Source organism: Lactuca sativa, chromosome 9 (assembly GCF_002870075.4).
Source record: "Lactuca sativa cultivar Salinas chromosome 9, Lsat_Salinas_v11, whole genome shotgun sequence".
In the NCBI taxonomy this organism is placed as follows: domain Eukaryota; kingdom Viridiplantae; phylum Streptophyta; class Magnoliopsida; order Asterales; family Asteraceae; genus Lactuca; species Lactuca sativa.
This window is the reverse complement of record NC_056631.2, coordinates 147854117-147926205: the sequence shown is the minus strand read 5'-3', so window position 1 is coordinate 147926205 and position 72089 is coordinate 147854117. Positions and strand designations below refer to the sequence as shown.

General features: G+C 38.6%; 2 protein-coding genes, 1 long non-coding RNA gene and 1 other non-coding gene across 10 annotated transcripts; 3 read left to right on the top strand and 1 right to left on the bottom strand.

The window, feature by feature from the left end:
- The first annotated feature begins 4653 nt into the window (after positions 1-4653).
- On the top strand, positions 4654-8871 carry LOC111904783 (glutathione S-transferase zeta class). The gene is made up of 10 exons (XM_023900507.3): positions 4654-4827; positions 4904-5000; positions 5101-5157; positions 7302-7387; positions 7519-7590; positions 7694-7747; positions 7841-7916; positions 8065-8126; positions 8374-8433; positions 8585-8871. The coding sequence occupies exons 1-10, from the start codon at positions 4825-4827 to the stop codon at positions 8684-8686; spliced, it is 669 nt and encodes a 222-aa protein (XP_023756275.1). The 5' UTR covers positions 4654-4824; the 3' UTR covers positions 8687-8871.
- A 33774-nt stretch (positions 8872-42645) lies between these two features.
- On the top strand, positions 42646-42753 carry LOC111904789 (small nucleolar RNA R71). The gene has a single exon (XR_002854627.1). It is a non-coding gene; the product is annotated as a small nucleolar RNA R71 (small nucleolar RNA).
- A 2327-nt stretch (positions 42754-45080) lies between these two features.
- On the bottom strand, positions 45081-57196 carry LOC111904770 (uncharacterized). Of its 5 annotated transcripts, none has more exons than XR_006186742.2 (4): positions 56410-57196; positions 55549-55668; positions 54328-54460; positions 45081-45942 (listed from the first exon to the last, which is right to left on the bottom strand). It is a non-coding gene; the product is annotated as an uncharacterized LOC111904770 (long non-coding RNA). The 5 variants fall into 5 exon arrangements; XR_002854622.3 differs by lacking the exon at positions 45081-45942 and adding an exon at positions 54562-54595 and having other exon boundaries at positions 54238-54460; XR_002854621.3 differs by lacking the exon at positions 45081-45942 and having other exon boundaries at positions 54238-54460.
- On the top strand, positions 45364-53596 carry LOC111904768 (leucine-rich repeat receptor protein kinase HPCA1). Of its 3 annotated transcripts, XM_023900491.3 has the most exons (19): positions 46221-46596; positions 46845-46965; positions 47058-47129; positions 47217-47291; positions 47399-47470; positions 47785-47946; positions 48064-48138; positions 48230-48301; positions 48418-48489; positions 48722-48790; positions 48894-48968; positions 49069-49140; positions 49217-49351; positions 49418-49902; positions 50725-50883; positions 50975-51111; positions 52373-52592; positions 52697-52932; positions 53010-53596. In XM_023900491.3, exons 1-19 carry the CDS (start codon positions 46515-46517, stop codon positions 53481-53483), a joined length of 2865 nt encoding a protein of 954 aa, XP_023756259.1. In that variant the 5' UTR covers positions 46221-46514; the 3' UTR covers positions 53484-53596. The 3 variants fall into 3 exon arrangements, with proteins under 3 accessions (XP_052623205.1, XP_052623204.1, XP_023756259.1); XM_052767245.1 differs by lacking the exon at positions 46221-46596 and adding an exon at positions 45364-45488 and having other exon boundaries at positions 47785-48138; XM_052767244.1 differs by having other exon boundaries at positions 46217-46596; positions 47785-48138.
- Positions 57197-72089: the final 14893 nt, after the last annotated feature.

The window sequence follows — 72089 nt, the reverse complement described above, 5'->3', positions numbered from 1 at the left end:
GCGTCGGTGGTTGGATGTGGTGAAGGATTATGATTGCGAGATCCTTTACCACCCGGGAAAGGCCAATGTGGTGGCCGATGCGCTTAGCCGCAAGACGGCGCCGATCAGGGACGCCTGTTTGAGGATGACTGTGGTGACTCCCCTGTTGGAGCAGATTCGGGAAGCTCAACAGGAGGCTATCAAGGAGGAGCATCGGAAGAACGAGCGCGTAGTAGGTCAGGTTTCCTCCTTCGATTATGATAGCCGAGGGTTATTGACACTACACCATAGGGTGTGGGTGCCGTATCACGGGGGCGTGCGCCAGATTTTGATGGGGGAGGCGCACAAGTCCCGATTCTCTATTCATCCCGGGGCGACGAAGATGTATAGGGATCTTCGTCTAGACTATTGGTGGCCCTGCATGAAGCGGGATGTGGCATGGTACGTCGAGCGGTGCTTGACCTGCAGGAAGGTCAAGGCCGAACATCAGAGGCCGCATGGCAAGATGCAGCCGTTGGACATTCCACTGTGGAAGTGGGAAGATATCACGATGGATTTTATCACGAAGCTTCCCAGGACCGCGCGTGGAGTGGATTCGATTTGGGTCATCGTGGATAGATTGACCAAGAGTGCTCACTTTATTCCGATTCCGGAGAGCATATCGGCCGAGAAATTGGCCGACATCTATATCAGGGAGATTGTGGCACGGCATGGGGTGCCAGTATCGGTGATCTCGGACAGGGATGTGCGTTTTACTTCCAGGTTTTGGAAGAGATTCCATGACGAGTTGGGCACTCGTCTGCATTTCAGCACCGCCTTTCACCCGCAGACAGATGGACAGAGTGAGCGGACCATCCAGACTTTGGAGGACATGTTGCGGGCGTGTGTTCTGGATTTCGGTGGTAGCTGGGATACCTATCTTCCTTTGGCTGAGTTCTCCTACAACAACAGCTATCACGCGAGTATCGACCGCCCTCCCTTCGAGATGTTGTACGGACGGAGGTGTAGGACCCCGATATGCTGGGGTGAGGTTGGCCAGAGAGTTATGGGAAGCACCGAAGTGGTGCTCAAGACGACTGAGAGGATACAGCAGGTCCGGAGCAGGCTTCAGACTGCTCAGAGTCGACAGAAAAGTTATGCCGACAAGCGTCGATCCGATTTAGAGTTCCAGGTCGGGAATATGGTCCTCCTGAAGGTGTCGCCGTGGAAAGGCGTCATCCGATTCAGGAAGCGGGGCAAGTTGGGCCCGCGATTCATCGGACCGTTCAGGGTCTTAGCCCGGGTGGGCAAGGTAGCATATAGGCTGGATCTGCCAGCCGAGCTTAGCCAGATCCACAGCACTTTCCATGTTTCGCAGTTGCGGAAGTGCCTAGTGGACGATTCTGCAGTAGTACCTTTGGAGGATATTCAGGTTGATAACAGCCTGAACTACATCGAGCGCCCAGTCGCAATCCTCGACAGGAAGTCGAAGGATTTAAGGAACAAGAGGGTGGAGCTAGTGAAGGTGCAATGGCAGCACCGCAAGGGTTCAGAGTGGACTTGGGAGCCGGTAGACGAGATGATGGAGCACTACCCCGAGCTGTTTCAGGATCAGGCAGCAGACTTCGAGGACGAAGTCTAAAATAAGTGGGGGAGATTTGTAGCACCTGGTTTCCGGTATGTGAATTTTATTTGAGCATTGCCCTAATTTAGCCTTAGACTCGGCGAGTCATAGGGTCCGACTCGCCGAGTAGGGACGAGACTCAGGACGCGTTTTAAGTAGGCGACTCGACGAGTCCATATCCTGGACTCGGCGAGTCACCGCTGCGGGATGAAACCCTAAGTTTCAAGGGTTTGCACCCTATTTAAACTCTCATTCCGCCCCAACTCGTCCCCATTCACCCCCAGAACTCCCCCTACATCGTTTTCCCTTGTTTTCTTGAGAGTTTGAGGTGTTCTTGGTGTGTTCTTGAAAGTTTTGAAGAGTAAGGGGAGTAGATCAAGAAGAGGAGAAGGAGATCAGCCATCCTTGGGTCATTTCAACATTTCCTTTGAGGTATAACCCGTTTTCCCCTTGATTCTATGCTTAAAACTTCATTTGGGTCCTTCTTGGTCAATTCCCCAAGTTTGCATGTTCATTATATGTTGTAATAAGGCGTTTGGCCTTTGGATCTATGTAAGATTGAGCTCCAGGAGCTCAGATCTGTTAGCTTTTTGACCTCTTGAGGCTTGTTAGCCCTAGATCTACCATTTTGAGACATTTTGAGCCTTATAATCCATATTGGTGAATATCCACACGTAAAGTTGGAAACTTTACGTGTGATTCGTGTCCTAGAAGTCCAGATCTATGAATGGCATGGTCTGGAACCGAGCAAATCGGTATATTTAAGGAGTGCATGGCGACGACTCGGCGAGTCGCATAGGTGACTCGGCGAGTCTGGTCGCGAGTCACCGAATTGGTCCCTTCTTCATGTGTCGAGTTGAGCCTTGAGTCACAGGGGGTGACTCGGTGAGTTGGGAGCTGAACTCACCCATGTTAGGACCCGGCGAGTCAATGCCCTGACTCGGCGAGTCCAAGGCAATCTTCATAGCTCAAGAACAGACTCGGCGAGTTGTTCATACAACTCGGCGAGTCTTAGCAGAAAGTGTTCATCGGATGAAGATGAACTCGACGAGTTGTTCATACAACTCGGCGAGTAGGATGAAGGTGTTGAATGGCAGTTAGAAGGTGAACTCGTCGAGTCATAGCCCGACTCGACGAGTAGAACCAGGGACCCAGGACATTGGTTTGCTAGGGACTCGGCGAGTGGTGATCCACTCGGCGAGTCGGGTCAACTGAAAGTTGACTCCAGCTTTGGCTTAGAGTTAATCCAGGGGTAAAATGGTCATTTTACCTAAAGGACAGTTAGCAGTGTTTGATTGAGTATGTCGTGGAAATTGCAGCCGGAGGACTCCCGGAGCAGCAGCAGTCAGTTAGTTCCCGATCAGTTCAGCAGCTACTTTGAGGTGAGTTACCTTCCAGTAGCGGTGGGTCTACGGCCACAATGCCGACCCACCAGTAGGAGTTGTATGTTAGATGATTGTCTTTGTGATATCATCTAGGTTTGCTACTACCTGATATGTTATATGCTGGCATGATATGTTGTATGTGATAGTAGTAGAGTTCGGTTGTTAGGACCGAAGGGTAGTCGGACACCCCAGATACGTCCGACAGTATGTGATGATATGTTTGCATGCTGGCTTGTTATGTTATATGTGATCGTAGTAGTAGGGGGTGAAATAGTCCCCGAGGATCGGTTGTTAGGACCGATGGGTAGTCAGCACCCCAGAATGGCTTGACATGGGTAGTCAGCACCCCAGAATGGCTTGACATGGGTAGTCAGCACCCCAGAATGGCTTGACACGGGTCAGACGGCACCCCAGAATGGCCGTATGGGTAGGTCGGCACCCCAGAATGGCCGTACCGGGTAGTCAGGCACCCCAGAATAGCCTGGCAGTATATATGTTATGTGTTTGTATGGTATGCGGTACGTTGGGGGGGGGAACTCACTAAGCTTTGTGCTTACGTTTACAGTTTTGTTTTCAGGTACCTCTGCATCGAAGGGGAAGGGGCCGGCGCGGTAGCGGCACGTCATACACACACTTTTCGGTTTCCGCATTTATGAGATTTACTGGGACTGTACTCTGATATTTTGATGGGATGTATGGTGTGGCTTTTTAGAACATGGTTGCAATGTGTTATGGTGTGAACAAACAATGTTTTTAATTATTAATGTTTTCTAAAGTAATATTCTAAAAATGAAATTTTCGGACGTAAAAATTGGGTCGTTACAGGCTATCTCCGACGAGGACATCCATCGGGGTTCATATAATCCTAATGGATACGACGATGAAGTTGGTGGCCTAATCTCTATTTGTGAAGGGGACCAATATCGGAGGAGAGGGAAGATCTGACCGTCTCCGTAGATCCAATAGGCGATTTCTTCTTGAAGCAGTATGTGCAAATGATGGCTGAATGCAGAGGTTTCTTGAATAAATGGTGGCCAAAGGAGGAAGCAAATTGTGGGAGGAGGCGACTATTTGTTAGAGGCAAAGGGATGTTTTTTGAAACTTTACGGAGAGAGAGAGAGAGAGAGAGAGAGAGAGAGAGAGAGAGAGAGAGAGAGAGAGAGAGAGAGAGAGAGAGAGAAAATTTTTATTTTTGTATTATTTTTAATTGTTTTTAATTAATGTAATAAAAGAAAAATAAAAAATAAAATAATAAGGGGCAAATTCTTCATTATAAAAAGTTTCAAAATTTTTGGACCAAACTTGCAACAAAATGAAAAATTTGGACCTCTGATGCTAGTCTAAACATTTTTGGACTAAAGTGGCAATTTTGAACTAAACATAAGGACCATTTGTGCAGTTTAGTCAAGACCAAAATATAAGAATATTCATTGAGAATTCATCAAATGGTCTTTGGTCTATGTGTAAGGAATCATGGGTTCATGTCTCCTTAAAAAAATAGTGTTTATGAACATGTTAGTTTTTCTGTTAAAAAAAATAATAACAATAATTTATGGAGAATTCACTTTGAAAAAAAGGACTAAGTTTTCTATAATTCCACGGCAGTGATAAAAAATCATACCTGTCTTTACCTAATCCATATACAAAAATACGAAATCCAGTCAAAGAATCAACTTTCTAGAAACATGATTTTGACTTTGCTGCCATTTACAAAACACGTTGACGAAACGTCGAACCTCCGCTGCAATTCTCCCTTGTCCAAAATCTGCGTTCTTCGATCGTCGTCTTCTAGGGTTCCTGAATCTTCCTCCTTGATAGTGATAGAATTTGCCATCGGCATTTACGCTTCTGTTGGAAATGGTGGGTGTTCGTCCCTCCCTCTTCCCCTTTCATTCTTTCCATCTAACAGACATATTCACATTTTGATTGATGGTAGACGAGTAATGGTGAAGAGTCCCCAAAGAAGCTGCTACTGTATTCGTTTTTCATGAGCAGTTGCTCTTTCCGTGTTCGTATTGCCCTCAACTTAAAAGGTTTTGGTCGTTATTTCACTGATTATGTATCTTTGAATTTGGATATAATTTGAATTTCAGATAATTGATTTGATTATTTGTGATTGTGGGTTGCCTACAGGGCTTGATTATGAATACAAGGCCATTAATCTGTTCAAAAATGAGCAACACAGTCCTGGTAACAAACTTATTTCTTTCAATTTAAGACTCGTAATCTAAATAAGCATGTTAGACATAGTTTCATAATACATATCTTTTGTTATATATCTCTAATAATAAATATAATAAATTAAGTTAAGACATTGAAAATAATAAGAGTATAAAACAAAACTCAAAAAAACAAGGGACAAAACTGGAAACTATTATATAAGTGGAAGGGTTAATGTAAATGAAATTTAGAACGTCTTATTAACTCTTACCTGTCAATCAATTACTAAAGTTTTTATAGTAAATCAAACAAAATATTTTTATTTTTGAGAAAATGACTTAGGAGGGTAACTACCTCTTATCTGTGTTTATATATTGGCAACTTTTTTTTTTTTTTTTTGTACATAATAAAACAACTAACTTGTTTTAACTGTTTAAATTACACCAATATTACCGGCTAATACCTGTTTTAACCGGTAACTGAAAGGGAAAATGACTTAGGAGGGTAACTACCTTTAATCCGTGTTCACATATTGGCAACTTCTTATTTTTTGTATATAAGAAAGCAACTAACTTATTTTAACTGTGTAACATCCCAAAAATCATGACCAAAAATTTCGTTTTTAATTTAATACTAAAACCATAATTGTCAAACCATTAATTTAATACTCCGGCATCAGGCCCCGCCTGACATCAAGCCCCGCTCGGTATACATATCTGTCTCTCTTAGGCCCCGCCTGTCTCCGAGCCCCGCCCGCTAAACATATACAATCATATAACATACTAACACATAAAGAAACATACTCTACTGTATCTATGTCCTAAGAAACATACTCTGCTAATAATGAGATATGGAACATCGTCCGTACTCAGCTAGTGATGAGATACAGGACCTCGCCCACACTCACCTCTCTACCAGGTACATACAAGTATCACACATACAACAAGTATAATCTAACATGCAAACATTCCTCGGGCACCCGCCCGACATCAAACCTTGGTCTGGAATAACATACTAGCATACAATGCCTAGGGCTAACCCCCGAGTCTTCCTACTCATAGACTACATGGGCTGACATTGTGGCCTTAGACCCATTCACACAGTGAGGAGACTCACCTTGCACTGTTGAAGCCCTGGCTGGAACTAGCTGAGTACGGACGAAGTTCAGTATCTCACTATTAGCAGAGTATGTTTCTTAGGACATAGATACAGTAGAGTATGTTTCTTTATGTGTTAGCATGTTATATGATTGTATGTGTTTAGCGGGCGGGGCTCGGAGACAGGCGGGGCCTAAGAGAGACAGATATGTATACCGAGCGGGGCTCGATGCCAGGCAGGGCCTGATGCTGGGCGAGGCCCGATGCTGGAGTATTAAATTAATGGTTTGACAATTATGGTTTTAGTATTAAATTAAAAACGAAATTTTTGGTCATGATTTTTGGGATGTTACACTGTTAAAACAAGTTAGTTGCTTTCATGTACAAAAAATAAGAAGTTGCCAATATGTGAACACGAATAAGAGGTAGTTACCCTCCTAAGTCATTTTCCCTTTGAGTTACCGGTTAAAACATGTATTAGCCGGTAATATTGGTGTAATTTAAACAGTTAAAACAAGTTAGTTGATTTATTATGTACAAAAAAAAAGTTGCAAATATGTGAACAAGGATAAGAAGTAGTTACCCTCCTAAGTCATTTTCTCTTTATTTTTTCATATGATAAAAAAAAAAAGATAGAGTAAATATCAATAATATTCATGCCATGTAGGCATATCCAAGTGTCAAGCACGGATTATCAAATTTTGACCTAGTTTATAAATTTTGGATTTAAAAAGGAAAACATGTATTGTGTATGCTCTTAAAAAAACTCTAGGTTTCTGAATTTTTTGCTAAATGTCGATTGGAAGGATATTTAAGAAGAATTTAAGGGCATGTTCGACAAAACTAGCTGTGTTAGCTTTCAGTTGTTAGTTGTTAGTCTGTATTTCCTTTCTTATCAATATATTTTACCTCGAAAAATCTACTTAATTATTTAGTGAAAGTGCTTTGTAATATCAATGACATTGCTATAACTATGTAGATTTTAAGCTATACTTTGCTTGTTGTAACATAAATATATGAAAATAGGATGCTATAATTAATAAATTAGTGAAAACGTTTTGCTATTTCTAAGTGTAGAGTTTTTAAAGATTAATCCTATTGGATACGTACCTGCTCTAGTGGATGGTGATATAGTGCTTGCTGATTCTCTTGCAATTATATTGGTTAGTAACTTCTGAATCTTATTTATGAAACCCGTTTTTACATATTTTCAAGATTTTCATTATTTCTTTTAGGAAGACCTTTTTTCTTTTTCTTTTTTATTTACTTCATGCTTATTCTTCCTATGATACAGTACCTCGAAGAGAAGTATCCTAATCACCCTTTGCTACCTCATGACCTTGCAAAAAAGGCAATAAATTATCAGGTAATAATTAATATCACTTGGTTTCTTATAATGTTATTAATTTTATTATTATTAAAGAGTGGGCTCGAGTTTTAATCAAAGATCTTATTTCATATATATATAGGCTGCAAATATTGTTTCTTCGAGCATACAACCTCTTCTAAACGTATCTGTTATGGTGAGTAAGAAACTATATATTTTTTGTTGATTTATAAACATGTCACAAAAAATCGCTTCATTTGTTCTTGTGTTTCTTTCATTATCCAAACAGAACTTAATAGAAGAAAATGTTGGTCAAGAAGCAAAAATTTCATGGATCAAAAAGCAAGCGGGAAAAGGCTTCACAGGTAACTTTTTACTTAACTTTTCTTTCTCACAATTTGATCTTAAATTTAAAATTATGAAAATTTTGAAATTAAATATAGGATCGGTAGTAAAAATGACATTATTTATTCACACTATCAACGTTCTTCATTTTTATGTAAATACATGCAGCTTTGGAGAAATTACTAAAAGATCATGCTGGGAAGTATGCAACTGGAGATGAAATTTCCCTGGTAGTGTTTCTTATTATGGAAAAAAATCAAAATCAACAAAATATATTGTATTTATCATCATTATTTTTTGTTAATATTTAGTTTTCCTAGATATCATGCAGAAAATCTAAACACAAAGTTGGATACATGTTTCTTCTTGAATTTCCTTTTTATAAGCATCTCACAGTTGCCTTACGTTATCATAAAAAATGTTTTGTTTTTGTTTTTGTTTTTGTTTTATTATTTAAAATTGTTGCAACTTATGCAGGCTGATGTTTTTCTGGCTCCACAAATCATTGGTTTATCACAACGATTCAACTTTGACATGGTAGGCTTAGTTCGCATACATCATTAATTTGGTTGAATTTTTTTTCCAGTTTTGAATTAATAAATTCGAATATTTTTACATAATCACATAATTGAAAGCCGACATTTTAAATTATGTTTGTGATGCTTACAATCGTTATTTGTTGGTGAAGAGTGAATTCCCTCTTCTCTCCAGATTGAATGAAGCATACAAGCATGTAGCAGCTATCCAAGACGCCATGCCTGAAAAGCAGCCAGATTTCCCGATTAATTGAGGGAATTAGTTAAATTAGTTAAATGTATAATAAACAAAGCGAGTAAAATACATTTGATATTTCTTGTATTTATCCCTTTTCATAAGTTCCGTGGATTTGCATGTGAATATTGGTATGATTTGGGAAACAAGGATATGATATGTTTGGAGATTATGATCTTTTTTATATAAGTAAGGGTTTACATATATGAACTTTGGTTTTAACTTTTCTTTTCCTAACTTGAAGGTGGTTTTTTCCTTATTTTTTGGGGATTTATTTGGCATTTTTTGTAGATTAGTGCTTTATTCATATTTCTTGTTTATACAAAATTATTTGACTTTTGGGTCGGTTGTGATTGATTGTGGGAATTTACAAGTTGTTCGTGTGATGGGCTAGTAATGCTAGAAAAATGAGGGTGATGAATCTTTAAAAAATTCAATATAAAATAGTAACAATAATAAAAACAACACTAAATTATGTCAATGGTCTCTGTTTACAAAAAGTCATTGTTCTACAAAAAGTTATAAGTTATGTTCCTAATATTTTTTTATAAGATGTTTATATGGTTGGTCTGTAGCCCATATAAAATAACTTGTATATTTTGATTTTTTATATTAAATTACAATTTATTTTAAGGGAAATTAAGTATCAAACACATAAACGAATATTTTAATGATAATAACCACTTTATAATTTTTTTTTTTCAAAAATAATCACTTCCTCTAGAATACTGTATTCCAGAGTAGTTACGTTCATTCCAGAGTTGGGGGTGGTTGGTAGGTATCGGGTCCAGAATTTGATAATCGTACATTCCGGACTGACAAAATGGATTCCAGACTAATTTTCCGAAATACGATATTCCAGAGTATTTATGTTCGTTCCGGAGTTGGTGGTGGTTGGTAGAATTTGAGGCCGAAATCTGACACTAATACTTTCCAGACTAAAAAATGTATTCCAGAATATACTCTGGAATGTACGGCTATTTCAGAGTGGTTAAAATAGGGTATTGTGTTCTTTGTTCATCCACGAGCTACATGCAGTATATTTGTGTCTTTGTTTCCCAATTCGTCCACAAACAATGTTCTTTTCTAGTTTTCGTAATCTAAAAGAATGAGTATATATACGAATTTTTTTCGAGTGTCAGTTTTCTAGTGGAGGGCAATTGCAGTGTAATATGTTGAATATTGCTCCAGACTACACATGCTTTGGTGTAGATATAAGCAATGATATCAACTTCGTTTGATTAATCATGTTGGTTGCTTCTATGTAACATCCCAAAAATCACGATAAATTTTTTTCAATTAAAGTAAAATCATTGTTTCAATCAAAACCCAAGTCATAGAAACCAAGTATCAGATACGATTATCCCAAAATCATAGTATCATAAAATCTCCAAAACATGACACTTAAGGATGTGTACGATCACGCATTCGTCTTGTCCCGATCATCTGAGGTACCTGAAATATAACACTTAAACCATAAGCCAAAGCTTAGTGGGTTCCCCTAAAATGCCACACACGAAACATAAACAAACTGGTACACTAGACCCACAGCCTATGTTTGGAATACCCTACAAGGCCCTCAACATAAGTCTGGATCGCCCCCGAGTCCACAACATGAGTCTGAAATGCCTTTCCCGACCCTCAGTCCATGTCTAGAATTCTCCCGATCCCTTAGCATAAGTCTGATGTACCCCTACAGGTCCTCAACGCATGTCTAGAATGCTCCTGATTTCTTGGCCTTCAACACAAAGTAGAACTACCTCAACCCAAACCGTTACAATGTGTTGACATAAGCACATAAATAAATATTCATCAAATAGCAAATAATCATGCAGATCTAACCGACCACTACAACATAGCAACATCTTAACTAGGATACATAACCTAGTGGGCCATCATTGGTGCCTTCGACCCACGAGTATAGTGAGGAAAACTCACCTTACAGTCTGAAAATAGATGAACAAATCACTGCTACAGATGTTGTCTCTACCGGTCACCAATACAATAAACATGTACCTAATCTCAACTACTATTCAAACTACCCAAAATACCCCCAATTCAAACTTGGTCAAATTCTTGGTCAAAGTCAATGAGCACTTGAAGTTGACATGGAGCACTTGCTGCTGAACATGAAGCACTTGCAGTTGAACATGGAGCACTTGAAGTACACATGGATCACTTGATGAACATGAAGCACTTGTTCAAAGTAAGTTGGACCATCATGATCTCAGATGACATATCTAGATCATATGTGGAGCATCAAGATATTGGTGGATCATCTGGAATATTGATGGCTCATCAGAAACATTGTTGGCTCATCTACAACTCTATGGCTCAACAAGACATTGATGGCTCAACATGAATACTTGGTGGCTCAACTCAAGTTAATGGATCAACATGATTACGTTGATGGCTCAACAAGATTGCATATGGCACATCATGGTACGTCCAAATACTTAATGGCACATACAATTTTTTCCATGATCCATCTTGAACATGTAGTTGTACATCTTCAAGTTCAAGATACATTCCAACATTTAAGAAACAACTCAACTTGATAAATGACACTTCTGGAAGTTGATAACATCTTAGAAGAATATGGAGCAATATGATGCTCATGTTGCTCATCAAATTTTCAATGTTAATCAAGAAGGCTCAAGAAATATGAAGACTCATAACTTGGATGGAACCCTAACAGATTACTAACGGAATTGGAATATTCCATCCATTCTTCGTTAAGTAGGGCAAAGGTGTCAACTGATGACTAAGTCATGATGACGTGTCAACACCTGATTGGTCAACCCATATCATGGGCTTTTCCAGAGCTTATAAATAGGCCCCTGTGGATCCATTATAAAGTTGCTCTTCTTGATTCATTTCTGCTCATTTTGCACAATTGCGGTTTAGATTAGTTTTTAGAGAGCAATGTGAGGGTTTTAGTGTGTTTTACATTCAAACACTCGTAACTAAATTCTGATGAATATGAGACACTTTTGAATCATTGATCTTGAACATACAAAAACGTTTTTATCAATAACTTGGTTGAGTCATAACTCTTTATTTTCCGCATTACTTGCCACTTGACGATTCTGAAACTCTATTTCAGTATTTTCAACACTTGGACTCTTCAAGTCTAAGGTCTACCAATTTTATCATCACTTTTTCAGTTGGTATCAAAGCAACTAAAATTTCTCATCTTTTCACTTGTAGCATCTTGGAGAAGAAGGAGCTTATTAGAGAGGTGTTGGTTGCATTTCACCTTGATCTTTCTTTTGTTGGTGTAAATTTTGAATCTTGATGATGCATTTGTTAGATCTAGCTAATTTTGGGTGTTATGAGCTTTTGGTCACTTTAATTGCATAAATTTTAGCTCTTGAAAGTTTTTGACCTTATTTTAGATAAAGTTGGAAACTTTATCCATCTAAACAACATATTGATTTAGATCTGATGGTTGGGGACATGGACTTAATGGATTAAGTTGAAAAAGATTCACTTTGGTCACTTTAATATTGAAAGACTAGATCTTGTTTTTTGGGACCATTCTAATGGATAAAGTTGGAAACTTTATCCATTATGAAGTTATTAGGAACCATAAAAATGTGATCATAGTCCTTCTATCCCTTCCATGCAAGAGTTATGATGTCTTAATGGATTAATAAGTTAGGGTTTTGGCTTTTGGATCTTTTCTAACCATGGAAAGTCATAAAGGTGGAAACTTTACGACTTAAGTCGATGTTTTGAGTCTAGATTTGAGCTCTGGACATAAGGTATTAAGTGATAACGTACTTAATGGAGAAATAATATCAGGTCGTGTACGCTGGGTGTACGAGGAGTACGTTGGGCGTACACAACTTCTATGGACTTTGACTTTGTTGACTTTTGATGAAGTTTGACTTTAGGTCAAACTTGAGGGTTTTGGACTGTTAATTATGGTTTTACTTGGTTTTAGTGATTAGCAGATTCATAGGAGCACACAGTGCAGAAAGGGAAATGTGTCTCGGTTTTTCGGGTTTCTTCATTTCAGGTGAGTTTTGCCTCATTGTACTCGTGGGTCGAAGGCACCAATGTCGGTCCACTAGTTTTGGTTATCGTTTCGTAGAAGGATTCCATAAGGACTGTATATAGTCATATAGGATAGACCGAGGACTCTTAATCTAGGTTTTCTTGCCTATTCCTTGTTTGGTTAGGGCTCTAGAGCAGGATCACTTGTCCGAGTGTCTATCTCACCTCTGAGTATATACGGTTATGTATTCCTTGGATTGTTGGTATTTAGTATGTTGATATGTTGTAGTGATATGTTAGATCTGTATCTAGGTATATAGTATGTTGTTATGTTGTAGTGATATGTTAGATTTGTATCCTGGTACATAGGATGTTGCTATGCGGTAGTTACCTGTAGATTTGTATGTCTACATATACTTGCTAGTTATCATCTAGTGGAGTGCCCTAGGGACTGTATGTAGTCATATAGGATAACCTGACAACTATTGATCTAGGATTTCTAGCATGTTCCTTGTTTGGTTGTGGCTCTAGAGTAAGATCATTTATTCAGGTGGCTATCTTACCTCTGGTTACTTATGGTTATGCATTTCATGGAGGTTAGATGTTAGCGAGATAGTGTATTGTGAGAGGACTAGTAGACAGTAGTGAGTTGTATGATTGATGTTTGCATGTATTATGTGCCTACTTAATCCTTAACTATTTATATGTCAATATATGGTGGTAGTGGGTTGAGGCGGTCCTTCTTTGTGTTGTAGGCCAAGATACCCGATGCAGACCAACTGTAAGTCGTAGGCATGGAGGCTCGGGAAGAGTGGTTGGGTTGATGCGGTAGGCCAATAAACCCTGGGTATTCCAGCCCGATGGTTGATTGGACCCGTTACATGTTGGCATTCCAGTCTGCGGACTAAATGGGCTTGGGCATTCCAATCTGATGATTGTAGGCCGTTATGCATGCTTGTATGTTTATTGTATGGGTTATTTTGGGGGAAAATCACTAAGCTTTGTGCTTACCCAGTTGTTTATTGTTTCAGGTATCATTGGTCGTCATGGGAAGGCGAATGTGTGATTGTACACATTTATCAGCAACAATGAAGATTCTATGCTTTAATATTACCCTGATTTTCAATAAATGTATTTTGAATAAACGGTTTCCTTTATAATGGATTTATAATTGGGAATCTTTACTTTAATAAAATAAAAAAATTGGTTGTGAAAGTGGGACGTTTTATTATTGATGAAGTAAGTTATTGAACACATGCATAACGTCAATAACTTTCATTGAACATGAAGGCAACACAAATAGAAATAAACATTATCTGAACTGCATCGAAGATGAAGTATAGTGGAAATAATCCCCAAACTGCAAGCCAGTAATAAGGCAGAAAGCTTTCATGTCAAAGCAAACCCAATAGTCGTGTACCGCAAATAGAAGCACCTTTATTTTAACTCGAGGATAAGCAGTATGTTCCTTGCACATAAGATAATAATATAGTAAAGGGAAATATTCGACACCCATCATCATGTTAACATAAGAACCAGAACAAGATGCCTTAAACATCGTCTTACGTTGTGGTGTGTGTTGTAAACTAGCCATGATTTCCCAACCGAGTTTAGGCCTGCAGATTGTAGTCACAACCGTTTTGTATGTTTTGTCATGCTACAATAAAAAGAATTGTAGGGTCAAAAGTAGATAATGAGAGTCGAACTTTGTATCTTTCGTAAGTTTCTGTGAGTATCGAGAGCTTAGTACTTTCGATATGTTATCTATTTACAAGGCATTATAATTTTGATACGTCATGTATAGTCCTTGTATTTTTTGTACGTCTGTTGTACCCTATAAATAGGGTAAGTACTTAGGTCATAGTATTGGTTTTTGGAACATTCTCCTATCACATTTTGTATTCTAATTGAGATAAGCATATTATATTTAGATTTGTGTGTCTTTTATTGTTTTTTCATAATAAATTGATTGAATCATCATTTCTAACATATTTCAAGAATTATAATTAGGCATTTTTTCATGCTCCTAACTTAAGTATATGTTCTAGAGGCCATTCCGGAACATATTTTCGGATCAACTTTGGGTATCAACATATATGTTTCGGATGAAATTCTCGGATGACATTTTGAAAGAGAATTTTTGGTCAACATTTTGGATCAACATTATGGAATACCATTCCAGATTAGTTCTATGCATTTCAGACGTGTTCTACATCTTCCGAACATGATCTTCATGAAGTCATTCTAGACTTTTTATAAGTAGGATATTTTTAAGATTTGTTGATCTAGTGCACACATATACCCAAATATAATCCTACAATAACCTAAAAACCACTAAAAATCGAAGGAAAACAAATAATACTTATGTAATCGCATCAAATCACACAAAATAAACAAAAATATCTACTTTTTAACACAAAATATTAAATAAAGACATATAATTATAAAGATAATGGAAACATACATATAAAAATGAGTCACGTCATTGCTAGAAGAATACATTCTTTTTGTTGGATTGGTGTCTGAAATGTTATCCGAAATGAAGTCTGAAATGAGTGAGTTCGAAATAAAGTCTGAAATGGGTTCGAAATGTTATTTATAAGTAGTGGCAAATCTAGAATAGAATTGCACGTGGTTCCTAATTAAGTGCAGACGGAAAAACCAAAGAGTCAACGTTATATATGACATATCGGGCCGGGTCGAATAAAAAAACAACTGGTTTGTAAAAACTCGAGTTCAACCGGACCTATAGAATAGCTAAAAACTACCCCAAAACTTGATTTTTGCAACAAAAAAACAACTACTTTGCACGACTGAGTCTCTTTCCTTTTTAAAAACTTCATTTGCAACAACCATTTTGTACGACCAACAATATGAGAGGAGTTGTGTTGTTTTTTAAATTTCCTAATAACATTTCATAATTTATTTTTATAACATCAAACAACTTCAACTATCTCTTTATCTCCGATGTGTGATAGGTTTTGAAAGTATTAACCATTTGCTTTGAAATTTAAATATAAGTACGTCGTTATTTTTTTTATTTATTTGTTTTTCTTATTTTGTCAAATAGTATAAAGTAGTTCCTATTTTTTTTAAAGGTAGTCCTTATTTTTTTACTATAAAAATACTATATAATATTAAAAAATTAGGTGGGTCCTAGGACCCACCTTGCTTGTAAGTGACTACGTGTAGCACCTGGTTCCTGGTACGTAAAATTTATCTTAGTGTTTTTCATTTTTAGCCTTGGACTCGACGAGTTGCAGGTCCGACTCGCCGAGTAGAGACGAGATACGGAACACGTTTAAGTTGGCGACTCGGCGAGTCCCCGCTGTCTGATGAAACCCTAAATTTCAAGGGTTTGCACCCTATATAAAACCCTCTTATCTACCCCCAAGCTCGCCCCCTTCACCCTCAGAGCTCTATACTTTGTTCAAGCCTTATTTCTTGTGTGTTTGAAGCATTTTGGTGTGTTTTCTTGAAGATTTGGAGAGGGAAAGAGAGTAGATCAAGAAGAAGAGGAGGAGGCCAAGCATCTTTGTGTTATCTCAGTGATTTCCTTGAGGTATAACTCGTTTTCCCTCTGTTTTCATGCTTATAATCCCTTTTAGCTCCATGGAAGTCTTTCTTGAGTTTTTCTCCAAGCTTGATTATGCCTTATGGCTTGTAATAAGTTGTTAGCCTCTAGATCTAGGCATGATTGAGCTCCAAGAGCTTGGATCTACTGCCTTTATGGAGCCATATTGCATGAAAGCCCTAGATCTACTCTTTTGGTGCATTTTGAGCCCTAAAACCCTCATGGGTGTTTATTTACACGTAAAGTTGGAAACTTTACGTGTTAATCAGGCCCTAGAAACTCAGATCTATGAATGGCATGATCTTGATTCAAGTAGAATCGCATGTATAGTATTTGCATGTGGCCGACTCGGCGAGTCGAGACACGAGTCCCCTAGTTTTCCCCTTTCGTGTGTAACAACCGAAAAATTCCAACCAATTTAAACTTTTCAAATACAACCCGATTTCATTAAATTATTACAAAAAGGTTTTCAATATAATTAAATTAAAGTATTCCCAGAATCACATCACAACATGAACATGAGGAGCGGTACGATCACGCCTTCGCCTTGCCACGGTCTCCTGAAGAACCTGAAAAACATAAGACCACAACTGTAAGCCCGAAAGCTTAGTGAGATATCCCCAAAATACCAACCACATATACCATACACACAATCATGCCATATCATAACCGATCACAGAACAGCCATGCACTTCGGGTCTGCTGTGTGACTGGTCCGCCGCACTGGCCAACAGTCCACCTGGTCCACCTTTCCGAGTCTAGCCATATACATCAGTCTGCAGTGTGATTGGTCCGCCCGCACCGGGCCTTCAATCCACCTGGTCCACTCTATGAGTCTACAACATGATTGGTCCGCCCACACCGGGCCTTCAGTCGGCCTGGTCCACTCTCCGAGCCTCGGCACGTCTGGTCCGCCCTCTTGGGGCCTACAGCCTATTCGGACCGCTCGCTGGGCCTTCGGGACAACCGGTCCGCCCTGGGTATCTTGGCCTATAGCACAAAGCAGGACCCGCCTCAACCCAACTCTAGTACAAACAACCATGTGCACATAAACATACAATCATATAACAATTCACAGTCAACAAACCGATCAAACAGATCACATAACATATCATCATCCTAACCAGGATACCGACTTAACCGGCCACTAGCATAGCATCACCCTACATCTCAGGATACCGACCTCAACCAGGTCTCTAACATATACCATCCTAGTTACCAGGATGCAACATATCAAAGCAATATCATAACAACAAATACCCGGATCTCAATCCGATAAAGGGCCGGCCTTGGTGCCTTAGACCCTGTTGATATAGTGAGGATAAGTCACCTCGAAATTTCCGACTAAACAGATAAACCCAAGCTACTCCAACCACTGATACGATCTCCAACACTGGCCAACACCAAGACACTGAACTCAAAACAATATTCAAAGAATTACCAAAATGCCCCTGGAAAATAACTGGTCAACCCTTGGCCGAAGCCAACCCCTGACTGACTCTACTCGCCGGGTCATCCCAATGACTCGCCGAGTCCACATACACATAATCTCCCCCACTCGCGACTTAACTCGCCGAGTCACCCCAAGACTCGTCGAGTCCAGCAACTCTGAGTCCTTTCTCACTCGACTCACCGAGTCATCCCTTGACTCACCGAGTCACAGCTCAACCAGAAGAAACTTGGACCTCACGACCAGACTCGCCGAGTCCAAGAACAGACTCGCCGAGTCTAAGGCTATCTTCAACCTACTCGCCGAGTTGTTCTTCCAACTCGCCGAGTTCCAGACCATCTTCAAACAACTCGCCGAGTACACCTTTGTGACTCGTCGAGTGCCTCTAGATCTCATCCCAAACAGAACCTTCCAGGCCATGCAATTGATCCAAAACGTAGATCTAGCCTCCTACAACCCATCCATCACGTAAAGTGGCAAACTTTACGTGAATCTAAAGAGATCAAGGCATTTCACACTTTAGGGCTAGGGTTTGGGACATGATGGCTTCACTAATCACTCAAGAACAGGGACTTTAATGCACTTTAGACCTCCTCCACTCCAGATCTGAGGTAGCAACCTCAGATCTACTCTTCAAACTCAAGATACCCCAAGCTAAACCTCCCATACATTCCAAGAATAATGAATCTAGAAGAATAACAGCCCAAGAACGCGATAATACCTCAAAAGGAAGCCCCAACAGCAATGAAATCCGAATCTAAGCAAAGCACCTTGCTCCAAGCCTCCTAACTCTCCAAAATCTTCCTCCAATTCTCTTCTCAAAGGCTTAATTGCACTCAAAACCTTCACAATCACGTTTCTAGGGTTTTCTGGACTTCAAAGGAAGGTAAGGAGGCTGGGGAGAGGATATAATGTCCTTTATATAGGGCTCATCCTCCGAAATTAGGGTTTTCTCCACTCAGCGCCAACTCGCCGAGTCTAGCCGCCGACTCGCCGAGTCGGCCACTTAACACGCGACCAAAATCGCGACCCTACTCGCCGAGTCCACTCGTGGACTCGCCGAGTTCCCCTTTCCAATTTACTTTTTTAGCCCTTCAACTTCACTCTTGATATTCCGGGATGTTACATCGTGTTTGCGGGGTGGAGTAGTGAGTCATGGGGTGTGACTCAGTGGGTCGGAAGCCAGACTCACTCATGAAGTAACCCGGCGAGTCAATGCCATGACTCGGCGAGTTCAAGGCAATATTCTTGCCTCAAGAACAACTCGGCGGGTTGTTCATACAACTCGGCGAGTCACAGCATAGAGTGTTCTTTGGATGAAGATGAACTCGGCGAGTTGTTCATACAACTCGGCGAGTGGGATGAAGGACTATTGGCCTTTGGTTTAGAAGGAGAACTCGTCGAGTCAGCGCCTAACTCGACGAGTAGAGACAGATTTATGGTCAGACTAAGGGACAGGGACTCGGCGAGTTGGCAAGCCAACTCGGAGAGTCAGGTCAACTGGCAGTTGACTTTGACTTTGACTCTTGACTGGTTAGGGGTAAATGGTCATTTTATCCTGAGGTTGGTTAGCAGTATTTGACTAAGTGTTTTGTGGGAATTATTAGCCGGAGGATTTCTAGAGCGGCAGCAGCAGAAGACAGTTAGTCCCCACACCGATCAGCAGCTACTTTGAGGTGAGTTACCTTCCAGTAGCGGTGGGTCTACGGCCACAATGCCGGCCCACTAGTAGGAGTTGTATGTTAGATGATTGTCTTTGTGATAACATCTAGGTTTGCTACTACCTGATATGTTATACGCTGGCATGATATGTATATGTGATAGTAGTAGAGTTCGGTTGTTAGGACCGAAGGGTAGGTCAGACATCCTAGATATATCTGGCAGTATATGATAATACGTTTATATGCTGGCATGATATGTTATTTGCGATAGTGGTAGTAGGGGGGAATAGTCCCCAAGTTTTGGTCGTTAGGACCGAAGGGTAGATCGGACACCCCAGATATGTCTGATAATATGTTATGTTATGATATATGTGATAGTAGCAGTAGGGGTGAAATAGTCCCCGAGGATCGGTTGTAGTACCGATGGGTAGTCAGCACCCCAGAACGGCTTGACACGGGTAGTCAGCACCCCAGAACGGCTTGACACGGGTAGGTCGGCACCCCAGAATGGCCGTACCAGGTAGGTCGGGCACCCCAGAATTGCCGGCAGTATGCATGATATGTGAATGTATGGTATGTGGTATGTTGGGGGAACTCACTAAGCTTCGTGCTTACAGTTTTCAGTTTTAGTTTCAGGTACCTCTTTTTCGAAGGGGAAGGAGCTGACACGGTAGCGGTACATCACACACATGCTTTATATTCCGCATTATGATATCACCTGGGGATTTGTACTCTGACATTTTTATGTTTTATGAAAATGTTTTCCAGTCATACAATATCTTTTGTGAAATGATATGATCGTTGAGCTTTTTATTTCTAATGTTTGCTAAGTACATGTTTAAAATAAATGAAATTTTTGGCTCGTATTTTTGGGATGTTACAAGTGTTGGATTAGTGTCTAAGTCCATAACTATTTTGGTATGTACTTGACCCGATGGTGCATGGTCCTTTTGGGTTGCCTTCACCAAAGCAACTTGATAGGATGAATTATGGAGAGAAAGGATTAAATATGATTTATTAATATATTATGGGAATAATATATAAAAGGAGAAATCATATTGTTTAATTAATATTAGTCAAGAATTAATTAGTAATTAGTTTTGTGACTAAAAGAGATTAATTAAACTTAAGGGACTGAAATTGTAATTATAAGATAATTGCAATTTGGGCCATGGATTGTCTTAAATCAAGAGGTGGATGAATTCTTATGGGAAGCCCATAAGGAAATCGTCCAAGGGCTTGATTAAAGGAGTCTATGGGTTGCTTAGGGCTTAAGCAACCAAATTAGGGTTTCCTTGTTAGATAACCCTAATAGCCTCACTATATATAGAACCCTTAAGGCTCAAAAACGTGGGGAACTTCTTTTCTAGGGTTAGAACACGTTTTGGGCAGCCTCCATCCTCTCTCCTCTTCATCCTCTTGCTTATGGTGTTTGTGAGCCATTAGAGGAGTGACACTTGTGACTCTAAGCCTTCCAAAGTCAATTCAAGGAGGAATTGGGATTGTTATTGCTATATAACAATCAAGGTAACATTATAAACCTATTCTAATATCTAATATGATTACGTGTATGCTAGAATTAGGGTTTATAGTCTTGGACAACATGCATGTACAATAGAGAAACCTAGATCCAAGCATTAGGGTTTGTATGAGCACATAGGATGTCTTATGACCAAAACCCATCAGTGTTATCAGAGCCTAGACTGGTTTCAATTGTATTGATGCATTACATGTTCAAAAAAATTCGATTTTGATGTTCTGGAGGCTGGACTCGCCGAGTCCATGCAGACTCGACGAGTCCAAGCTTGAGCGAGTCAAGTCGTCAGATGGGGATATCTTCGCGATTTCTTGCTGTTTTTGCTTATGGATAGTTACCTTATCATATTAGATCAATATAAATCCGATTTTATGATATATTTGACTATATTCTTGATCTAATTGAAGATATTTATCAATTAATAAGATAATTGTTTCCTTATGTGATAATTGTTTAATTATTTTAACTAAATTGATAAATTGTTTTGCAAGAAATCATTAAATAAATCAACTATGGATAATTATGTGATTAATTGTTAATTTAGATTATCTGTTATTTGATCCTTGTTGTTATGAAAAGTTTCATATTTTCCCCTTAGGTTTTATAGTTTAAATTTGAACTCAAAAGTTTTGTTGTTTTGAAATTTAAATAGTTAAAACCCTAATGTTTTGGAAAAAGGTTTCAAAACTTGCCCTCAAGTTTTGGAATTTAAATTTTGATTAAATGGTTTAATTTTGATGTATATTTAAATTCTAAACCCTAATGTGTTGAAATGTTTCAAAACTTGCCCTTAAGTTTTGGAATTTAAAAGTTGATTAAAAGTTTAATTAGGAATGTTAAATTCTGAAACTCTAGTATAGTTTTGAAAAAGTTCAAATCACACCCTTATGGTTTTATTAATTAATTAAGGTGTATAATTAAAAGAGGTTTAATAAATCCATAAAAGTTAAGGTTTACAATTTAATTGAATTAAAAGTATAATTGTTAAATTACACCACCTAGTATTTTAAAAGTGTAAAATACACCCTATACTATATATAACATTAAAAGTCTAACATTATATATATGTATGAGTAAAAGTCAGTTTTACCGTTAGTAGGCCTCATTCACAAATCTGGTCTATAAGGGGTGTTTAAGGAAATTGCCTATAAAATGGCGATTGAATGGGTATCCACTCTTACCCACCGCACTCTTGACTAGTGGAGAGTCGTTAGCCGAACGGGTAGGATAGGACAAAACCTTCCATTATAAGTATAATGAATTACTAAAGTAGCTAAATGTTTTTCAAATTCCCAATCTTAGTTACTTAGGCAAAGTGAATTGATGCAATTCCATGAAATTACACTTTGTACCCTTGCGAAGACGTTAGTGGAGCGTGTGTGGTTTACCCGCACACTAAATGGTTCTAAGCAAAGGTAGCAAAGGGTGACTCAATGTTTGTCATAGTTCGGTGGAGCGTGTGTGGTTTACCGGCACATCAAATAGGTGAGTGTAACATGTGAGGGCACCATGTAAGTTTGCATGGTTATTCACACCCGCTTTGTGATCCTCGGCATCCCAGTCACAAACAAGAGGGGAATATCGAGATTTAAACATGCCATTGAAAGTTCAATGAATCTCAAAGGATCTAGGAGTTTTCATAGATTTAAAACTTAAATTTCTTTTTCGTTTTTCGTGGTGGAAATTAGTGAATTGTCATTCACTTACCTTCAAATATTCTGCAATTAGGGTTACGGCATCCCTCTCTCGAGTTGTAGAATATTGTGATGGGTCCTAGCCTTAGTATCTCATTTGGGTGATTTACTAAGGACTCAATCTATCAACTAACTTGAATTTGTTTTCTCCCGTTTTGTAGATGTCAAAGTTCGACAACTATGGTCTTCCCGAATCCCGTGGAACAAGCTTTCCACATGAAGATGATATTCCACGACTCGATCAAGGAACAAGAAATCATGCTTCACTTCCTCCACCTCCTCCAATTATTCTCCCTAACCCACAAGTTCAAAGGCTTGAAAAGTTCAAGATCACTCAAGCCCTTTTGGCAAGTAAACATAAAGAAGGAAAGTTGGTGTGTGCACACGTCCTAGGGATGAAGTCACACATTGATAGGTTAAGAATGTCAGGATCCGTTGTCTGTGAGGAAATAGCTGTTGATTGGGTTCTTCAGTCACTTCCTAACTCATATAATGAGTTCATAAGAGAGTACTATATGATGAACCGCGACGTGACCCTTATAGATCTCACCTATATGCTTATTGTTGCTGAATCAGCAATGGTTTGGCGCAATAGAAAAGCAAAGTTGATTGATGAATTTGCCTTCAAGACCTCTATGGATATAGACAATGGCAACGAAAGACATGCTATGATGGAAAAGTTTGATCATAAGAGAAAGGCAATGTCTGAAGTAGTTCCATGTGCTGTTCCAAAAGAGTCGATTTGCTTTTACTGCCAAGAGAAGGGGCATTGGAGACGAAGCTGCCCTATTTACCTAAGAGATCTAAGAGATGGGAGAGTCGAAACGTATGGCTCTGCTTTAGGTAAAACCCATTGAGTAACTCTTTTAAGCTTCTATTCTAGATTCTTAATACATAATGTGATAAGATTACAATTGATGTTTTGTAGGATCGAAGAAAAGAATGGAAGCTTAAGGGAAGAAGAGAGCAGAATCTAACCATGAAGGAATGGATTTCGATCGCATTTCTCGAAGATTAGATTCTTGAGATACTACTTAGAGTTAGAATTAGTTTGCTAAGAAAGATGTATTAGCATAGTTTTTCAATGAATTGCATTGTAAGGACAAAAATTTTTCCGCAATAAAATAAATTTTGATTTTATATTATTTATTTATCCTTGCAATGGCGTATATGAAAAATTGATGTTTGGATGTTTCTATTATTAGCAATAATGGATTTGATTCTTAGTTATGGAAATGTCGAAAATTTACCAAATAGGGAGAGTTTCTCATCGCCCAAGTTTCAATTGGACAGAAATTTGGAATCATGCAACTTGTTTGCACGATGAATGAGAAATTTCATATTTGGAAATTAGACTAATTCATTGACAAAGTGTCAAGTGAAGGACTTGGAGATCGAATACACAAAGTTGCGTGTTGATCAAGTCCACCATAAGAGTAACAAAGATATTTGTCATGATTTACTAAAGGTTTAGTAAATATGATTATACTTACAAGATTAAGTGAAATTCTGAATTGATTGGAAAAGTTTAAATCAATAGCAGAACGAATAAGAAGAATCAAGTAGGCAGAAAGATAAAAGTTTCTCCATTCAAAGAAGAAGGGAGAGTATGTCACACCCCAAAACCAAGAACGGCGGAAACGTTCTGGGGCGGAGGACGTCATGTATAATATCAACAACAATGTAAAGTAGTAAACAAGCAACAACATCATCCATTGCATTAATAAAATAATTATTATACAATTATGTTCTGTCAAATTTTGATAAACACTAAAGCATAAATCATAATCAAAGATAAGTCTTGAACAAGCTCCATCTTCCTTTCTCCTTGCATCGGTACCTGTCTATGATGACCTGAGGATACAAGTAATTTTGAAAGCGAGTATCAGCTTTGAAGCTGGTGAGATCATAAGTATTTAGTGTCTTAATTTGTATGTAAGAATTTGTAAGTCTATGTATTGTAAGTATTTGAAAGTGTATATGAACTGTAAGTGTTTGAAAAACCCTAGAATCCCTATGATTCCTTCTAGTATATGAAGGTGTCTTCTACCAAGACCTAACTGTTCTGTATGTGTATCTCTTGTAAGAGTATGTATTTTCCAAAGTAAAACTATCATTATCCAAAAATATAGTTTGTACATTTATGTTTAAGTGAGGTTATCACTAAAAATATGTAATGGGGAAAATTAATGTAATACTAAAACGTAGCTCTAAAAGGACTACTACCGTACTAACTACCTTAAACCGGATTTTAGGCTAAGGAATTATGTGATAAACTGTACCATACTATCGACTGGTAACAACGACATAAGAATGGTCATAATAAGGAATGACGTTTGGCACCCGCAGATCTGCAGATCCCACTGTAGCTAGCAGTAAGGTGTAGGATAGTCAATCCAGTATAGATCTATACACAAACTCATACTATAGACTTGTTACATCGACATAAGAATGGTCGAAATTAATGTATGACGTTTGGCACCCGCAGACCTGCAGGTCCCGCTGTAGCTAGCAGCAAGGTGTAGGATAGTCAATCCATTATAGAATCTATACGCAAACTCACGCTCTCCCTTCAAGAGACTTTGGCCACAACTCGAGTCATGAGGTTTAAGTCATGCTCCGATTTAAATCACAGTAATTATCGTATTCTAGTATATGTAATGTAATGAACTGTTCTAGCTGTAATGTACGTGCTCTCTACCTAGCAAGTATAGTAATGTAATCGTTCTAGTATAGTTGTATATGTTCTCGTCCTAGTATAGTTGTATATGTTCTCGTCCCAGTATAGTTGTATATGTAATGTACAGTAATGTTCTAGAAAGTATTGACTCATGAATGAACTGACTCATTGTATGATATCGCGTTCTAGTAATGGTTCTAGTATCTTCCTAAACTACCCATATGGTAGTTTACTAGTAATATAACTGATATGTATGGTCATGGATGTATACCCTTGCTACCCAAGGGCATGGGATGAGCTGGAAGGACCTTTTATGTCTATATATATAATTGATATATAACTAATATGGAAACGACCTTCGGACGGTCACCCGAAATCCCACCAGACCACATCCAAATCGAGAAAAAGGAAATAGGGCGGATGGCCTTCCTAAGCCTTTTAAACATTGCTTATATATATATATATATATATATATATATATATATATATATATATATATATATATATATATATATATACATATATGGGCATGCAATTTATAAGTAGTAAAAGCATAAATAAGTTTTGTAAGACATTTGAAACGGGAATACTATTTTAAGAAAGGATCGACTTGATGTCAATCTATAAAACAATTTGAAGGCATAAGTATGATAAAACAGTTTTGAGTATAAGGAAACATTTGTTTGAAACACAGTTGTAAATAAGTTCGAAAGGTAATGTACAGAGTAAGATGTACAGTGTAATAAGTAGTTTAAAATATATAAAATGTTTATAAAATCATTTGAAGGAAACCGTTTGGTAAAACGGGTAATGAGTAGCCAAATCTTTTGAATGCTATATATTAATCACATGTGATTGATATAATAACTAGCGTAATTCTACTTATTAATCGCATGTGATTGATATAATAACTAGCATGATTCTACTTGTATCCCCCCCTATAAAACATTTAAAAGTAGTTTAAAACATTAGTTAAGGGGTATGAACTCACCTGCAGTAAGTGACTGGAATTGAACGGACTGTTATCGTACGGAAGGATCGGACAAGTGCTTGGTGTCAAGTGAAGACTTAGACACACACAATGATCCTAATTACATATGAAGACATATGTATATAAATAATTAGAGATTAAATCACTAATTATACAAGTATAAACATTTAAATGCGAGGAAAGCACTTTTGGTCAAGTGCTAGGAGGCTAATGGGTTGCAACAAAGGAGTGCAATGCCCCTAATGTGAGTTTAAGGTCTAATGACCATAATCATTGGAGTTTACAGCCCAGGGGAGTAAACTCCTGGCCGTAAACTCTCAACCAAGGCTTGAAATGGTGCTTAGAATTATTACAACTCTAGTGGGGAATTGTTTCTAGGCTACACAAGTGTTTAGGGTGCCATATTGACTCCTTTGGGGAGTTTACGGCCCATAGACCATATTACCTTGGAGTTTACGGCCGTAAACTCCCTTGGGAGGGTTATTATGGTGCTTTCAAGTCTCAAACATTTCTAGGAACAAATCTAGACTTTAGTACTTGGCTTTAGGAGGGTTTATGGCACCAATTGGTTCCATTTTATGGAGTTTACGGCCCTGGAACCTTTTGGGCCATAAAATCCCTCACTCATGGGGTTCTAAGTGTTTTAGCTAGTCCATAATACATTTAGGTACATGCCCAAATTTTTTCTCGGCTCAAGGAAGGATTTAGGGTGTCCTTTGACCCCTTAATAGGAGTTTACGGCCCAAGAACCACTCTTGGCCGTAAACTCTTCAATACTTGTGCTTTTCTTATGTTTTCTAGGTTCTAAACACATTAGTGTACATGTCTATAATGAAGCCTAAGCCTTTGGGGGAAGTAGGGCACATTTAATCCCTTGACATTGGTGTTTACGGTCCAAGAATCTCTTGGGCCGTAAACTCCTAAGGCTAAGTGTTCTTGATTGATTTCTAGTCTCAAATGTTCATACATATCATCCTAAGCTAGTTACCTAACAAGGAAATGGGACTAGATGGCCTTTAAGCTTGATTTTGGAGTTTACTCCCCAAGAACGTTCTTGGGCGGTAAACTCCCGGATCTCATGTATTTGACATACAATCTATGTTAATAAGCATAAAAAAAGCATTATAACACAACTAGAGAAGTGTACTCACGATTTGGGATGAAAACCCGAAGATCCGTGAGAGCGAATTTGGCTTTTCTCTAATTGGAATTCAACTAATGAACCATTTTGGTTCAGAATTCTATTTATAGTCCTGAGATTTTTGGCAAAAACTATTTCTATTCTCAGAATGAATTCTAATGTCCTAGAGTATTGGATTTACAGTGTTGCACAAAACCCTAGTGCATCCACTCTCCTAATATCTCCTTAGATGTACAATCCTGAAAACTGCCAAACTTATACTCGAAATTTGAGTTTTCACTGTAGTTGATCTACATCTATTGGCTTGATATGGTTTGTTCGGAATAGAAATTTCGGGTTGTCACAGAGTAGCTTTCATGCTTTATGATAGGTCTTAATGATTAAGAACCATATCTCAATTGATCCTCTAAGTAAGTCTTAGTACAATCTTATGTCTAAGTAGAGGAATCAAGAATTGAAGAAATGGTTAAATCAAAAAGTCAATCATACTTCGTTCCAAAACAAGTCTTAAAGTTAAGATTGTGACAATGAGTGAAAAGTATTAAAGGTTTATTACATTCATCAAATGTGGAAAGTTGTGATGTCTTGGATAAGACAAAGACCAACTAAGACCAATTTATGAAGTGTTTTGATAAAAACTACACTAACTCTTGAATATTTGTTTGTCAAGAAATGTTTTGACAAGAGAATCTTATATGTCAAGGAGTAAGTGGGAGTTTTAATGGTCTTGAAAGGTTTCAAGAACGAATCAAATAAACCTTATCGATCATCACTAGCACACGAGTTGAGGTTTACAACCTATCGTGTTGACATTATTTTGTTTCTGTGCCAATCCAATCGAGTTAATTATGCATGTGAGTTCTATGAGTTCTTATTTTGAACGCATAAGAGGCAAAGCACCTTAATCGATGAAAGGTACATTGATAGGAAAGGGTGAGCTGCTTAACTACTTGGAAGACATGGTGGGCAGCTGTGCTACCATAAGGCAAGAAATCAAGATTAAGAAAGTTCGGACCATATGAGTTTGAATTTGTCGTAAACTTTAGTTTTGACAAATTCACATGGATATGAACACATACACCGTTTAAATCTAAGTGTCATAAGATTTCCTCCTTCATGAAAATGATTGTGAGGAAATGCTTTCACTAAGAGAGATTTTAAGAAGATAGTGATTGTAAAATTGCATTCTCGAATTCGATTATGGTTACGGTATCCCTTTCCATAATTTCAATTGTGAAGTTTGGCAATTGTTTACACACACATATGAACTATCTAAGGCAAAGGTGTATAAGTTCAAAAAGCCTTGATAAAAGGTTATCAAAGCATTAAGTATTAGAAACATGGACTTAAGAAATTCAATAGGTATTGTTTTTCTGAAAGTTAAGATGTTTATGAATACATGTCGAAGCTAGTGGGAGCATAAGTGTTATGTTTTATAATAATCATAATGATAGTGGGAGCATAAATGTTATGATTGTATGATTATTAAGGCAAGTATTGCAAGTTGGCAATATTAATTATAGAAAACAAGAGTCATACTTTGCAAAGTCGCAATAGTTGAAAAGTTGTTTCGCTATAATTAAGGGAGAGAATATTATGCTTCATTTCAAATCTAAAGGCTTAGGTTGTTGAATGTTAATAAATTTAGTCAAAGGTACATAGTGTGTTCTTAAAATTTCGATTATGATTACGACATTCCTCTTCACAATTCGAATTTTGAGAACATAGAAAATAAAACATTATGCATCGTGTCCCATACGCTTCGAGTATAGGATCGATTGCAAATGCTTTAATGTTTGACCATTCTAAAATTTTCCAAATGTCTAGCGCATTTAGAGGGAAAAGGGACTAGAATTGGTTTTGACTAAATCAATTAAACAACTATCAAAGGACAATCCAAAGTTCGACGAGGATTGGTCGCTTGTGAGTAGTTGGAAGTATAGTATTGGAAAATATGGAAATGTTTCCATATTGGATGGACCATATCGACATTATTATGAATAGAAAAGTTCTATTAAGAATGAGTTGTCATATGGAAAATATGGAAGCGTATCCATATTGGGAATTGAATATTGTAAATCTATGACTAGATTAGAAACTTTTATGCAAAAGGATGTTCAAAGAATGTACTTTGAGTGAGAGACATCACGTCTAAGGAATTGTATTGTAACAATCTCCGATAGAGGACTTTGTAATATCATTGGCAATAGTCTTTGTGACTTTGGTGCAGTGACATTACATAAGAGATCATTGCATAAAATGTTAGAATCTAGCATATTCTATAAGTAGCAAGAATTTGATATTCTTTCACTTATGAAAAGGATTTGGAGTTGTGAAATGAGAATGATTGGAAATGTGTTCAATGTGATCTATTTCACAAAGTAAAAACCATAGGTAAACATTGTGTGCATGCTAGGAGCATGGGACAAGTGTTGTAGTTCAAGTAAGAAGTTGATTAACCGAAACGACAAATAATGAGTAATCGATATGGTGATAAATAAAAGGTGTTTTATTTATACTCAAAGGTTTGAGGCCATATGTGATTAGTATTATTCTTGTGTTTCACTTTGCATGTTTTGACTTCCAGAATAATTGAGTTTATTAAGAATAATCAAATTATTCAAACTGGCCACAGTCGTTCATATGTTGTAAGTAGATATGAAAGAAGACTGTCGTGAATTGGTATGTGGATTGTCTAAAGAGCATTAGACATAAGCAAATGTTTGTTGCAACGTTCATGAGTGCTTATGAATGTGATTTGAGCATTGGATTAAACCCACGCTCACTTGGATCACCCCATGAATTATATCACGAGTGATTGGTGAGACGATAACATCTTATATTCTTGAAACTGAGATGTGTGAGTTGTATCTTGCGAATCGGTTGCACATTGATAATATGTAAACACACTAGTAACTTGGTGTTATAAAACATATTGTTGTGTGTGATTCGGTGCGTGAGTGCAAGCAAGCATTGTATCAAAGTTTATCCATTCCTTTTATTCAAAGTAGGATAAAAGCGATATCTTTGGGCCCCTCGATGGTTTAGTGATGACAAACGTAAATTCTCGGTCGGGCTAGGGCTAATTTGATTTGTTTAATTAGTCAGTCGTTATAAATCGGAATCGAGATATAGTACAAAGAGAATGATTTGAAATCGTATCTCATATGATATCTAGAATGGAGGAATTTATGATCCCTTATCTAAGGACACGTGTATCTGATAGGATCAGAGTTGACAACGGCTTTGGAAAGCTACGATTGCAGATCAGGATCTGAAGTCATACGCAGAATAGTTATTAGACTTATCCAAGTGGGAGACTGTTGGATTAGTGTCTAAGTCCATAACTATTTTGGTATGTACTTGACCCGATGGTGCATGGTCCTTTTGGGTTGCCTTCACCAAAGCAACTTGATAGGATGAATTATGGAGAGAAAGGATTAAATATGATTTATTAATATATTATGGGAATAATATATTAAAGGAGAAATCATATTGTTTAATTAATATTAGTTAAGAATTAATTAGTAATTAGTTTTGTGACTAAAAGAGATTAATTAAACTTAAGGGACTGGAATTGTAATTATAAGATAATTGCAATTTGGGCCATGGATTGTCTTAAATCAAGAGGTGGACGAATTCTTATGGGAAGCCCATAAGGAAATCGTCCAAGGGCTTGATTAAAGGAGTCTATGGGTTGCTTAGGGCTTAAGCAACCAAATTAGGGTTTCCTTGTTAGATAACCCTAATAGCCTCACTATATATAGAACCCTTAAGCCTCAAAAACGTGGGGAACTTCTTTTCTAGGGTTAGAACATGTTTTGGGCAGCCTCCATCCTCTCTCCTCTTCATCCTCTTGCTTATGGTGTTTGTGAGCAATTAGAGGAGTGACACTTGTGACTCTAAGCCTTCCAAAGTCAATTCAAGGAGGAATTGGGATTGTTATTGCTACATAACAATCAAGGTAACATTATAAACCTATTATAATATCTAATATGATTATGTGTATGCTAGAATTAGGGTTTATAGTCTTGGACAACATGCATGTACAATAGAGAAACCTAGATCCAAACATTTGGGTTTGTATGAGCACATAGGATGTCTTATGACCAAAACCCATCAACAAGTTGGTATCAGAGCCCTGGTTTGAGGGATTCGGATACACCTTCAGGGGTGTGTGAACTCAAATCAAGGGAATAAAAGATTTTAAAAAGAGAAAATGTTTTCTAAAAGCTAAGTAGAAGGTTCTAAGAAGGAATGAAGTGTGTGATGTGCGCGACCGGCTGAGCTCAAGTAAGTATTCCCCAAAATACCCATACAAGCTTATGTTATGTTATTCAGTTTCAGTAGAACAACATGCTAGAATAGGACTAAGGATATAGGAGTGATGCCTTGTGTGCCTGCTTTATGTGCTTCAGTGTATGAAAATTGCATGCTAGAATTGAGGAGACAGCAGTAGGGTAGCCTGTTTAGGTTATGCCTGACAGTACGAGTTTAGCACTGTATGCTAGTTCAGCTTTTCTCTATGAGAACGGAATTGCTTGAGATTGTTCCCTTTTGTCTGAATGCTGTTTGCTTTGTGCTTTGTGGGATTCTGAGTGATGTGAGTTAGCCATTAAGTGACTACGTCACGCCACATGTGATCAGGGTTGAATAATCTTAGAGTGCTAGATTTGGCTCTATTGCGCAACTCTTGTTTGAGTCTAACCGTTATAGGGATGAATCTGTTACTCGAAGGATTATCTGAGCCTCCTCACATGTGATGGTGTTCAGGTAATGGCTAACTGGCATCACAAGGAGGCCTTCAGCAGCTGAGGACCGGGTCGAGTGGAGATAGAGATTTTCCTAGGGTAAGCCTAGGATGAGTATAGCGGTGGTCAGCGGTAGTGACAGGGATCTGGTGGAGTCAAGGCAGTCCTTGGAGAAGGTACGGATAGATGTGGAAGGTAGTATGGACCCGTACTACTGAAAGCAAAGGATCCGTACCCGAACCGAGGAAGGTCAAGATAAGACCAGGAAACTTGTAGTAGGTGTGATTCCTCCAGAGGTATCAGTATCACTAACGGTTGTTATTTATGTGTTTCAGAATGGTGGTACTATGCTCGAGGCCAGCAGTTGGCAGTACAGGAGAGGGATCGGGTTCGGGATCAGGTTCCGAGCCAGTAGATGAGGGGCTACGCGAGTTCATCGCGTCAGAGATCACCAGAGGCATCCTTGAGTTGACCCCCATTATCTTCGGGTCGATCAAGGAAGGGATATTGGAGTTGATGGAGGATCGCCTCCGGGCATTCAGGAGCGACATGGCATCTGGCCAGTCAGGATCTCGCACACTGTCCTTCAAGGACTTCCGGGGAAGTGGTGCGCCAGATTTTCACGGGGCGAAGGACCCCATAGCTGCCAGACGATGGATTGCAGACATTGAGTCTGCATAGATGATTAGCTTCTGCCCTGAGGAGTCGAAGGTGAGGTTCGCAGCGGGATGTTTACGAGATCGAGCTAGGGATTAGTGGGAGTCTGTGGGGGACTCGTTGGGAGCCTCGGCTGTCGAGGCTATGACTTGGTCGGACTTTGTGACCAGGTTCAGGGCAGAGTTCGCGCCAGCTGTCGAGCTTCAGCAGCTGGCCAGGGAGTTCTTGGATATGAGGCAGACAACGGAGACTGTGGCGGAGATGACCGCCAAGTTCCGGGAGAGGGCATTGTTGATGCCCCAGTATGCGGGTGATGAGGACATGAAGAGGACCCGCTACCATGATATGCTTCGAGCTGATATTCGGGAGCATGTCAGTTTTTCAGCTTGCCCCACCCTGGACTCTATGATTGTCAGGGCGAGGGAGAGGGAGATAGATCTAGAGCATATCCGGAAGAGGAAGTCAGAGGAGGGACAGGCAGGAGGGGCTTCGGGGAAGAAGCCCAAGGGACCAGATGGTAGGCCGAAAGGCCAGTCAGGACCGAGCCGCTGCAAGAAATGCGGTAGGCCTCATGAGGGGGCGTGTAGGTTAGGATCATCGGGCTGCTATAAGTGCGGCAAGATGGGGCATTTCAGCAGGGATTGTACCGCCCCTGCACCTGTGATTCAGACATCGGAGTTGCTGTGTTTTCACTGCAACCAGAGGGGCCACAAGAAGGCCAATTGCCCCCAGTTGACAGCATCAGCGCCGGTTAAGGCGCCGGCTCCAGCTACCCTGCGGATTACAGATGGCCGGTAGGGAAAGGCAGAGGCTCCAGTGGTGAGGAATCGTGCATTTCAGCTGACGGCAGAGGAGGCACGCGCCGCACCCGATGTGGTGACGGGTATGATTATTTCCCTCTACTTTATTTTTATGATGTTATGATATTGATATGTGCTCTGTGTATATGCATTAGGATCGTTCCATGTGAACGGTATTCCTGTCCAGATGTTGTTTGACTTGGGTGCCACCCGATCATTTGTTTCCCTTGCGCTTAGCAAGAGGTTTACTGAGTCTTCGGGCATGTTGGATTGCCCTTTAAAGGTAGAGATTGCCGATGATCGACCAGTACGAGCATCAACAGTATTCAGAGATTGTGTTCTGAGGTTATTTGAGGAGCGCTATTTGGTGGATTTGGTTCCCATCCCGTTGCGGGGGAACAAGGTGATTATAGTCATGGATTGGTTGAGCCCTAATGGGGCGGTGATAGATTACGCACAGCAGCTAGTGCAGATCAGGACCCCGAGTGGGGGAGAGTTGGTGATCCACGGTGAGAGGCCACAGCGTGGACCTGCAGTATGTTCGGCAGCGAGAGTTAGGCGCTACCTTCAGCAGGGTTGCGCGGGATACGTCGCGTATGTTATGGATACCCGGGGACGGGTAAAGCGATGGTGAGCTAGGTTCCAGTGGTGCGAGACTACGCTGATGTGTTCCCGGAGGAGCTTCCTGGAATACCTCCGGAGCGTCAGGTGGAGTTCAGAATCGACCTAGTTCCTGGTGCGGCTCCAATGGCCAAGGCACCCTATCGGTTGGCTCCTCGCGAGATGCAAGAGTTGTCTACGCAGCTGCAGGAGCTGCTAGACAAGGGATTTATTCGACCGAGCAGTTCACCCTGGGGAGCCCCGATCCTGTTTGTGAAGAAGAAGGACGGGTCGCATCGGATATGTATAGATTATTGGGAGCTGAATAAGGTAACGGTGAAGAACCGTTACCCACTCTCGAGGATTGATGACCTCTTTGATCAGCTGCAGGGAGCATCTTGGTTCTCCAAGATCGATTTGCGTTCAGGTTATCATCAGATGAGGGTCAGATAAGAGGATGTACAGAAGACAGCGTTTCGGACACGTTATGGCCATTATGAGTTCGTGGTGATACCATTCGGGCTCACCAATGCTCTTGCCGCGTTCATGGACCTCATGAACCGCGTGTGTAGACCGATGTTGGATCGGTCTGTGATAGTTTTCATCGATGACATCTTGGTTTATTCCAGGACGCAGGAGGAGCACGAGGAGCATCTGAGAGAGGTTTTGGAGACCTTGAGGAGGGAGAGCTTGTACGCCAAGTTCTCCAAATGTGAGTTTTGGTTGCGCGAGGTGCAGTTTCTTGGGCACCTCGTCAACCAGAACGGGATTTCTATAGACCCGGCCAAGGTGGAGGCCGTGATGAGGTGGGAGGTTCCGAAGTCTCCATCCGAGATTCGGAGTTTCCTAGGATTGGCAGGCTACTATCGAAGATTCATTCAGGATTTCTCCAAGATAGCCGTACCCCTAACACGGTTGACTAGGAAAGCTGTGGTCTTTCGATGAGGGCCTGAGCAGCAGGCTGCGTCGTGATTCTGAGGCAGAGATTGTGTGAGGCGCCAATCTTAGCCCTGCCCGAGGGCGTAGAGGATTTTGTGGTATATTGTGATGCGTCGATCTCAGGCTTGGGCGCAGTATTGATGCATAGGGGGCATGCCATTGCTTATGCCTCGAGGCAGCTGAAGCCTCACGAGGCGAACTAACCGACGCATGATTTAGAGTTGGGGGCGGTGGTTTTCGCCCTTAATATTTGGCGGCATTAACTCTACGGGGTTCGATGTACCATTTACACGGACCACAAGAGTTTGAGGTACCTCATGGATCAGCCGAATCTGAACATGAGGCAGCGTCGGTGGTTGGATGTGGTGAAGGATTATGATTGCGAGATCCTTTATCACCCGGGGAAGGCCAATGTGGTGGCCGATGCGCTTAGCCGCAAGGCGGCATCGATCAGGGATATTTGCATGAGGATGACTGTGGTGACTCCCCTGTTGGAGCAGATTCGGGAAGCTCAACAGGAGGCTATGAAGGAGGAACATCGGAAGAGTGAGTGAATAGTGGGTCAAGTCACCTCCTTCGATTATGATAGCCGAGGGTTATTGACACTACACCGTAGGGTGTGGGTGCCGTATCATGGAGGCGTGGGCCAGATCTTGATGGAGGAGGCGCACAAATCCCGATTTTCTATTCATCCAGGGGCGACAAAGATGTATCGGGATCTTCGCCTGAACTATTGGTGGCTCTACATGAAGCGGGATGTGGCGTGGTACGTCGAGCGGTGTTTGACCTGCAAGAAGGTCAAGGCCGAGCACCAGAGACCGCACGACAAGATGCAGCCGTTGGATATCCCGTTGTGGAAATGGGGGGATATTACGATGGATTTTATCACAAAGCTTCCCCGGACGGTGCGAGGAGTAGATTCGATTTGGGTCATAGTGGATCGATTGACCAAGAGCTCCCATTTTATTCCGATTCAGGAAAGTATCTCGGCCGAAAAGTTGGTCGATATCTACATCAGGGAGATAGTGGAGCGGCACGGGGTGCCAGTGTCAGTGATATCAGATCGAGATGTGCGGTTCACTTCCAGGTTTTGGAAGAAGTTTCATGATGAGTTGGGCACTCGTCTGCACTTTAGCACCGCCTTTCACCCGCAGACGGATGGCCAGAGTGAGCGGACCATCCAGACTTTGGAGGATATGTTGCGGGCATGCGTGCTAGAATTCGGTGTTAGCTGGAATACCTATCTTCCCTTGGCTGAGTTCTCGTACAATAACAACTACCATGCGAGTATTGACCATCCCTCATTCGAGATGTTGTACGGTCGGAAGTGCAGGACCCCGATATGTTGGGGTAAAGTTGGCCAGAGGGTCATGGGGAGCACCGAGGTGGTGCTCAAGATGACCGAGAGAATCCAGTAGGTCCGGAGCAGGCTTCAGAATGCGCAGAGTCGGCGGAAAAGTTATGCCGACAAGCGTCGATCAGACCTGCAGTTCCAGGTCGGGGATATGGTTCTCCTGAAAGTGTCGCCTTGGAAAGGCGTCATTCGATTCAGGAAGCGGGGCAAGTTGGGCCCGCGATACATTGGACCGTTCAGGGTTGTAGCCCGGGTGGGCAAGGTGGCATATAGGCTGGATCTGCCAGCCGACCTCAGCCAGATCCACAACACCTTCCATGTCTCCCAGCTGCGGAAGTGTCTCGTGGATGATTCAGCGGTGGTGCCGTTAGAGGATATATAGGTTGATGACAGCCTGAATTACATTGAGCGCCTAGTCGCAATCCTCGACCGGAAGTCTAAGGATCTAAGGAAAAAGAGGGTGGAATTAGTGAAGGTGCAGTGGCAGCACCGAAAGGGGTCCGAGTGGACTTGGGAGCCGGTGGAAGAAACGATGGAGCATTACCCCGAGCAGTTTCAGGATCGAGCAGCAGACTTCGAGGACGAAGTCTAAAATAAGTAGGGGAGATTTGTAGCACCTGGTTCCTGGTACGTAAAATTTATCTTAGTGTTTTCCATTTTTAGCCTTGGACTTGGCGAGTTGCAGGTCCGACTCGCCGAGTAGAGACGAGATCCGGAACACGTTTAAGTTGGCGACTCGGCGAGTCCATATTCTGGACTCGGCGAGTCCCCGCTGTCTGATGAAACCCTAAATTTCAAGGGTTTGCACCCTATTTAAACCCTCTTATCTGCCCCCAAGCTCGCCCCCTTCACCCTCAGAGCTCTATACTTCGTTCAAGCCTTATTCCTTGTGTGTTTGAAGCATTTTGGTGTGTTTTCTTGAAGATTTGGAGAGGGAAAGAGAGTAGATCAAGAAGAAGAGGAGGAGGCCAAGCATCTTTGTGTTATCTCAGTGATTTCCTTGAGGTATAACTCGTTTTCCCTCTGTTTTCATGCTTATAATCCCTTTTAGCTCCATGGAAGTCTTTCTTGAGTTTTTCTCCAAGCTTGATTATGCCTTATGGCTTGTAATAAGTTGTTAGCCTCTAGATCTAGGCATGATTGAGCTCCACGAGCTTGGGTCTACTGCCTTTATGGAGCCATATTGCATGAAAGCCCTAGATCTACTCTTTTGGAGCATTTTGAGCCTAAAACCCTCATGGGTGTTTATTTACACGTAAAGTTGGAAACTTTACGTGTTAATCAAGCCCTAGAAACCCAGATCTATGGATGGCATGAGCTGGATTCAAGCAGAATCGCGTGTATAGTATTTGCATGTGGCCGACTCAACGAGTCGAGATGCGAGTCCCCGAGTTTTCCCCTTTCATGTTTGCGGGGTGGAATAGTGAGTCATGGGGTGTGACTCAGTGGGTCGGAAGCCAGACTCACTCATGAAGTAACTTGGCGAGTTCAAGACAATCTTCTTGCCTCAAGAACAACTCGGCGGGTTGTTCATACAACTCGGCGAGTCACAACATAGAGTGTTCTTCGGATGAAGATGAACTCGGCGAGTTGTTCATACAACTCGGCGAGTGGGATGAAGGACTATTGGCCTTTGGTTTAGAAGGAGAACTCGTCGAGTCAGCGCCTAACTCGACGAGTAGAGACGGATTTATGGTCAGACTAAGGGACAGGGACTCGGCGAGTTGGCAAGCCAACTCGGAGAGTCAGGTCAACTGGCAGTTGACTTTGACTTTGACTCTTGACTGGTTAGGGGTAAATGGTCATTTTATCCTGAGGTCGGTTAGCAGTATTTGACTAAGTGTTTTGTGGGAATTATTAGCCGGAGGATTTCTAGAGCGGCAGCAGCAGAAGACAGTTAGTCCCCACACCGATCAGCAGCTACTTTGAGGTGAGTTACCTTCCAGTAGCGGTGGGTCTACGGCCACAATGTCGGCCCACCAGTAGGAGTTGTATGTTAGATGATTGTCTTTGTGATAACATCTAGGTTTGCTACTACCTGATATGTTATACGCTGGCATGATATGTATATGTGATAGTAGTAGAGTTCAATTGTTAGGACCGTAGGGTAGGTCAGACATCCTAGATATGTCTGGCAGTATGTGATAATACGTTTATATGCTGGCATGATATGTTATTTGCGATAGTGGTAGTAGGGGGGAATAGTCCCCAAGTTTTGGTCGTTAGGACCGAAGGGTAGATCGGACACCCCAAATATGTCTGATAATATGTTATGTTATGATATATGTGATAGTAGCAGTAGGGGTGAAATAGTCCCCGAGGATCGGTTGTAGGACCGATGGGTAGTCAGCACCCCAGAACGGCTTGACACGGGTAGTCAGCACCCCAGAACGGCTTGACACGGGTAGGTCGGCACCCCAGAATGGCCGTACCAGGTAGGTCGGGCACCCCAAAATTGCCGGCAGTATGCATGATATGTGAATGTATGGTATGTGGTATGTTGGGGGAACTCACTAAGCTTCGTGCTTACAGTTTTCAGTTTTAGTTTCAGGTACCTCTTTTTCGAAGGGGAAGGAGCTGACACGGTAGCGGTACATCACACACATGCTTTATATTCCGCATTATGATATCACCTGGGGATTTGTACTCTGACATTTTTATGTTTTATGAAAATGTTTTCCAGTCATACAATATCTTTTGTGAAATGATATGATCGTTGAACGTTTTATTTCTAATGTTTGCTAAGTACATGTTTAAAAAAAAATGAAATTTTTGGCTCGTATTTTTGGGATGTTACACTACGCCCCTGTTTATAAGGGGATACATTGTCGGGTCGCATCATGGTATTTCTTGATCTTCATATCTTTGTAGACTCTTTCAAAGTTTTGCAACTTTTTTTTTCTATTTTTTCTTCACTTTTTCACTCAAAACTAAAATCCTATAAAACATATGCTAAAGCAAGGGAACTTAATTTAACCCTTATTGGTTAGAGATATTAGTCTAATGTGCAATGACTAAATAAGATCTCTTGGATACGTTTATGGTACAAAATTCTAAACATATTGCGACCCTCAAATTAAGCAAGGTCGTGTTTTTGTTCTAGGATTTCACTGAGATAGGGAAGCCACAAATACACTATAACATATGTTGGCTCAAATAAACATTGAAACTCGCATCGGATCGTTCCACACAACACTAACAACCTAAATCTCAACATAACAATTTTTTTAACTAGGTTCGGTTTTAGATTATTATTTCAAATCTTTCTATAATATATATATATATATATATATATATATATATATATATATATATATATATATATTTTAAATCCTAGTCATTTTTCATTTTTTTCATCAATAAGCTTGTATTCCTATATTCAACTCCTTATCATACACTTACTTGATGCAATGTCCCCATTGCATACTAAAACAATTAAAGAACATTAAAATAAAGATATGAAGAATTCGAACAGACTCCCCTTGGGTAGTAGTAACGAGATCGAATTCTGAAAAAAACATGGAAAGCTTGGACTTATCGTAATATTGCTAGAAACATTGCTTTTGGACCTTCTTCTTGTTAATGCAAATGTGTCGGATCAAAATAAATTAAAGAACCAATCTTCAAAATTGTGCAGAGCCCCTGCCATGTCGTGGGAAAGCACCGCCATGACGTGGTGTAAGTATGCCACGTCGTAGTGTAGTTAGATGCAATCACGATTAAATTTTTTTCCACGACTTGTTGATGATGTCCACGTCGTGGTGTCTTCTCAGAGAATCTTCTTAAAATTGAAAAAGAGCATCAACTCTTTGTAACGTGTAAGACCATTCCCAATCTTCTTTTCAGTAAATATACTTCAAAATGCTTTTCTCTTCATTATGTGGGAACCCCACACTTATCCAAAAACTTGTTCTTCAATTATGACCTTCAAAAATTAGCACGACCTCTTATCTATTAAGCTCCTCCAAGTATCTTTCATGTTTACTACAAAATCAATATAGAAGACTAGAGAAACAAATGATCAAGTGGTTTAGCTAAAACTAAAAACTAAAAATGAAAAGAAATCAAAAGGGAAATAAAATGCAAACTAAAAATCGGATTGCCTCCCGAAAAGTGCTTATTTTTTAGGAGTCGTGAACCGGACCCCTTCCTACTCTACGATGTTGTGGTTAGGAGTGAGATGTCCCTTTGCTCCTTTTGCTCATTCCGTTTGTGTTTATAAGCTTGAACCCTTCTTCGAATTCTCCTTCTTCTTCTTGTTGGTACTTTCATCATGCTTACGCTTCACCCCTTTTCCTTGCTTCTTTTGCTTTGTTCACCTTTTTTCATCTTCCCTAGGTCCTTCCTCTTCTTCTTCCAATTTGACCAAAGTTGGCTCTTTAAATTCCATACCCATGTCTTCTTTAAATATTTCCACTTCATCATACATGTCATCATCCATTTCATTAACTTCTTCTTTCACTTGAACCTTGGGTGTAGTAAATACAATCACCTCAAATGTCATGGGAATGAAGGCTCTTGGCATCAAACGTTTGACTTTTTCGACATTGCACTCCTTCCAAACTTTAAGTTCTTCTTCCATCATCTTTTCAATTGCAACTAGCTCATCACAATCTTCTTCCATAGCATCCATTTTTGACACTTCATCTTTATGCTCTTCATGATTTGCTTTAGGATACATCTCTAAGGTAATAGCATCATCTTCCACATGAAGTGTGAGCTTTGAGTCATAGATGTCAACTAGTGCTCTTGCGGTACTAAAAAATGGTCTTCCTAAAATAATTGGAAGTTCTTTATCCTCCTTCATGTCGAGAACCACAAAATCAACCGGAAAAACAATATTTCCCATCTTAACTAGTAAGTCTTCAATGATTCCTCGTGGGTATGTGGTCAAGTGATCTGTCATTCGAATGGTTATCCCTGTGTCTTGGAATTTTGGTAATCCGAGCTTTTGATAGAAAGAGTATGGCATGGGATTGATGCTTGCCCCCGAATCGGATAAAGCATTAATAGAAGCCGAGTTGCCAAATTCACAAGGTAATGTGAGTTGACCTGGATCTCCCATCTTTATTGGTAACCCCTTAAGAATTGTGGTTGAACACAACTCATTCAGAACTATATTTGAAGCCTTTTCCAACTCTTTTCTATTACTCATTACATCCTTTGCAAACTTAGGGAGTTTCGCCATTGATTTGAGGAATAGGAAGTTTGTCGAAAGTGAAAGTACTTGTTCCATAAATTTTCTTTGTTCGAGCTCCAGAGAATGTTTGATTGCTCGAGATAGGAATGGTAATGATGGATGAAACGATTGAAGAATTGGAAAATTCTCTTCTGCTCGAGACCATGACGTGGTGAGCTCACCACGACATGGTGAAGCTCTAGAGAATACTTCACTTTTTGATCTTTTGACTCCAGGCTATTCTTGTTGCACACACGAATTGGGATGACTTGTAGCTGCTTCATGGGTCATTATTGGCTTAAAATGAACTTCTTCTTCGGTGTAGATTGCCATGACATGACAAGGGATTGTGATTTTTTATCTTGGTTTTTAGGTGGTAACCTTTCATTGACACGTGTAGTCAATTACCCAAGTTGATTCTCTATATTCTTTATGGAAGCTTGATGATTTATAACATTGGCATCAGTAGTATCATGCCTGTTTTTAGATGCTTCCATAAATCTATGGAGGACCGACTCAAAATCTATCTTCTTTTCGGGTGGTGGTTGCTCTTTTTTTTTTTTTTTTTTTTTATAGAAACCTCTTCTGGTTTGTCTATACTTCTCATCTTTCTGTTTCTTGTACTCTTCATAAGGTAACCACTCCTTAGGCTTTCTCCAATCTTCATCAAACTTGTCACCACTTGAGTAGAACATTTGCGCCTTCTTATTCCCATTTTCATCTAAATTACAATCCTTGGTCAAGTGTGGACTACTAAAATTGTCACAACCAACTCTAATGACATGGATTGATTGATCTAACTTTGTCATTCGCCTATCCATAGAGTCGAGCTTAGCTATGATTGCATCCATATTCTCGTTCCCTCCATCTCCAGCTCCTTCTTTTTCATATGCCCTTGTGAGTCTAGACGTTGTCTAGTAGTTACATTCACTCCATCATAGAAGATGGAAACTTCTTGTTGAACATTCAAATCATGTTGAGAGCAACTTCTTAACAAACACTTGTATCTCTCCCAAGCTTCATACAATGACTCTCCCGCCTCTTGCTGGAAATTAGCTAATCTTCTTTTTGAGCTTTGAGATCTCCTTCCAAAGTAGTTATTAAGGAGTTGGAACCTAAGAGTGTGTCACCAGAAATGAATAGAAAAAAACCTTGTACAAGAGAAGTAGGATCATGTAATAGAAAGCTTGATTTAAACCAACCTGTCAACTATGTTTTTTAGCAGTCACATGTAATAGATATGGATGAAGGTCATGATCATTCCAAAACTATTATTTCATATGTAATGTCATAGGTTAGCTAACAAAGTAATGTCTTTAATGTGAATGAAGGAGTGACCATGGGTAACATAGAAAAAAAAAATAAGGATTGGTCAATAAAAATGAAATTGAAACTCAAGAAGAAGTGTGCAAGGGTAATTTAGTCAATCATGAAGTTGAATCTCAAGACCCAGTGGGAAGTTACCGTGTTGATTATAACTTCCAAGATGTAGAGGAACCAAGTTTTCAAGCTGATGGTGAAGTCCATAGTATGAGAGTTGATGAATTTGAATCATTTTTAGAGGATTATTCAGTTTTTGCTGAGTACACTATCTAAAATGGTTGTGAAACTCAAGTGGGATTGGATATTCTAGAGGGAATGTTGAATGATAATAGTGGAGATGCTTTCTATAGTGAGAGTGGCGATGATTATGATGATAGTGACTACAATGTAGAGGAGTGTAACATATAATTTGATGTGGATGTAGACATTAGTGAATTCCATAGTGTCGTGGATGTAGATGAACATGGAATTTTAAACACTCATACCACAACTACAGGGAATGACAGTTGATGAATAGTTGGAAGTTATTGCAAGTGATGATTATCAGTTTGCAGGATTTCATGAAGATGATAGGAAGAAAATGCTTAAGGAGTTGAGTAGGTCAACTACATGTTCACATGGGGAGTTTCATTTAAGACCATTTTGAGTGGGTCAGACCTTCAAAACAAACGTGGAAGTTAAAAATTTCATGAATTCACATGATGTGCAAACAAGGAGGTCCCTATACTTAGCAAAAAGGGGCAAAATAAGGATGATAAAAAAAATGATACAAACAAGGAGGTCTATATAACAATGTACATTTGAATTCACATGCTGTACAAAAAAGGAGCTCTATATACTTAGCAAAAAATGGCAAAATAAGGATGATACAAAATGATATAAACAAGGAGGTCCATATAACAATGACATCTGAATTGCACATCCAAACCTTCCAAAAGATGCATTTATAACAATATACATACAAATTGCACATCCAAACCATTGATTTATAACAAAGTACATTGTATTACATTCCAAAATATTGATTTGTTACAAAGTAAACTTCCATTACAATTCCATTAACTTGATGTGTTACATAAACCTACATACAACAAAATTAAACCAAAAACTCAATTCCATTACCATCAAAACCCCCATGCACTAGTTAGATGCTTACAAAATAATCCAAAAACCCCAATCCATCACCATCAAAACCATACAACCACTTTCCTGCTTAAACTAAAGCCAAAAGAAGAGCACCATGAACAAAACAACATCATCTGGTAATTACATAGTTCTGCACGTGCGATCGTAACCCTAGAATGTAGGGGTGTTCGTTTGGATGGATTGGTTTGATCCGATCCAATCAAGTGAATCCAAATTGAATTCGGTTTTCAAAACATGGATCCGAATAATCCAAACTAAATTCAAATCCGATCCGATCCAATTTTCAATTCGGTTGGATCGGTTTTTATAATTCGGTTTTCAAAAACCGAAATATTTTAAAACGACATATAACTATAATATTACCCACAAGAAGTGAAAACAAGTTATTTAGTTGTGATTTGAAATTTATAAATGACTATTAAGAAGGTATATTATAGTTAAATATTTTATAGATAGAAAACTTTTGAAAGAAAATGCATATTAATGTTTTTTTATTGGGTGAAATGTTTTGAACATATTTTAAAGAATAAATTACAAAATTAATAAATAACGATATATATATATATATATATATATATATATATATATATATATATATATATATATATATATATATATATATATATATATATATATATGAAATAAATAATAAATGTTTTATTCGGTTTTTTTGGAATATTCGGTTTTTATTTTATAAACTAAAAACCAATCCGAAATCCAAAATAATAATTCGGTTTTTTGTTCAAAACTGATCCAAAAATCCGAATATCCGAACCAAATAGTCCAATCCAAATTGTCCAATTGGACAATTCGGTTTTATCCAAATAGTAAACAGCCCTACTAGAATACGACACATCGGATGGTCAACCCTTCCAAGGAACCCATATCTTGAACCAAAGTGTGAACACCTCCAAAATTGCCCATTACGACCAAGCTATCATTTTGAAAAAAAAAATTGTTATTATTACAATAATATCATGGTTAATTTAATCGATTTCCCCATTTTTACTATGGTTAAGCTACCAAAGGGCTTGTAGCTCAGTGGTATCAGGTGGTGCTCTCTCTTTTTGAGGTCGAGGGTTCAAGTCCCGTTGTGGCCATAGATGGAATAGGTGTTGTTAGCTTAGGAGTAGATTATATTTGCGGGTTAAAAAAAAACTATTTGTATGAACTATGATAAGGTTTTAAAAAAAAAAACTATTTCTATGAACTATGATAAGGTTTTACAAAACACAAACTACCAGCATATCGGAAGTGGAAATTGCATAAAGAAATTTCCGTTAGAGGGCATCTGGTAACAACAATGGAGGTCGGACAGGGAATGCTGAAGAAACCTTTTCAGGTAAATTCATCGCAATCAATCGTTCTTCCTCTTACTATATGATATTCTGCAACTTCTTATCTCGCATTTAATACGAATAGAGACATCTCATCCGTATCAACCAACTCCATTTACTCTATCATCAAATACCTAAATCCATTCAATGTGAAGAAAATGACGAATGTCATGCTTGAAGCTGTTGTACTGCTTGGTGCAACCCTTGTACTCTACCATAACACGTGGTTTTCCAGAGATTGTGAAGCTAATTGATTTGATGTTTTGCATGTCAGGATCAACTAGCAAAATAATATCTTGCTCAATTAATTTCAGTCTCATGTATTGATTACCCTTTTCCACAAGGCATTCAATTGAGCCCCCACTAAGCTAATTTCCACAAAAGAGGATTCTGATAAGCAAGCTGAATGAGCCCATTTGTTAATAGTGTAATATCCTCATAGGTTTTACATGGTCCCCCCTGGAAATCCGTTATGCCTTTTTTAGACATAGCAATGTATTTCTTAAAATTTTCACCATTTTAGACTTTTTGTGATACAATACAACAATTATAATCCTGAAATTATCATGAATAGATAAAATTTGAACTAAATGATGAAAGAAGATTACCTAAAGCTAAAAGGCTAAAATACAGACAGCTTAAACTGTGTATCTATTATGTGTGTATATGGAGTGTATGTGCTTATTTATAGCCATTCATTCTTTCCAAATTACAAAGACCAAAATGCACGAATTCCACCATATGAGTTGTTTCGTTTTGACTGGGATTTAACATTTAAGTCTGCAGGGGTTGTCTATATCATAAATAGACTTTGAAGGATGCAAGTGGTAGAACATATAGACTTTAATGCAGTTGGGGTAGTATAGTAATAAACTAATGGACCAATTATACTTTAACAAGAGCTATATCTTCTTCTGTATACAATTTTCTACATTCTATTTTCTACTCTTTGTACGTTTCCATATAATGATTTGTGAATATTGAGGTTTAAGTAGAACAATTTCTGCCAATACCACTAGTAACCTTGAGAAATGAGTGTAAGAATTGGGGTATTGTTTGTGCTACTATTCATATTCATACATGTATTGCTTACATCAGCCCAGAATCGAGATAGTAAGTGGTCTTTATCTTGAGTTGCTTCACATCTGCTCATGGATCTTTATTATATTCTTAATTCCTTGATGGGGGTTTTAGATTTTACTTTTTTTTTTTTTTTGTCATGAATTAACTGAGCTTTTCTTTAGAGGAATATTTAATTCTATATCTGTAGTTCTACAACTTATCCAAATTACAATTTTTTAAGTTCCCTTCAAGAAGTGTACTTTAAAACATCAGATTTCATCATAACTTTTTTGGTGCAGTTGTATATCTACAAGCTCTCATGGATAACTTGCATAACACTCCACCAAATTGGGTTGGATCCGACCCATGTGTGGAAAAATGGGATGGGATCTCCTGCATTGAGTCACGTGTGACATCAATGTGAGCCTTCACACTCACTATATTTTAATGAATACCTAAACTATTCAACCTTGTTTTTATAATTTATATTCACTTTTTTTTTTTCATTTCAGAACCCTATCAAGCATTGGATTAAGTGGTGAGTTATCTGGAGATATTGGACAATTATCCGAATTGCAAACACTGTATGTATATAATATTATAATATAATGTATTGTAAACTATTTATTTGTTTTATTTTATTTTTATGAAATGTTATTTATTGCATGTAGGGATCTGTCTTACAATAAGGATCTCACAGGATCTCTTACTCCAGATATCGGGAGTTTAAAAAAGTTATCAAATTTGTAAGGATATTTTTGTTACTTAATTTACATGCTCATAACTATGTTTCCCATGTAATATCTTTAAAAATTGTTTTTTTTAATTTTTATTTTTTTTTATTATTTCTCAGAATCCTGGTTGGTTGCGGTTTCAATGGTCCACTTCCAGAAACACTTGGATCTTTAACCCAACTAGGCTACTTGTAAGGATTATTATATATATATATATATATATATATATATATATATATATATATATATATATATATATATATATATATATATATATATAAATACAAGAAAAGAAACAACAATGTATTTTTACTGATTTGTTTATTATAGCATCCTACTTTCATTCTTTTCTATTACAATTTACAACATTATTACTTTAGTGCAAATTTGGTGTCCTTTTTTTTATTTTTCACAATATAATGTCCTAATAAGAAAATAAAAAAAAGGGTAGATTTTTCAAAGTACATTGCTATTTGTTGCATTATCATTTATAACTATTTTACAGGGCTTTGAATTCAAATGGATTCACTGGACCAATTCCACCATCAATAGGGAAACTTTCTAAACTTTATTGGTTGGATTTAGCTGATAACAAGCTTAGTGGGCCCATACCAGTGTCTAAAGGACCCACACCTGGCCTTGACCAATTGGTCAACATAAAACACTTGTATGTACAAAACTACAAAATCTCATCCTCTTTTTTTCATCTCTATAACACTAAAAAAAATAATACAAATATTACAGTTTTTTTCTTTTTCTATTTTCTTTTTCCATTTAATTACAGTCACTTTGGAAAGAACAAACTCTCAGGTGAAATACCACCTCGCCTCTTCAGCTCCAAGATGTCTCTTAAACACGTGTAAGAAAAGAATAACAATTTTTCACAAGTTTTATAGATATGATTTGTTAACTTGTTATTTGTGTTTTGATAAATGTTAATTTGAGCACAGGTTATTTGAAGAAAATCAGTTAACAGGAACAGTTCCATTGACACTAGGACTTGTTCAGAATCTTGAGGTCTTGTGAGTATCATTAGTTATTATGATTTTTTTAAGAAAGTCAAATGAATTATTTCATATTTATTTTCATCTAAAAATTTGGTTGTGTATGAATTATTGAATTATGATTTATGAAACAGACGATTAGACAGGAATTTGTTCAGTGGTGAAGTCCCTTCAAACATCAACAATCTTACATCACTCAACCAGTTGTAAGTTAGAAAATATATTCTTTAAATCCAAGAAATGTAAACTTACTTTCATTCATTTGTTTCTTACATTATTGTAATTTGTACATTCTATCATTCAGATATAAATCAATTTTCATTGCTAAATTTTCAAAAGTATAATGTCCTAATAAGAAAAAAAAATTGAAATTCTGCTGCTATTTTTTGCATTTAACCCTTACATAAAGATTGCATTTTGATTTGTTATGTTTTTTAGGTATCTTTCCAACAACAACTTTGAAGGCCCATTGCCCAATCTCACTGGAATGAAAATCCTTAACTATTTGTAAGCTTCTACATAATATCATTAATTTGATAAATATATCATTAATTTTATAAGTACATCAAAAAAAAAAAAAATGTAATTGTTTTGCAAAACATCATTTCAGGGATATGAGCAATAATTCTTTTCAACCATCAGAGATTCCTCCATGGCTTTCATCATTGCAATCTCTAACAACATTGTACATCTCTCTCTCTCTCACACACACACACATACTAAATTCTTGTTTTGACTTTTGATATGTTTAAATTACTGATTGTTGGCTAAATTTGCAATGTCAGGATGATGCAAGATACAGGGCTTATAGGAGAAGTACCTGTTGACTTATTTAGCATTCCACAAATCGAGACTGTGTGAGGACATCTTGGTAATTTTACCTATTTTATTTTCTTGTTAAAATACTGAAAATGGTTTTTTTTTTTTTCACAGGGTACTAAGAAACAACCAGCTTAATGGAACCCTTGATTTTGGAGATTCTTATAGCAACCATTTACATTTCATTGATATGACAAATAACTTAATTTCTGGATACACAGAAAGAAGCCGATACTCTGCTGATCTCATGTATATTCTCTTCATTCTTCAACCATGAGAAGGAGGAGGGTATTTACGTCTTTTGTTCTTTTGCAGACTCATCAGCAATCCAATTTGTAGGGAATCAGACACAACAGCATCATATTGTGATCTTCCCATAGATTCCAACTCATCATATTCAACACCACAAAACAATTGTAATCCTGAAACTACTTGCACTTCAGATCAAGTTTCAAGTCCAAATTGTAAATGTTCATATCCATACACAGGAACTTTGACTTTTAGGGCTCCTTCTTTCTCCAACCTTGGAAACTCAACTATCTATACATCCCTTCAGAGTTCCATGATGGTTTCTTTTCAATCCAACCACCTCCCGGTTGACTCACTTTCACTGAGTCAACCCACCAAGAACTCAGACAAGTACCTTGAAATAAACCTAGCCGTTTTCCCATCTGGTGGTGAACGATTCAATAGGTCAGGGATTTCTCAAATAGGGTTTATACTTAGCAATCAAACTTATAAACCTCCACACTCTTTTGGACCCTATTTTTTTCTAGGCCACAACTATGATTTCTTTGCAGGTAAATTAAATCTTCATTTTTTAATCTCATAAAAAGACCTTATATTTTGTGCTTTTTATGGATTGAACCTCAAATTTATTTTTTTCTTTAAAAAGACCTTGTATTTTTTCATTTTTCCTAAAAAAAGCCGTCAACTTTGTAATTTTTTTCCAAAAAAAACTCTCAAACCTTCTTAATGCTTCCAAATAACCCCTCAACTTTTTTAATTTTTCTCGAAAAAACCCTTTCTTTTTACTTTTTTGGAAAGGGAAATCTCCGATAAAGTCCCAATATTTTGGGCCAGTTTATAGTTTAATCCCAAATTTTATTTTTTGAACAGAAAAGTCCCGAATATTTTATATTTTGCCCAAATTAACGAAATAATCTTTATTTTTTTTTCAATAGAAAATAACAGATTATCATGTAAAATTAGATAATCGGGACTTTTGATGTATTTAAATTACAGAATATTTTCAAAAATAAATGATGGGATCAAACCGTAAACTAGCCCGAAATATTGGGACTTTATCAGAGATTTCTCTTTCCAAGGGAAAAAAAGTAAAATGTGAGGGTTTTTTCAAGAAAAACTAAAAAAGTTGAGGGTTTATTTGGAAGCATTTAGAAGGTTGAGGGTTTTTTTTCGGAAAAAAATACAAAGTTGACGGCTTTTTTCAGAAAAAATGAAAAAATACAAGGTGTTTTTCCGGCAAAAAATTAATTGAGGTTTAATCCGGAAAAAACACAAAATATAAGGTCTTTTATGAGATTAGCCTTTTTTTTTTTCTTTTTTCTTCAGGTGGATCTGATCTTACATCTCATATTATGTTTTTGAAAAATTTGCAGACGCAACAAAAAGAAAAGGAAAATCAATTGGAATTGGAGTTACTATTGGAGTAGTAGTGGGTGGTTGTGTTCTCGTGCTATTACTTATCATTGCAGGAATTTATGCTTTTCGTGAGAAAGGAAGAGCGGAAAGAGCTACAAAGAAGAACTCTCCTTTTGGTAAAAAGACGTGAATGCCCTTTTCATTGTATTTTAATAAAATAATTATCAACTGATAATATTGTGTGTACTTATTATAACTTACTTGCAGCTTCGTGGGACCCAGATAAAGGGGGAGGTGATTGTCCTCAGCTAAAAGGGGCAAGATCTTTCACATATGAAGAGCTTAAAACTTGCACAAATAATTTTGCAATCACTGCCAACATAGGCTCTGGTGGCTATGGGATGGTTAGTTTTAAATTTTTTAATATATTAATGCAACCATTTTTTTATTCATAACATTATTTATTATATATATTAAAACAAAAGTGTTTATAAATAGTATAGTTTTATGGTTTTGTATTTGGGTTAATCTCAAAAAAGAGCTTATATTTTGTGTTTTTTTCGGATAAAACCTCAAATTTATTTTTTGCCTGAAAAAGACCTTGTATTTTTTTCATTTTTTCCGATTTGGCCCTTTTAGTCATTTGTTATCGTTTTTTTTAAATGTGAGGGTTTTTTTCGAGAAAAACTAAAAAGTTTGAGGGTTCATCTGGAATCATTTAGAATGTTGAGGGTTTTTTTTCAGAAAAAATACGAAGTTGAGGGCTTTTTCGGAAAAAATGAAAAAATACAAGGTCTTTTTCTGGCAAAAAATAAATTTTGAGGTTTAATCCGGAAACACACAAAATATAAGCTCTTTTTTTGAGATTAACTCTTTATATTTTGACCATAAAAGTTTTTTATTTTAGACTTTGGCCATAAAGTATAGTTTTAAGGTTCTTAAATTTTTGGCCACAAAACTTTTTTATGTTGGCATATTTGATCCCTATATTTTTGTATATTCGTACTTCCCACCCTGTTACTTTGTTGAATGCCACTTTCCACCCCTGTACTTTGTAAAATGTTAGTATTACTCCCTCAAATTTGAACACCGATATTTTCCACCTTTTTATCTTTCGTATATTGGCATTTTTGCAGGTTTGAAATTTTGGTCCTTACTTAGAAAATAAATTACAGGAACGATCCCTGTAATTTACAGAATAGGTCCCTTTGCAGAATTATATTTACAGGAATGGTGCATTATATGTTTAAAAAAATTACATAAATGCCCCTTTTAATTTCAAATTCACAAAAGTGAGGTTTGGTCCCTACATAAAAAATAAATTCTGAAAACGGTCCCTGTGTATATTTTTTTTCACAGAAACGGTCCATGTGCTTAAAAAATTACAAAAATGGTCCCTGCCTAATAAAACTTTACAGTTATATATAGCATTGTAATTTGAAATGGCTTCTGAATTATATAGCAGTGAAAAATGCTATGTAGATAGATTCTTGAAAGTAGAATGCTGTAAGTAATGAGAAGAAATGAAAGTAGGATGATATACATATATAATAAACAAATAAATTGAAAGTAGGATGCTATTATTTGCTCTAAGTTTTGGGGTATATATATATATATATATATATATATATATATATATATATATATATATGTGTGTGTGTGTAGGTGTACAGAGGGACACTTCGAAATGGGCAATTGGTTGCTGTTAAAAGAGCTCAACTAAGGTCAACACAAGGTGGACTTGAGTTCAAAACTGAGATTGAGCTTCTTTCAAGAGTTCATCACAAGAATGTTGTTGGGCTTGTTGGTTTCTGTTTTGATGAAGGTGAACAGATGCTTGTATATGAGTTTATTGTCAATGGTACACTCAAGGATAGCCTTTCAGGTACTCCTTTTCTTTTTCTTTTTTTCACATATAGATGTATCTTTCTTAATAAGAAAAGAAATTGTAAGTAGAAAAGAATGAAAGTAGGATGCTAAAATACACAGGGAGATCTGGGATAAGATTGGATTGGATGAGAAGACTGAAAATAATCCTTGGAGCTGCAAGAGGTTTGCAGTATCTTCATGATCTTGCTGATCCTCCAATCATACACAGAGATGTGAAGACAACAAATATCTTACTTGATGAACGCCTCAATGCCAAAGTTGCTGATTTTGGTCTTTCAAAACCATTAGGTGATGCTGATCGCACACATGTCACCACTCAAGTCAAAGGGACAATGGTTAGTCAACTTTCTTTTCTTTCACCCTAAATTCATCATTTCAATAGTTTTTTTTGACTATTTTCATATCATTGAAGGGCTACATGGATCCCGAATACTACATGACTCAACAATTAACCGAAAAAAGCGATGTTTACAGCTTCGGAATCGTGATGTTAGAGCTAATAACCGCAAGAAATCCAATAGAAAAAGGTAAGTATATTGTGAGAGAAGTAAAAGAAGCCATGGACAGGGAAAAAGACCTTTATAACCTCCGTGAGGTACTTGACCCGATCATCGGTTTGACCCATGAGCTACAAGGGTTGGAAAGATTTGTGGATATCGCGTTGAGGTGTGTGGAAGATACCGGAAATCAAAGGCCAAGAATGAATGAAGTTGTGAAAGAGATTGAGAGTATTATGGAACTCGCGGGTTTTAATCCGAATGCTGAGTCAGCATCGGCTTCCGAAAGTTATGAAGGGAAAAGTAAGGGGAGTGGGCATCCTTATTTGAATGAAAGCCTTTTTTCGTATAGTGGAGGTCTTTTGGATTCAAATTTGGAGGCTAAATAATGGTGTTATGGTATGTTATGAATTCGGCTTATTTGTGTAGCGTGTTTGATGGTGATCGCGTGTAAATTGTTTTTGAAATCATGAATGTGAAAAATCATGTGTGATTAGTGCAAGTATTAGTTATTTTTAATGTTTTTAAAGATACTTATTTGTGCATATATATATATATATATAGAGAGAGAGAGAGAGAGAGAGTTAGGTTCAAATGTTTTCACTATCTATTATATGATTGATTCTAGACCAGTTATTTTAGTTATTTTAAGAAAGTAATTAATGTATATTAAATGCTGAAGATGTAATTAATATCCATTATATCTTCAACATGAAATATGCATTAATTACTTTCTTAAAATAACTAAAGTGATTGGTCCAGAATCAATCATACATACACACAATAGATAGTGAAAACAAAATAACCTAACCCTATATATATATATATATATATATATATATATATATATATATATATATATATATATCATACATACACACAATAGATAGTGAAAACAAAATAACCTAACCCTATATATATATATATATATATATATATATATATATATATATATATATATATATATATATATATATATATATATATGGGTTGCATCTGATTGATGGTGAGATAGATGTATATGGGAAGCCACCGTTTGTTATACATGAGAAACAATGTTTATTGTGTTTGATCATATTTGGTTATTAATTTTTTTTTTCAAGGGTGCTTTAGTTCCTTAACATTAAAATGATTAGCTAAAAATGATATTAAAACTATTTTAGACATTTTCACCGGTGATGGCTTCTTACATAATTCAATTAAACTTAAAAGCTAATAAATATATTAGAATACCTTTTGCAACTATCGCTGCCATTCACTCCGCCTTCATTTCTGATAAGATTTATATGATGACCACTCCTTCAACCCTTTTCACACCGCTCTCATTTTTAAGATCCTTGTACGCATAAAAGATGTGATTGTTTCCCTATCGTAATCATCAATAACAACCTTTAACCGGTCATGCCTAATCTTTTGTAATAAGGGTGGTACTAAAAAAACTCATTTTAAGGTTGAGGGAAATGGTACCGGACTAACCGAGTTCCACCTCAGCCTTCTCCATCTATACTTTAGCAATGCCAAATAGAAGAAGTGAACGAAAGTAGAAGAGAGGAGGTTGCCGAGGTAGGGGGAAGAAATAAGGAAAAAGAAGGCAATATTTTCTTCAAATAAAAAATCTCATTTTATTAATCAATCTATAACCATAATAATACAAGTATTTTATTCGATACAAAATAAAATATAAAAAATAAAAAATGCTACAAAGATTCACAGTGTTATCATTTCTTCATATCAAGTTTTCTCTATTTTCTTCAATTTATCACTTTTCATCACTTCAATATTTTCCACAAATTCTTCAAAATCTACTAGAAAATAAAATAAAAATTGATGAATGCAAGAACACTCACAAAAATGCACATGTATAACATGTAAGATTCACATGTGATTGTATCTTTTAAGATTCAAATGTGAAATTCACAAGAAAATTTAAAAAAATAATAATTAACAAAGGACACTCAAACAAAATGCATGTGTGCATGTAGACGTAATACATATGTGATACACTTGTGATTTACATGTGTATCACACGTAATTCATATGTGATTCACTTGTAATTTACATGTAAATCACATGTAATTCATATATGATGCACATGTGATTTACATGTGAATTACATGTGATTTACATGTGAATCACATGTAATTCATATGTGATTCACTTGTGATTCATATGTAAATCACATGTAATTCACAGGTGAATCACATATAAATTACATGTGATTCACAAGTGAATTGCATATGAATTACATGTGAATCACATGTAATTCATATGCGATTCACTTGTGATTTACATGTGAATCACATGTAATTCATATGTGATTATGTAATTCATATGTGATTCACCTGTGATTCACATTCACGTGTGAATTACATGTGATTTACATGTAATTCATATGTGATTTACATGTGAATCACATGTGTAATATTTGCAAGATATAAAGAAGAAATTGTTTACCTCTAACTTATCTTCTTTTGCCCTATGATTTTGGGGAAGAACACGAAAATCTTCTGTCAACAGGATGCATTCACCAACATTTTCAGGAGAAACAAAGTCCAATGCAACTTTTATACATGACTGCAAATAAAAAAACATATTCACACGCTCAATATAATAGATAAACTAGAAATGAGTTCAATAAAACAATAGCAATCAAGAGAAAAAAAATAAAGAGACAATTCTAACTTTTGCACATATATATTACTAATTTTTAGGGTAGTTTAAGTCTCTCAATACGAGCATGGGGATCAACAAATCAACATTTGGTGAAATAGACAATAAGTTGGAAAAAAAAAACCAAAAGTCAGCTTTACAATTCATACAAGATGTACTCTGTTTGATGAAGAATAAACTGCACGATAGTTTTTGGGCATGTAAAGCAGAATGAAAGATCCATCAGCAGTTTTTTATATTTTTGTTGCATGGACATTGGGTATAGGTTGAAAGATAAAGAGAGAAGCTTTTCATATACTCATATGGTCAGTTGCATCGAGTCTACTATCCAAAACTTCATTTGATATATTCAAACAACCACTTAGAAAACATTCTACAGTACTTTCAAATCTACTGATATGCAGATCACAAACCTATAGATTCCAACAATTTCCTTTTGTTTGTCCGGATTTCTTGCAATAGTTGCAAAATAGACTTTTCATTGATTTATAAAGTGCTCTCAAGGAAACCACTTCAGATGAAAATCAGTTGGCTCAACTTAAAAACAACCGTTGAATTTGGGAAAATAATTAATCGAAGAAACTGGACAAAAAATTTGGAACACAATCGAAGAAACTGAACAAAAAATTCGGAACACATAAATACCTAGCATTGCGTGTAATTTCAATCGCTCCTAATATCCCCAATGGTGAACAAGAAAGCATCGGAGAAGAAAGCATCGGTGTCACTGTAGTGACAGAGGCAAATGAGGATTGGATGAATAGAAGCGCAAACCTTCAAAATTGAGGTTTCTCCTCTCAATCGATCTCCTATCTATTTGATGAAACGATAAGCCGTAAGTGAAATATGTGGCGACTCAATTAAACTACGCAACAAGACATCATGAGGAACAATACGGTGGGTTATAATGCCGATAGGAAAGATTAACCTCAATTTTGTGCATACGATTGAAATCTGTGGTGATTGTTGATGAAATTGACGAGGCTTTTAGTTCCTCCTAAAGAACCTTCCATGTCTCTGATCAAATCGAGGAAAAATTCGGTACACTTTTCTTTCTCCGGAATTGGAATGCCAAAATCGGCGAAGAAGGAAAGGAGATTTGTCGGCGAGCCACGACGTCATTCTCCGCCCGGGACTCCTCTATGCCCTTCGTCAGTCGTCACTGATGATTGTTTTGGCGGTCTTTCGAAGCCCTAACTGATCAATTAGGGCTTGAACTCTCAGCTTCTTCTTTGTTTTTGATAACGGCCAAGGGAGATGGCTGATGTAGGTGGTGGTCGTTAACAGAGGTAGGGGTTGGAGGGCAGAGGGCGGAGGGAGGTGGTCGTTTGTATGGAGGCGGTCGATGGAGAACGGAGGGAATCGTCGAATAGGTGAAGAAATCGTGAGAAGGAGAAAGAGACGAGAGAGTGAAAATTAACTGTAAATTTGTTTTTTCATTTTTAAATTTGATTAATTAATAAGTATTTAAATTTTCTATACCATAACTACCCTTTTAATTTAATCTAAAAAGTCAAGTGTGCCATTAACATTGTCGATACTTACAAATATGCCATCTTTGATCTAATCCATCAAATTTTTTGATCCAATGTATCATCTTTAGTTCTTGGTTCTATATGTTATACGGGTTTTTGATAAAACAAAAAATTAAATATGAAAGTTTAAACAAAAATTTATTTAAATTTAAAATTTTAGATTTGAAATTTAAAATTTAAATTTTAAAATTAAAAGGAAACATATTAAATATTATATGAGTAGTAATATTGTAATTTATTGGTTATTTTTAATTAAAGTAACTATTAATTGATGTGTAAATATGATGTGTTAATTAAGAAAAGATAAAAAATAAAAAATGACAAATGGAAAAAACATTTAATCAAAAATACCAAAAAATGACATGTGTCAAAGTTAATGAGAGAGTGACATGTGACAAAATTATTTTCATTTATTAGGTAGGATTGACAAGTGGAAAATAAATATATTTCAAAATTATGACAAAATGACATGTGGCCAAATAAATGAGAGAATGACAAGTGACAATAACATTTTCATTTATTAGGATAGAAACTGTGAGATCTCAAATGATCCTTCCTCTCTCTCTCTCTCTCTCTCTCTCTCTCTCTCTCTATATATATATATATATATATATATATATATATATATATATATATATATATATATATATATATATATAACCCGTGGAAACCACAGTTACAAAATTAATTCAATTTTTATAGAAAAAATTAATAATTACTAATTAATTATTTTAAATAAATAAATTTAAATAACCTATTAATTAAGAGATATACTAAAATCTTAAAGTTAGTTATAACTTCAAATTTAACGTATAATTAAAAAAGTCAATGTTTCTATAAAAAGTTTAAAATCAATTATTTAAAACCTTAACGTCATTAATTATGATAGTAATCTGTCTAATATATCTCCTTGACAAATGACATAATATTAATGTGGAGTTGTATTAGAGTGACACATGCCAAATGAGATTAAAACTATTCTTTTATATATATATATATATATATATATATATATATATATATATATATATATATATATATATATATATATATATATATATATATATATCAGTGTTGCAAAAATTCCGACTAGGTCCCGATTAATCACCGATTAATCCCTAGGCGCTACTCGACCTATTAGAAGGCGCCTAGCGATTAATCACTGCATACACAACAAGTTAAGCAGTAGAACCCAATGAAATTTTAAAATTTTGAAGAAGTTATATCTCAATAGATACTATTTCATGTATGATCAGTGTTATATTAATCATATTAACAATTTTGTTATGATATAAGTGGTATTTACGAACTTTTATAAGATATTAGTCATATTTAATTTTAAAAAATTCAACAAATTAGCAATTAATGGTCACCGATTAATCCCTTAACCCTAGTCCACCGACTAGATAACGTCGAGCGATTTTTACAACCTTGATATATATATATATATATATATATATATATATATATATATATATATATATATATATATATATATATATATATATATAAACTCTCTTATTCTCGTGCCTCTAAAATCAGATTTGGGTTTATTTCATGACACGTAACCTACTTCTTTAGTGACGCATCATACCACAACAGACGTTCTTGACCTCTTTGTTCAAAGTCTCATATCTTAAGGCAGCCACGTTAGTGAAGGATTAATCGACGCCATGTAGATTCACCCTAGTTCATCTTCTACTGTTTACGGTTTAATCAACGTTGTGTAATATACACCTGTAACAACGTTTATTACCTTTCATGGCATTTGTAACACCCCGTTCTTAAAGTATATAATTATGAGTCCCTGAGATTTAAGAGGAAGGGTAATTCTGGTTCTTTTTCGGGAAATGGGTTTTATCTAAGAAGGTTTCGGACTGGTGTATGTTGATAGAAGCATAGGGTTTCTCGTCACCCTCGTGTGAATGTAAAGTCTATTGGGAGCGGGTTTAGAGTAGAGGAGTTGCGGGGTCTTGGAAATGATATTGTTTATAGCTCTTTGTGGAAAAAGTGGAAAAGGTCCCATGCATGCATGGCATGCATGCTTGAAGTTGGCTGGGTACGCCCAGCGTAATGGAGGAAAGAAATGCGAGGTGGCAAGGTGAGTACGCCCAACGTACTAGAGGTACGCCCAGCGTACTCTCAGAAACCCCAAACCCTAAAATTAGGGTCAGCCACTATATAAGGAGCATGTTGGTGCATACCCTAGCCTCCTTAAGCTCATCCTTAACCTCAGAAACCGTAGAAACCCGTATTCCCTCCATTGTTGGGTGTGTTTGGCCTTGCAAAGCTCATTTTGGCAAAAGAAAAGCTAGAAGAAGAAAGGAGAAGTTGTCAAAGAAGGAAAGGAACGATTGGAGCTTGTAGATCTGAAGAGATATCATCCTTTGGAGCTTATTTGAGGTATAAAGCTTCTTGCTTGCCATTTATTTTGCATAGATCTAAGTGTTGTGAAGTTTTAGCATCTTTCTTGTCCCAAAGTTCTCATCTTGATTCATGCTTTGTGTTGGCCGAGATTATCTGTCCTTTCAGACCTTTGGAGAGGTCTCGAGTGAGAAAAAGGAGGTCCCAAGGGCTGTAGTTGTTCCATGTGTGAGATATATAGGTCTTAATGGATTAAGACCTTAGATTAAGATCTTTTGGACGTCCCAAGTGATAAAGTTTGAGACTTTATGAATCTTAGGCGTATTTAGCCTAGGGATCTGAAGTTTGGGCTTAAGAGCTTAAGCCATTAAGAGGTTATAAGGACTTTATGAGTAGCGAAGTTACGCCCCGCGTAGCGGGTCAGGGCCCCGATCCTCAGCTGTGTTTTATGTGTGTACGCCCCGCGTACCAAGGAGGGTACGCCCAACGTACTCCCCCTGATTGGACCATAATATTGGGCCTTAGAGTTTGGGTCGTTTGTGGGTAGTTGGTTTATGGGCCAAGTCTGGAAATTATGGATATAGTGTTTTGGGCCCAATTATTGTTATGGACCTTGGATCTAGGCCCATTTGATGAGTGGATGTATGCTTGGCCTAATGTTTATTTTGTTATGATGGCTAGTTCAGGATTTGCTGTGAGTTGGTGATTCGAGAATCTGCTCTTCAGTTCAGAGTTTCGGCAGTGCGAGGTGAGTTATCCTCACTATATCGACAGGGTCTAAGGCACCAAGGCCGACCTTTATCGGATTGAGATACGGATATTTGTTGTTATGTTATTGCTTTGATATGTTTGCATCCTGGTAGCTAGGATGGTATATGTTAGAGACCCGGTTAAGGTCGGTTCCCTGATATGTAGGGTGATGCTATGCTAGTGACCGGTTAGGTCGGTATCCTGGTTAGGATGATGATATGTTATGTGATCTGTTTGATCGGCTTGTTGACTGTGAATTCTTATATGATTGTATGTCTATGTGCACATGGTTGTTTGGACTGGAGTTGGGTTGAGGCGGGTCCTGCTTTGTGTTGTAGGCCAAGATATCCAGGGCGGACCGGTTGTCCCGAAGGCCCAGCGAGCGGTACAGATAGGCTGTAGGCCCCAAGAGGGCGGACCAGACGTGCCGATGCTCGGAGAGTGGACCAGGCCGACTGAAGGCCCGGTGCAGGCGGACCAGTCATACTGTAGACTCAGAGAGTGGACCAGGTAGGTTGTAGGCCCGATGCGGGCGGACCAATCACACTGTAGACTCGATGTATACGGCTAGACTCGGAGGGTGGACCAGGTGGACTGTTGGCCGGTGTGGCGGACCAGTCTCACAGTAGACCCGAAGTGCATGGCTGTTATGTGTTCTGTTATGTTATGTATGTTATGTATGATATGGGCCGGAAGGCACTATGTTATGGGCCGGAAGGCATTATGATTTGGACCGAAAGGTCGTAGCCTGGAAGGGCGTATGTGTGGTTGGTATTTTGGGGATATCTCACTAAGATTTCGGGCTTAAAGTTGTGGTTTAATGTTTTCAGGATCTTCAGGAGACCGTGGCAAGGCGAAGGCGTGATCGTACCGCTCCTCATGTTTATGTTGTGACGTGATTCTGGGAATAATCTAAATAAATTGTATTGAAAACATTTTTGTAATAATTTAATGAAATCGGGTTGTTTTTGAAAAGTTTAAATTGGTTGGAATTTTTCGGTCGTTACAAGTTGGTATCAGAGCCTTGGTTTGAGTGAATTAGAGGAACACTCGTGTGACTCCAGTCTCAAATCGAGGAGAGTTTTCAAAAGAGAATTTAAAGTGGTTTTCAAAATGAGTAAAGGAGGACGCGAAGGTACGATCAGCCGAAGCCAGTAAGTAACCCCAAAATACCATACATGATATTTGTTTTTGAGCTTTGATAGAACAGCATGCTAGTGCTAGGCTAGGGATCTTCAGGATTTCATGATAATGTTGCCTGATTTTTTATGCCTGTTAGCCTAGGGTTTCCTTGTGGGAGATTTCTAGTGTTCTTCTAGTAGTGAGGGTTGAGCGTTTGTTATGCATGTTTTCACTAGGGTGTTGTGGTAGTACTTCATACAAATATGGGTAGGTGTGGAAGGTAGTATGGGCCCGTACTACTGAAAGCACAGGACCCATACGCGTATCAGGGAAACCATGACCTCTAGGGTTGGGTTGAGAGTTGGTTCCCGGGTTAGTGGGAAGTGTCTGAGATTTTGTAGTGTTTTTCAGTATGGAGATTCCGAGGCATGCTGGGAGTGGATCCGGGTCAGGATCGGGAGCAGGAGAGGGAGTTCCAGGCGGGTCAGTACCACCCGAGGTTATTGGTCAGATGAGCACATGCGAGTTGGATGCGAGGATTCGTGAGATCCTGCGTGATGAGATTGCTGCGTTGTTCCGGGCTGAGTTGCCGTAATTGCTTGGGTCGATCAAGACCGCCATGGTTGAGTATTTTGATGAGCGTTATGCAGCTCTCACAGAGACGGCTGCCGCGGCGGCTACAGCGGCTGTAGCAGCAGCAGGGGGAGGACTTGGTCGGGGTTTTCAGTATCGGGACTTCGATAATACGAAGCCTCCCACCTTTGATGGAGTTCAGGACCCGATTGTTGCTATGAGATGGTTGTCGGACGTGGAGGGGTGTTTCTTCACGTGTTCATGCCCTGCTGATCAGAGGGTGAGGTGTGCTCTAAACCTGTTGAGGCTCGGGGCGAAGGATTGGTGGAGATTGACCACGGGGTCATATTCGGATGCGTAGAGGGCTGCGGTTTCATGGGATCAGTTCAGAGAAATGTTCAGCACTCGTTATGTTCCGCGGGTTGAGAGAGAAAGATTGGCTCATGAATTCCTTGAGCTGAAGAAGGACTCGGAGTCGGCGACTGAGATCACTAGGATGTTCACTGAGAGGGCGATGTTTTTCCCTGAGTTCGCTTCGAAGCAGGCTCAGATGTCCCGATATCTGAGTATGCTCAAGAGAGATATCAGACAGTTTGTGTCTACGCAGAGGTGCAAGACTTTGTTGGAGTTGCAGGAGGCCGTCAGGCGGCGTGAGTTAGAGATTGAGTTGCAGTTGCGTGAGCTGAGGCAGGCTCCGGTGCAGTCGCATCCGGCGCCAAAACGGTCCAAGACCGTTGATTCTAGGGTGGGAGATCAGAGTAGCCACACTTGTGGGAACTGTGGGAGGAGTCACACTGAAGTTTGTAGGTCCGGTGGTGCGTGTCGCAAGTGCGGAAAGGAGGGGCATTATGCGAGGGATTGTCGGCAGTCAGCGCCGGTTCGGGATTTGAGGATTTGTTATCATTGTCATCAGGTTGGACATTTGAGGGTCAACTGTCCACAGCTTGCTGCAGGACCGGTGCAGGCTCCAGCACCGGCCACTTTGAGGATCACGGGTGGAGGTCAGGGTGGAGCGGAGCCCCCAAGGGCTCAGGGTCGTGCTTTTCAGCTTGCAGCAGAGGAGGTCAGAGCAGTGCCGGATGCAGCTGCGGGTATGTTTCTTTCTTGATGTCTTGTTATCTTGTGATTATTGTGGAGTAGTGTTTATCTGCTAGTCTCATTATGTGATTTTCGGTGTGGTATTTGTTGTTCTTCGAGGGTTATGGTTTGGTTATGGATTGGTGTTGGGAATTTCGTTGGTTATCATTCATGGGGGTTATTAGTGGAAATCTGGCATCTGATTTGAGGGATGGGTAGCATGTGCATTCTAAGGAGAAGTTAGCTGCAGATCGAGTTTCTTTTGAGCTCGGTCCGATCAGCGTTGATATGTGTTTTGTGAAGGTTGTTTGCGCTTGCGGGACGCGGTTCGCGTGTAAGTGATTGTGTTGTGTAAGGTTGTTGAGGGAGGTCGATGTTGGCAATCGGTGATTGATAGTCAGTGCTATAAGTGGGGGAGAATTGGAGAATTCTCCGGAAGATCGATGAGCATTGGAGGTTGTTTAGCTTCTTGGGATTCAGCAGTGTTCTACCAGCCAAGAGGGTAGACTGGTATGAGTAAGTGGCAGGCATGCGGGGCGGGATACAGACCTAGGGCATTTGATTGTGGAGGGCCTGGGATCTGGCCAGGATTGAGTATGTATGATGGAGATAGAGTTCGGAACCCCTAGAGGGCTAGAACAATATGCATGGGAGGGTTTCCCAGAGAGATAACTCGTAATGATGGATGCTAGTTGAGCGGACCGGATAGACTGAAGGCCGGTAGGCGTACCAGTCAGGCCGAAGGCTCAGAGAACGGTCCAGATTGGCTGAAGGTTCTGAGAGTGGTCCAAATTGGCTGAAGGCCTGGTAAGGCGGTCCAGTCATGCTGAAGACTCTGCAGGTATTGTTAGATCGGTTCGAGGAAATGGATTGAGTATGTCGCAATATGTTAGCATTGGAAGGTCTGGCCCCGAGTATTGATCTCGATTAGTGGAGATGGTGCATGGACTCGAGAGTCCTTGCGAGCAGATTCAGAGCATGTGTGTTGCATGAATAGCGGTTATGCTATAAGGAGTGGTGTAGCATCGGGCGAGCACCGTGGCACTTGTCGCAGTGACAAGGCGGCCAAGTGGATTCCCTTGGTAGGGAAAGAGAGAGGAATGTAGTTCCGAGAGTGAGTGTAAGTTCACGGAAGTGAAAGTAGCAGCGCAGAGTTATGATTGGAGTAGTCCAATTATGGTCATTGAGCAGCATGATTGCGGCAGTGGTATGGGATCACATCCGGGTTGGATGGTTACTAATGCTTGACAGGAATGCATGGATGGAATCTCGGATTTCCAGTTAGACTTTGTTTTATGTGATGGAAATTCATCCGGAAGGATGTTTGGAAGTGTCATCAGTGTATCAGGTTTTTCCTAACCCGAGGACACCAGGGCCAGTTCAGTGTGGTTATGAGATTGCGGTGGAGAACTCGTGGGAGTTGCTCTGAGGCTGAAGCATGTGTCATCCTGTCAGCAAGAAAGGTAAAGTTGGGTTTCGGATCTCGATGGTCGACTCTTGAGGAACCTGGTCCGGTGAATGCCAGGTGGTGCATTGTGGGGGTAGTTCTGGAGTAGAGTTGTCGCAAGCTTCGAGGGCGAAGCCTAATTTAAGTGGGTAGAATTGTAACACCCCGTTCTTAAAGTATTTAATTATGAGTCCCTGAGATTTAAGAGGAAGGGTAATTCTGGTTCTTTTTCGGGAAATGGGTTTTATCCAAGAAGGTTTCGGATTGGTGTATGTTGATAGAAGCATAGGGTTTCTCATCACCCTCATGTGAATGTAAAGTCTATTGGGAGCGGGTTTAGAGTAGAGGAGTTGCGGCATATTGGAAATGATATTGTTTATAGCTCTTTGTGGAAAAAGTGGAAAAGGTCCCATGCATGCATGGCATGCATGCTTGAAGTTGGCTGGGTACGCCCAGCGTAAGCTGGACGTACGCTCAGCGTAATGGAGGAAAGAAATGCGAGGTGGAAAGGTGAGTACGCCCAACGTACTCTTAGAAACCCCAAACCCTAAAATTAGGGTCAGCCATTATATAAGGAACATGTTGGTGCATACCCTAGCCTCCTTAAGCTCATCCTTAACCTTAGAAACCCTAGAAACCCATATTCCCTCCATTGTTGGGTGTGTTTGGCCTTGGAAAGCTCATTTTGGCAAAAGAAAAGCTAGAAGAAGAAAGGATAAGTTGTCAAAGAAGGAAAGGAACGATTGGAGCTTGTAGATCTGAAGAGATATCATCCTTTGGAGCTTATTTGAGGTATAAAGCTTCTTGCTTGCCATTTATTTTGCATAGATCTACGTGTTGTGAAGTTTTAGCATCTTTCTTGTCCCAAAGTTCTCATCTTGATTCATGCTTTGTGTTGGCTGAGATTATCTGTCCTTTTAGACCTTTGGAGAGGTCTTGAGTGAGAAAAATGAGGTCCCAAGGGCTGTAGTTGTTCCATGTGTGAGATATATAGGTCTTAATGGATTAAGACCTTAGATTAAGAGCTTTTGGACGTCCCAAGTGATAAAGTTTGAGACTTTATGAATCTTAGGCGTATTTAGCCTAGGGATCTGAAGTTTGGGCTTAAGAGCTTAAGCCATTAAGAGGTTATAAGGACTTTATGAGTAGCGAAGTTACGCCCCGCGTAACATGGTTGTACGCCCCGCGTAGCGGGTCAGGGCCCCGATCCTCAGCTACGTTTTATGTGTGTACGCCCCGCGTACCAAGGAGGGTACGCCCAGCGTACTCCCCCTGATTGGACCTTAATATTGGGCCTTAGAGTTTGGGCCGTTTGTGGGTAGTTGGTTTATGGGCCAAGTCTGGAAATTATGGATAGAGTGTTTTAGCCCCATTTATTGTTATGGACCTTGGATCTAGGCCCATTTGGTGACGTGGGCCCAATTTGGTAAATTGGGCCAATATTGGACTTTGTATAAGATTTGGACTTTGGCCTTGGCCCAATGAGTGGATGTATGCTTGGCCTAATGTTTATTTTGTTATGATGGCTAGTTCGGGATTTGCGGTGAGTTGGTGATTCGAGAATCTGCTCTTCAGTTCAGAGTTTCGGCAGTGCGAGGTGAGTTATCCTCACTATATCGACAGGGTCTAAGGCACCAAGGCCGACCCTTTATCGGATTGAGATACGAGTATTTGTTGTTATGTGATTGCTTTGATATGTTTCCATCCTGGTAGCTAGGATGGTATATGTTAGAGACCTGGTTAAGGTCGGTTCCCTGATATGTAGGATGATGCTATGCTAGTGACCGGTTAGGTCGGTATCCTGGTTAGGATGATGATATGTTATGTGATCTGTTTGATCGGCTTGTTGATTGTGAATTCTTATATGATTGTATGTTTATTTGCACATGGTTGTTTGGACTAGAGTTGGGTTGAGGCGGGTCCTGCTTTGTGTTGTAGGCCAAGATATCCAGGGCGGACCTGTTGTCCCGAAGGCCCAGCGAGCGGTCCGGATAGGCTGTAGGCCCCAAGAGGGCGGACCAGACATGCCGAGGCTCGGAGAGTGGACCAGGCCGACTGAAGGCCCGGTGCGGGCGGACCAGTCATACTGTAGACTCAGAGAGTGGACCAGGTAGGTTGTAGGCCCGATGCGGGCGGACCAATCACACTGTAGACTCGATGTATATGACTAGACTCGGAGGGTGGACCAGGTGGACTGTTGGCCAGTGCGGCGGACCAGTCTCACAATAGACCCGAAGTGCATGGCTGTTATGTGTTCTGTTATGTATGATATGGGCCGGAAGGCACTATGTTATGGGCCGGAAGGCATTATGATTTGGACCGAAAGGTCGTAGCCTGGAAGGGCGTATGTGTGGTTGGTATTTTGGGGATATCTCACTAAGCTTTCGGGCTTACAGTTGTGGTTTAATGTTTTCAGGATCTTCAGGAGACCGTGGCAAGGCGAAGGCGTGATCGTACCGCTCCTCATGTTTATGTTGTGACGTGATTCTGGGAATACTCTAAATAAATTGTATTGAAAACCTTTTTGTAATAATTTAATGAAATCGGGTTGTTTTTGAAAAGTTTAAATTGGTTGGAATTTTTCGGTCGTTACAGCATTCAACTAGGCCTGGCAATGGAGCGAATTTTGACCCTGATCCGATCCAAACCCTTAACAATTATATGGGTTTGGAGCATATTTTTTGATCCGTTTACCCGTTAACGACCCGTACTGTAACGCCCCAAAAATACCAGCTAAAAATTTCATTTTTAAATTAGGTTAATATGTAAAAACATCATTACAAATCATTCATAATAATACTCCGTGTCTGAAAACCGGTAATATCATAGTAATATTTTAAAGTACATCCCAGAAAAATCCATAGTGCGGAAAAACAAGACTGTGTGTGATATGCTGCTACCGCGCCGACTCCTTTCCCTTAGCTGAAGAGGTACCTGAAACCAAAACTGAAAACTATAAGCACGAAGCTTAGTGAGTTCCCCCACTGTACCACATACCATATAATCACATAACATACGTATATTGTCAGGCATATCTGGGTGCCCGACCTACCCCTTCGGTCCTCTCGACCTGACGTTTCCTAGCATACCTGGGTGCTGGCCTCCCCTTCGGTCCTCTCGACCGGATACTGCCTAGCATATCTGGGTGCTGGCCCCCCCTTCAGTCCTCTCGACCGTATACTGCCTAGCATATCTGGGTGCTGGCCTCCCCTTCGGTCCTCTCGACCGGATACTGGGGAACTATTTCTCCCCTCTACTACTACCACATAACATGTATCACAATATCAGAATCTATCTAACATGGCTGGGTATGACTACCCCTTCGGCCCTACCGACCGGATATCTTGGGGACTATCTCCCCCTACTATCACTAGCACATAGTATCATATCATACCAGCACATAAACATAACACAGGTAGTAGTAATCCCTAGATGAATATCACAGAGACAATCACCTACACACAACTCCTACTGGTGGGCTGGCATTGTGGCCGTAGACCCACCACTACTGGAAGGTAACTCACCTCGATGAAGGTGCTAATCTGCGTGGGGATTAACTGTCTACTGCTGCTGCTGCTCCGGAAATCCTCCGACTATAATTCCCACAAAACACTCAATCAACCACTGCTAACTGTCCCTTGGGGTAAAATGACCATTTTACCCCTGACCAAGTCATAAGCCAAGGTCAGAGTTGATGGGTTTTGGTCCTAAGAACATCCTATGTGCTCATACAAACCCTAATGCTTGGATCTAGGTTTGTCTATTGTACATGCAAGTTATCCAAGACTATAAACCCTAATTCTAGCATTCAAGTAATCATATTAACATGAGAATAGGTTTAAGATGTTACCTTGATTGTTATGTAGCAATAACAATCCCAAATCTCCTTGTATTGACTTTAGAAAGCTTAGAGTCACAATTGTCACTCCTCTAATGGTTCACAAACACCATAAGCAAGAGGATGAAGAGGAGAGAGGATGGAGGCTGCCCAAAAACGTCTACAAACCCTAGAGGAGTCTTAGCCACGTTTTTGGTCCTTAAGGGATCTATATATAGTGAGGCTATTAGGGTTATCTAACAAGGAAACCCTAATTTGGTTGCTTAAGCCCTAAGCAACCCATAGACTCCTTTAATCAAGCCCTTGGACGATTTCCTTATGGGCTTCCCATAAGAATTCGTCCAACCCTTGATACAAGGCAATCCATGGCCCAAATTGCAATTATCTTATAATTACAATTCCAGTCCCTTAAGTTTAATTAATCTCTTTTAGTCACAAAACTAATTACCAATTAATTATTGACTAATATTAATTAAACAATATGATTTCTCCTTTAATATATTATTCTCATAATATATTAATAAATCATATTTAATCCTTTCTCTCCATAATTCATCCTATCAAGTTGCTTTGGTGAAGGCAACCCAAAAGGACCATGCACCATCGGGTCAAGTACATACCAAAATAGTTATGGACTTAGACACTAATCCAACAGTCTCCCACTTGGATAAGTCTAATAACTATTCTGCGTATGACTTCAGATCCTGATCTGCAATCGTAGCTTTCTAAAGCCGCTGTCAACTCTGATCCTATCAGATACGCTTGTCCTTAGATAAGGGATCATATATTCTTCCATATTAGATATCATATGAGACATGATTTCAAATCATTCTCTTTGTACTATTTCTCGAATTCTGATTTATGACGACTGACTAATTGAAGAAATCAAATTAGCCCTAGCCCGACCGAGCATTTACGTTTTTCATCACTAAATCATCGAGGGGCCCAAAGATATCGCTTTTATCCTACTTTGGATAAAAGGAACGGATAAAATTTGATACAATGCTTGCTTGCACTCACTCACCGAATCACACACAATAATATGTTTTATAACACCAAGTTACTAGTGCGTTTACATATTATCAATGTGCAACCGATTTGCAAGATACAACTCACACATCTCGGTTTCAAGAATATAAGATGTTATCGTCTCACCAATCACTCGTGATCCAAGTGAGCGTGGGTTTAATCCAATGCTCAAATCATATTCATAAGCACTCATGAACGTTGTAGCAAACATTTGCTTATGTCTAATACTCTTTTAGACAATCCACACACCAATTCACGACAGTCTTCATTCATATCTACTTCCAACATATGAATGACTGTGGCCCGTTCGAATAATTCGATTATTCTTAATAAATTCAATTATTCTGGAAGTCAAAACATGCAAATGTGAAACACAAGAATAATACTAATCCCTATATGGCCTCAAACCTTTGAGTATAAATAAAACACCTTTTATTTATCACCATATCGATTACTCATTATTTGTCGTTTCGGGTAATCAACTTCTTACTTGAATTATTACACTTGTCCCATGCTCTTAGCATGCACACAATGTTTACCTATGGTTCTTACTTTGTGAAATAGATGAAATTGAACACATTTCCAATCATTCTCATTTCACAACTCCAAATCCTTTTTCATAAGTGTAAGAATATCAAATTCTTGCCACTTATAGAATATGTTAGATTCTAACATTTTATGCAATGATCCTTTCGTAATGTCACTGCACCAAAGTCACAAAGACTATTTCCAATGATATTACAAAGTTCTCTATTGGAGATTGTTACAAGACAATTCCTTAGATATGATGTCTCTCACTCAAAGTACATTCCTTTGAACATCCTTTGCATAAAAGTTTCTAATCTAGTCATAGATTTTCAATATCCAATTCTCAATATGGACACGTTTCCATACTTTCCATATGACAACTCATTCTTAATAGAGTCTTATCTATTCGTAATGATGTCGATATGGTCCATCCAATATGGAAATATTTCCATAATTTCCATATGACAACTCATTCTTAATAGAATCTTTTCTATGTCGATATGGTCCATCCAATACCATGCTTCCAACTACTCACAAGCGACCAATCCTCGTCAAACTTTGGATTGTCCTTTAATAGTTGTTTAATTATTTTAGTCAAAACCAATTCTAGTCCCTTTTCCCTCTAAATGCGCTCGACATTTGGAAAATTTTAGAATGGTCAAACATTAAAGCATTTGCAATCGATCCTATACCCGAAGCGTATGGGACACGACGCATAATGTTTTATTTGCTATGTTCTCAAAATTCGAATTGTGAAGAGGAATGTTGTAATCATAATCGAAATTTTAAGAACACACTATGTACCCTTGACTAAATTATTAACATTTCTCAACCTAATCCTTTAGATTTGAAATGAAGCATAATATTCTCTCCCTTAATTATAGCAAAACAACTTTACAACCCTTACGACTTTGCAAGGTATAACTCTTGTTTTCTATAATTAATATTGCCAACTTGCAATATGTGCCTTAATAATCATACAATCATAACATTTATGCTCCCACTATCATGATGATTATTATAAAACATAACACTTATGCTCCCACTAGCTTTGACATGTATTCAGAAACAACTTAACTTTCAGAAAAACAATACTTATTGAATTTCTTAAGTTCATGTTTCTAATACTTAGTGCTTTGATAATCTTTTATCAAGGCTTCTTGAACTTATACACCTTTGACTTAGATAGTTCATATGTATGTCTAAACAATTAAGGCTAATTGCCAAACCTCACAATTCAAATCATGTAAAGGGATACCGTAAACATGATCGAATTCGAGAATGCAATTTTATAATCACTATCTTCTTAAAATCTTTCTTAGTGAAAGCATTTCCTCACAATCATTTTCATGAAGGAGGAAATCTTATGACACTTAGATTTAAATGGTGTCTGTGTTCCTATCCATGTGAATTTGCTAAAACCAAGGTTTACGACAAATTCAAACTCATATGGATCGAACTTTCTTGATCTCGATTTCTTGCCTTTATGGTAGCACAACTGCCCACCAGGTCTTCCAAGTAGTTAAGTAGCTCACCTTTTTCTTATCAATGTACTTTCCATTGATCAAGGTCCTTGCCTTTTATGCATTAAAATGAGAACTCATAGGACTCACATGCATAATTAACTCAATTGGAACGGCACAGAAACAAAATAATGTCAACACAATATGTTGTAAACCTCAACTGGTGTGCTAGTGATGATCGATAAGGTCTATTTGATTTGTTCTTGAAACCTTTCAAGACCAATAAGACTCCCACTGACTCCTTGACATATAAGATTCTCTTGTCAAAACATTTCTTGACAAACAAATATTCAAGAGTTAGTGTAGCTTTTATCAAAACTCTTCATAAATTGGTCCTAATTGGTCTTTGTCTTATCCAAGACATCACAACTTTCCACATTTGATGAATGTTATAACCTTCTTAATACTTTTCCACTCAATGTCACAATCTTAACTCTAAGACTTGTTTTGGAACGAAGCATGATTGACTTCTTGATTTAACCATTTCTTCAATTCTTGATTCCTCTTCTTAGACATACAATTGTACTAAGACTCACTTA

What these genes read in the sequence shown, in the direction of transcription:
- LOC111904783 (XM_023900507.3), top strand. An exon ending in ATTCTCTTGCAATTATATTG is followed by an intron (nt 7,388 to 7,518) that starts GTTAGTAACTTC and finishes CCTATGATACAG; the next exon opens with TACCTCGAAGAGAAGTATCC. An exon ending in CTGGAGATGAAATTTCCCTG is followed by an intron (nt 8,127 to 8,373) that starts GTAGTGTTTCTT and finishes CAACTTATGCAG; the next exon opens with GCTGATGTTTTTCTGGCTCC.
- LOC111904768 (XM_052767244.1), top strand. Translation starts at nt 46,515, where the DNA reads ATGAGTGTAAGAATTGGGGTATTGTTTGTGCTACTATTCATATTCATA. An exon ending in TTATCCGAATTGCAAACACT is followed by an intron (nt 47,130 to 47,216) that starts GTATGTATATAA and finishes TATTGCATGTAG; the next exon opens with GGATCTGTCTTACAATAAGG. An exon ending in CTCAAGTCAAAGGGACAATG is followed by an intron (nt 52,933 to 53,009) that starts GTTAGTCAACTT and finishes ATATCATTGAAG; the next exon opens with GGCTACATGGATCCCGAATA.